Raw genomic sequence first — 69,590 nt, 5'->3', positions numbered from 1 at the left:
CCAGTATTTACTTTCTGTGCCTGGGAACATGCTCACTCATATCTTTTACAAAAGTGCGGTTCCATGTCCTGCTGTTTTAAAATTATGGTTTTATTATTTGCTAACATGCCTGCTCCAGTCATTTGAAGTCTGTATTAGGTTCCTGTGGCTGCTCCATTGTTTAAAACCACACAAATTTGTGCTCACACAGTTGCAGAGTGCAGAATATATATTTTTAAATGTATTAAAAAGTCTGAAACCAACAGCCCTGGGTGAGATCAGGGTGCCTGCAGGGCCGTGTGGTGAAGCCAATCCTAGCCTCTTTCCACTTCTGGTAGCTGCCAGAACCCCTTGGCCTATGGCCACATCACTCCAATCTCTGCCTCACGGTCACGTTGACTTCTATAAGGATATTTGTAACTGCATTTAGGGCCCATTCAGCTAATTCAGGATAATCCCTCATCCCAACATCCCTAACTTTATCATATCTGTGAAATCTTTTTTTTTTCTCCTCTATAAGGTAAATTCTTAGGTTCCAGGGATTAGGGATTAGGGAGGGCTATCTTTGTTTTTAAGAGCCATCATTCAGCCTGCCACAGTGACATCAAAGGAAAACAGTATGTATAATTGTCCCTGAGTCACCCCAGGGGATTGGCCCCAGGGCCCCTGTGGAAACTAAAATCCTCAGGGTAGTATTTGCATGTGAACTGGGCACCTCCTCAGACAATGGGAGGCATCAGACAATGTGGATAGCATGTGGGCGAAAGTTCTGCTGTATTGGGTAAGGGATAAGGGCAAGGGGACAGAAGCCGACGTGCAGGCAGTTCAGGTGCCAGCACTGTAGGCCTGTCTACATGGCCAGGCCTGTGAGAATGTAATGCTTAAACATATATGCATCTGTTTTCATCTGAGGTTGGCCGAACCCACAGGTGCAAACAGCACGGTGAAGGTGAATGTCCTCAACACGACTGTTTCTCTACAGCAGACCATGACGACGGAGCCCCAGACCCCATTACGTCATTCTGTGTGTGTAGTTGTGTGGAGGGTTATCGGGAAGGACACACACTTGGCTCACTTGGTCATGAACAGGGGCAGGCGTGGGGAGCTAAGGCACCCTGAGGCCCACGGGTTGCCTGGTTCCTCAGCATTTGGGCACAGGCACAGGGAGGCCACTGAGCCTTCTCTCTCTCTCTCTCTCTCTCTCTCTCTCTCTCTCTCTCTCTCTCGGGGGTCCTGGGGATTGAACTCAGGGGCCCTTGACCACTGAGCCCCATCCCCAGCCCTATTCTGTATTTTATTTAGGGACAGGGTCTCGCTGAGTTGCTTAGTGCCTCGCTGTTGCTGAGGTTGGCTTTGAATTCAAGATCCTCCTGCCTCGGCCTCCCAAGCCGCTGGGATTACAGGTGTGTTTCGCGGCGCCCAGGCCGCTGTGCCTTCTCTAAAGATGGGAGTCACTGAACCCCTGAGGAGGACCCCTGAACCTCTGAGCCTCAGCATCTCCATCCCAGGGTGGTGGGAGGACGAGAGGAGCTGGTACTTGGGAAGAGCTAAGCACTGCGCTGGGCCACAGTCCTCTGCCTCTTCCCAGGGGCTCACCGCCATCCTGCCCGGGCTGGCAGGAACCAGCTGCCCACCAGCACTAGGTGCCTCAGCAAGGCTTGGTCCTCTGAGGTTGGCAGCAGAGGGACAGCTGTCCCTGGAAGGTGACAGCCCTGAACAGGACCCGCCCTGAGCAGGCTTCAGTAAGGATTTGCAGGTCAGAGGAAGGAAGGAGGGCCGGAGAGTCCTGCTGGGCTGTGCTGACACCCCAGGCTGCACTACAGCCCTCCACGCTGGCAGGGGCAGTGGCCATCCTGGACAGAGGGCATCCCACCAGAAAGGCTTTAAGGCAGCCAGGCGAGGTGGTGCGTGCCCGTAATCCCAGCCCTTGGGAGGCCGAGGCAGGAGGATCACTGGTTCAAAGCCGGCCTTAGTGAGGCCCTAGGCAACTTAGGTTCTGTCTCAAAATTTAAAAATAAATAAATAATTGGGCTCAGCATGTGGCTCAGTGGTTAATCACCTCTGGGTTCAATCCTTGGTACCCAAAAGAAAGAAGGAAAAGCTTTAGGCTTCAGCTGCCCACCCTGGAGGCTCAGAGGGGCCCACTTTCCATGAGCCCAGCAAGAGCCTTGCAGACCAGCAGCGTCTGAGCAGGCCGAGGGCTGGGAAGAGGAGACAGGCGGCCACAGAGTACCCAGGAGAGGGACCCAACAGAGCCAATAAGCCACCCCTGCTCCCAGAGGCCCTAGGATCAGCGTCTCAGGAATCTAGACCATTTGGGCAAGAGGGACCCTGCCCCCCAAGAGCCCAGGAGACCAGCTGAAGTTGCCCCCAGATCCCAACAGGTCTGCTTCCCCAACCCCAGTCCTCCAGGAAGCCTCAGCCAGGGGCTGCTGGCATTCAGAGGCCTGGAGAGGGCAGGGGACATGCAGGCAGGGCCTCGGGTCAGGCTGGGAGCGGACCCTGGTGGACCCTGTGCAGGGCCTGAGAAGAGCCAGATGCGGCCTGGGAGGAGCCCAGGGCTGGCAGAAGCAGCCCCTGCCCAGCCATCTGCTGCCCCCTGGTGGCCGGTGACCAGCCAGCCCCAGGCTTCCTGCCCAGCCCAGTTGCTCTGGATAGTGCTGGGAGAAGGGGACTCTGCACTCCACACGCAGAAAGCCATGTGCACGTGTGTGTGTGTGTGTGTGTGTGTGTGTGTGTGTGTGTGTTCAATGTGCACATCTGCATATGCCACCTGGACACAACCACCCGGCTACCTCTGTCCCCTCAGGCTCACAGGAACCCTTGGCTTCCAGCCAAAACGCGCAGATGCGTTGCTCACTGTCAATCTCATGTCCAGAAGCCCTCTCCTGGGACTGTGTCCACCGAGTGCTCAGTGGGTCTTGCGTCCCACATGTCTGTCCTTCAGGGACTGCGCCCTGAGGCGATTCTTATTTACTTAGCCTGTTCACTCAAAGGAACTTTAAGTGGAACTTGAAGTCCTCACTTTAAATGAAAAAACACTTTATCTGACACATCTAAAGGCAATGCACTTGATGAAGTGTGCCTCTGCCTAACGTTGCCTTGCGCCTGCGCGGCTCTGTCACTTTGGGAAAGCATGCCGCCATTCCCTTGGAGCTTTGAGCCCTGTGTGGCTGCAGAGCAGGCTTTACGTGTCACCGGGGTCCAGGTCCTAGGTGGGGAAGCAGCAGGCGCAGGTCATACGACTTGTCCAAGCCTCACAGCCAGGGCCCTCCTCCCCCACCCCCATTGTCCTTTGCTGGGGCAACCTCTTCCCTGTCATCAGACCAGGCCACCTGCCTTCCTGGAGGGCTCCGTACCCTGTTGGCATGTGGCCTCGCAGCCGCGTGGACTCACCATGGACTCACCCTCCCAGGGCTCCGGTCACCCTCTGGACCCCAAAGGCTCACCAGGATGTGAACTCCATGGGGCTGGGGGCTGGGGGCACGGGGCACCCGGTGCGTCCTCAGCACCGGCTCTTGTTTATTGTACAAGTGCCCGACTGGCACATGCCACCTAGACACAACCACCCGGCTACCTCTGCCCCCACACGCACACAGGCACCCCTAGCTTCCAACCCAAAGGGGCAGACATGGCCAGCCGGCCAGCGGGCAGACGTTCATGTGAGGTAAGCACCCACGCACGCAGGCGCACGCCCTCACGTGGGTACAGTGGGCATCCCAGAGTCCAGCCCCACGGCCAGGTCAGTGGTGCCACTCTCAGGTGTCACCAAGTTGGAGACAGCCACCTGCACCCCACGCCCAGGTGCTCTCCCCACTTCAGTCCCATGGCTCCACCCAGTGACGCCCTTCCCCCAGGCCTGCCTCTGCCTCCAGGTGGCCCAGCTGCTCCCTGTGGTGGGGACCCGGGTGGTGGGGGGCGGCCTTCCCTGGAGCTGCCCCGCATGTCTTTGGCCTCAGGCACAGATGGAAGAAGAGGCCCCAACTCTGAGCGGTGACACAGCCTGCCCGGAGCCACTGCACCAGGAGTGTGCCAGGCGAGGACGAGGAGCTGGATACCAGGAGCTCTGGAGCCGGGACGCCCATCCAGCCAGGTTCGGCCCGAGAAGCAGAAGCCAGGAGGCGCTGTGCAGGTGTGTATTTCTCAGAACACCATGGAAGCTGTCTGGGAAATGACAGCGGAAGGCTGTCACTCGGCAGGTGCCAAGGCTGCAGTCACAGGCTGAAGGGCTTTTCCTCGACGAAGCCTCAGCTTTATAACTGAGGACGTTGAGCTAATTGGATGAGGTGCACCAGGTAATGGAAGATTATCCTTCCGACTGACAGTTGGCTGGGTGCAGGTGTTCCTCACATCTGTGGAACCCCACCGTCACAACACCTAGGGCCAACCCACCCGACACACAAAACTACCGGCGAGGTGCTGTGGCGCTCACCTGTAACCCCAGCAGCTCAGGAGGCTGAGGCAGGAGGATTGCAAGTTCAAAGCCAGCCTCAGCAACTGAGAGAGGCACTGAGCACCTAAGTGAGACCCTGCCCCCAAATAAAATATAAGACCAACTGGGGATGTGGCTCTGTGGTTAAGCGCTTCAGGATTCAATCCCAGGTACCCAAAAAATACCTGACCATCACATCCATACATCCATACGCATCTCCTTCAACCACTTAATCTCCAGAGAAAGACAGGAACGGAGTCCTGCTCCCGCTCACGATCCGCCTGTCCTGCGCACAATGGAAAACATGCCAGCCCGCTCCCCAGAAGAGGATGCCAAGACCTTGGGTGACAGTCACTCTTCTCCCTGATATCCTTAAATACTGCAAGGTAGGGTCACCTATTGTGAATACGTCTCATGTTAGATGAGGAGGGATGAAAGAAATTAGGTGCATGTACAGATGTGTGTAAACATGTAAGTTTGTGACATTACAAAATAAGGACAGCAGGCTGGTGACAGCTGCAGGGCTCCTTTCTGAAGCTGGTCACGGGGCGTGGTTGGTATTTGGAACCTCCTTCTCCCACTGCCTATTTCCCATTCCTTTTGCCCTTCGCCCGGCATCCTGGCCAGTGGGGCTCCACCTGTTAGGGTGACCCAAACCCTCATTCCTAATGGGTCTGGGCCATGAGCAGTCCTGCCTGAACTGGGCTGGTTTCCTGCAGATGATAACAACACTGTGGCCCCACTAGGAGATCTGCTGAGGGATCGCCTGGATTCCAGACATTCTCTTCCTTATCTCCACTGGATAGCAGCCGCCCAAGGTCCTCTTGGTGATCGAGATCAGCCTAGATAGTGACTCCCTTCTCCACCTGTCAGTCAGAGGTACAAGGCGCTCCAAGCAGTCCACAGGGGTCCTCGCTCCCAGTTCCATGGAGCCGCTGTTAGGCCTTCTGGTGGAAGTGTTCCTTCCTGTCGTTGGATGAATTATGCTTCCCTATCTTGGTCCATTTTCTGTTGCTCTCACTGAACACCAGAAGCTGGGTGTTTTTATAAAGAACAGAGGTTTATTTAGTTCACGGTTCTGCAGGTTGGGGGGACCAATGTCAAGGTACCAGCATCTGGTCAAGAGGGTCTCCTTGCTGTGTCATAGAGAAAAGAGGACACCACATGACAAGGGCCCAGGAACTCTAAGTTCCCACCTCTCTTCCTCTATATAAAGCCACCAGTCCTGTGGGCACCACCCTCATGACTTCCTCTAACCCTAATGACCTCCCAAAGGCCCCACCTCCAACATATGAATTTGAGGATTTAATTTTCAACCTAGAACTTTTGGGGGATACAGTCAGACCATAGTACCCCCAAACTCATGTTCGTCCAGACCTCATCATGTGTCCTTATCTGGAACTTGAAGCCTTTGCAGATTTAGGTCCAATGATTGGGAAGCGAAGACTGCCCTTCTTAGAAGCCCTGCGAAGCCACAGAGGCACAGAAGAGGGACTGAGAACAGGGCGGGATGGAGGAATGCAGCTCAGGCTAGAGAGCACCCGGGTGCTGGCAGCCCCGAAGCTAGGAGAAGGGCACAGGGCAGATTGTCCCCCAGAGACCTGAGAAGGAAGCCACCTGCCAACACCTGGATGTCAGCCTTGGAGCCTTGGGGACGCCGAGAGGATAAACTTCTACTGTTTTATGCTGTGGGAGCTTCTTAGGGAAGCCCTGGGAATCTACCATCCTCCACATGAAGCAAGACCTCTGGGCCCGCAGGACAGGCAGCCGCAGACAGGGGAAGCCACCATTTTGCCAGAGGGCCACAGGGCTGATCCTGGCCATGGCAGAAACCGTGCCATATCCGGTTTAAAGTCTAATGTGTCCTCCACAGACTGCTGTGGGACATTGTCCCAGGCCTGCCACGTGGCTGGCACTGTCACCTAGTCTACAAAAGGTCATTCTGCTGGCGTATGAAGCCAGCTGTTCGAGGATATTGAGCCTATCAGTGCCTTTGGGCTTCTGTAGCAAATTATCACAAAGTGGGTGGCTTGACACGACACAGACCTGCTTTCCCAAGTTCTAGGAGCTGGAAGTTGAAATCGGGTGTCCTCGGGGCCGTGCCCCTTCTGAGGTCTCTGGGAGAGGGTCTTCCTTGCCTCTTCTGCTCTCTGATGACTGGCAGCAGGAGCCCAGCCTCCATCTCCATCTTCCCAGGGTTATCTTCCCCTGTACCTGTGTGCAGATGTCCCTTTCTTGGAAGCCCGTCCAGTGTGACCTCATCTCAACCTGATTATCCCTGCAAACACTTTATTTTCAACTAGGGTCCCATTCAGAGGTTCCAGGAGAGCATACATTTTGGTGGACACCATTCAGTCCAGTACAACAGGAGGATGACAAGCAGCAAATTGCACATGCACAGGCTCATTGTCACACTTCATTTGCTGTGAAGTAGGCTCCTTGATCAGGAGTACATGATGGTGGGTAAGGCACTGGCCACGTCAACCCATGGCAGGTTTAGCAGAGCCCTGCATGCGGGGAAGGCAAATCCATGTCTAGAGAAGCTTCAAACTGGCAAAAAGAAAGTGCTGACCCTTCTGCCATGGAAGAGGTCTACTGAACCTGCCACCAGCTGAGCTCCCTGGGGATGGGCTAGATGGGGGACTTAATGTCCGTCTTGGCTACCGGGAGATTGGCTGTAGCCAGGTGGGCCTTGCTGAGCAGAAGTCCATGCACCACCTCCCTCCCTGCCTCTGTGGCCACCTCGCTCATGAGCCCGTTGGGCAAGACAGGAGTGGCGAGGGAAAGAGTCCGACTGGTCTCCACAAACAGGTCATCCCATCCACCAGATTATTAAAATCCCCCTCTGCTGAGGTCACCCTTTAGTGAGAATTTACATGGGACACAATTATCTTCATGCTCTTAACCTGTTCAAAAACGTCTATATACGTCTTTCCCAGACCACTTGCCACCAATGTCTCAGTCGTGTTCCTTCCAAGTCCCTGACCAATTAGCCAAGTCACTGGCCACAGCCCATGAGTCAGTATATGCTGTGCCTCTGGCTATTTCTCCTTTCAAATAAAGTGAGTCATGCCCTGCTCAAAGTTCTGTCCACAGGGTAAACCCCCCTTCACTACTGTCCTTCAGAGATGTTCAGGGTTGGATCTTACATGTCCCCAAAGGCCATGTACCAAAGGCTTGATCTTCAGCTTATGGTGCTATTGAGATGATGGGGCTCAGTCGGAGGAGGGGTCACTGGAGGTGTGTCCTTGCAGGGCCTGTCTCATCCCCAGCCATGCTTGCTGTCTGCTTCCTGGTGGCCATGAGGTGACACTTTCCTTCACCATGATGTGTCTGCCTCACCTCAGGCCTAAAAACAAAGGACCCAGCTGACCATGAACTGAAACCTCTGACACCATGGGCCAAAATAAATCATTCCTTCTTTTAGTTGTTTTTCTCAGGTCTTTTTTCACATGTTGACATCTAACCTAGGGGAGGCCTGGAAAGGGGCTATGGTGCTACAGGTGCCCCATTTTAGGTGGTGCCCACATCTCATGCAGAACCAGGCCCAAGTCTCCTCTTTTCTGTCAACTAATCACAGAGAACTCCCAACGAGGCCATAGGTACAGTACCGACTGGGAAAGAGAAGGAAGTGTGTCGGGAGCGGGGACCACGGGCATTTGGGCCACTTCTTGTGACTTACTTGTGTCTCCAGGGCCTGATTACATATATTCATCCCACTTCTGATGACGGAGTGCCGCTGCGCATGCCAACTTCACGGTTTGATGGCTCTCACGTCACCCAAGTTCATGAGAGGCAGCTCTGATCAGGGTAACTTGGTGGCTCATGGTGAAGACTTCCTTCTCTGCTAAGGTGCAGTAAGTGACTTTTCTCAAAATGGGAGTAGTGATCAGTAGAGGAGGGTGGGGGCTTTGTTCCAAACCCACGCTGTGCTTCACTTATGGGGCCAGCCTGAGGCTCCAGAGAGCACCCCACCTGCCTCTGCTGCTGGTGGGCCACTGATGTTTCTAGGAGCTCCTAGAATTGGGGCCAATTTAAAGCCTGTGCCCAGTTATTCCCCCACATTACATTTGCTTCCTTTTTGCCAATGTGGATTCACCCTGGTAAAAAGCTGTAGGTTCCTTTGGTGGGGATGCTGAAAGACTAATAGCATAACATTTTGGCAGTATAGCAGGGTCCTTCCTCAGGGGACCAGACTCCCTCACTTGAGGGGTTCTGGGTCTAGACTGGTTTAAGCCTGGGAATTGATTGAGGGGCTGTGAGTGGTTTTATGATTCAGGTTCAACTTTGTTCACTTGATCTAGAATTTTCTACTAGATGGATGCAGTAAGAATTAGTAGACTGTCCATTTCTCCCTTTCCCAGGGACACCATACGAACCAACCACTGCCACAGGTCTCTGCAGTTGAGTTATACGGATTACTGTCTCAACTCTACTTTTAATAGGATAACCACACCTACCTGGCCTTTGGTTACCAAGGGCTGCCATCAGGTCCCTGCCCCTTTGGACCCCAAATATTCCCACTGTATTTAGATATACCAGTTCAGTGGCAGAATTCCCACTGTGATTTTTGACCAAGGTAGTTCTGGGATTTCAACTTCATTCAGCAGAGTCCAGCTTTTGGTCCTAGGATCAGCCAACCAGGCTGTTAGAGCCTTCTTAACCCCTCAGCCAAAAGCATTGAACCCAGGATCTCTACTTAGTGAGCCCTTATCAATAAATTCCACCTGAACCAATTTTATGTTCCTTCCACCATTATCCCACATTCTTATTATCTTTATTATTATTGTCCTTATTATTCTTTGCAAGGTTGGGGATTCAATTTGCTTTGTAATTCAGTCACTTCCAAGATGAGACTTTGAGCTTGGTTTTCAGAAATCCCACTGTTGCAGCTAAAGGGTTTCTTTCAGGGCAGACATAGGAGCTTTCAGATAATTTATGCAGACTCAAGCTCGTAATTTGAAGCCCTAGGATCATTCTTTTCTCATTTTAAAGACCTTAAAAGCAAGATCAAGGTTTCTTTGAGGAAGAAATTAGGCCTAGAGACTGCATCCCTAGCTCCTGTGCACCAGATTATGATTTTAGATTTGCCTACCTAGCCCCCATGATTGATCACGTAATCAATAAAAAATAAAAGTCTAGTAGTTCCACCTTATCACTAGCTTCCAGGTATCTATAGCAAATCATAGTTCAAAGATGATATATGGGAATTCTAGAAATAAAAATTACAGGGCTGAGCCTGTGGCTCAGAAGTAGGGCACTCTCCTGGCATGCATGAAGAACTGGGTTTGATCCTCAGCACCACATAAAAACAAAGGTATTGTGTCCACCTACAACTAAAAAAATACATATTCTAAAAAGTTTTTGAAAATTGCATACCCATCTGAGTAGCATGATGAAAACACATCATCCAGTGGGGTATGAATCACCCTTTTGTCAACTACTTTCCCATTAGTCACCTAGTAGCTATTTGGGTTCATATTGCTTTGGTACTACTGGGCAACTTTGTGTTTTGTTATTGGGGATTGAGCCAGGGTCTAGTACAGGCATTCTACCACTGAACTATAGCCTCAGTCCTTTTTATTTTTAGACTGTCTAAGTTGCTGAGGCTGGCCTTGAACTTCTGATCCTCCTGCCTTAAGTAGCTGGGATTACAGGCGTGTGCCACCATGCCCAGCCTACTAGGTCTTAAAACACATGTCTCATGGATTCTGAGGAACTACTGTTTTCTCTAGAACTGTGATTGATTTAGTGCCAAGAGTAGTCCTAGAGGAACAGAATCTTGAGCATTCTGAATTAGTCTGGGGTTTCAAAATTGGTTCTGTAGATGTAACAGCACTGGTGACTCTATTTCCAGGAGTTGAGGACACCAGTAGACCACAGTATGTGACCACATATTTGATGCCTCAGAACATTTTAGTCACACTAAGCTGTAGGAAGCTGGCTGGCACTGCTGATCCAGGGGCTGTGGAATGCTGAGTTCAGCCCCCAGACACCACAAGAGGCTCCCACAGAAACAGGGGATGAGCTCCAGTTCCCTGAGGGCCTCAGGCCATTTGCCAAATGGTGATTGCTTTGCCTCTGAAAATCAACAGGCTTTTCCACCCAAGACTTCACCAATTCTCAACAAGTGCCTTTTCAACCAACAAAACAGGACACCCAAGCATGTCCCAATCAGGTGTTGGCAAGATGGGCAAGTCCCACAGCTGCCCTTCGCGCTTGCTGTGACTTGCTGTGAGTTCTGAAAGCAGAGTTTTCAGGAAGCAAACGCTTCCCTCATCTCACACCACTCCCTCACCTATAAACCTCCTTAAATAAAAACTCCAGTCTCGAGCCTTTTGCTTCCTTCAAGCAAATATCATCTTGTGTAAGTTCTCAATATCACCACCACATTCTCATAGCTCCTATTCCCAGGGCACCCTGCGATTTTAAACTTTTCGCCACTTAACTCTACATAATTTAGTTGGCACTTGCAAGCACAACCATACATACAACATCTTTGTGTCCGCTAGCATCTTGCTATGGGTTGTTTAGGGGGTGTCTATTTGATGCATATGATATTCCCAGTAAAGATTCAGTGATCATGACCATACCAAAGGCCGACCGACTTTGCCCAAAAGAACATGACTGGGGCTTAGCATTCTACCTGAAACATGACCCCTGTGGGAATACTTAGAACTGTGCTTTTGAGATTAATTAGTCACAAATTAATAAAGGATTAAAATCATAAAAGTAAGGTCAGCTTACAAAAGCTGCCATTTGAGGTGAAACTACGACTACAGAATTGCCACAGTGGAAGACACTGACTTTAAATTATGGGAATTTAACCTTGGTGGGTTCCTACATAAGCCAGTAATGTTCAAATTGGGAAATGGAGGCAGATACTGGTATAGTCTTAGTAAATTTTTTTCAGGCTACTTAAAAATCAGCACTTCAACTGTTGGCCATCCAACCACAATGGACACAGGGTAAGCTGTGAGGATAACAGGAGTCTCCGCCACCGCCATTCATAGCAAAACTTTATTGAACAGAAAGCCCAGCAAAGGTTCCCACCTCTGCAAAGTTCCCCGTGGTTTAAAGTAAAGCACTGCATTTTAAAAAGCAATTATACATACATCTTTCCTAGAAAAGTCCTGCTAACATGTCTAGCAATTTCATTGATTATATAAAGTAGTACACTTAGTGTAATTTAAACATTCCAACAGGAATCAAATCGTACCAGCAGAACCATTTCTGCATCTATGAATTCTATGTACAAACACACATGCAGACACACAATCTGGGAAAGTTCCTCAGGCATAAACATGCGACACCTAATGCCTTCTACTTACAATGCCTATTAAACTACATACAGAATATATTAAAGCTCTTCAGAATAAAGACATGAGAAGCCCTGGGCATTTTTTTTGTTCATCGAATTGTATCATGGCTTCATGTCTTACTTTCTGCTTTTGCTTTTGCTTCAGCGCAAAAGCCTATCATTGTCCTTGTGGGTTTTTAATGACTGTGTCATGTCGTGTCCAGGTGAGGACGTCCAGCTGGATCAGCTGATCCAGTCCAGGCCTGTCAATGCCTCTGGCTGCGGAGCACAAGCCCCATCAGTTTGCTATGGCTGGAGGGCCTTCTGGAAGAAGAGAGGCAAAGAAAGTCTTGAAGACAAGCCAGGCCGTGCTCATGAATGAAGGGCTGGTCTGCTGAGCATCGAGCACATCCCGGTCTGGAGGGAGGCGGCTGGGGTCTTCTGTTTCAGGATCTGCGCCTTCCTACAGGTCATGAAGCACAAGAAGAAAAACACTGGGGTCAAGATAAACACCAGTAAGTTAGGAGACAGCAGAGCAACATGGAGGCTAGAAAGGGCCAGACCCCCAGAATGACATCCTCAGCTGCCCGGGGCTCTTCCGGGCTTCCATGACACAACTGTGATGACCTTTCATGGTTTTGAATATTCCTGGCAGCATGTGTCACAGCAAATGAAGCAACCTGATCTTCAACTATTATTAAAGTAGCAATTAAACACTTCATTAAATATCGATATTCTACTTTGGGCAATGCTCCAAGTTTAGAAACCAACAATGGAAACTCAGAGTTCTGAAAGCAGAGTTTTCTTACTAAAGTATACCCTGTAGGGTCATGCATTAATCCACCTTTAAAAAATTCTATTTTCAGAAAGTCTACTCTATGAGATGTGCTTATGCTCATCATCCATTAACAATGTCCATCCTACAATAGCTATAGACCACTGAATTTCAAAATGTGGGTCTAGAAAAACACTGCTTACATTAAAAAAAAAAAAAAAAAAAGCCACTTTCCACATAAGAAAAATGTCAAATGGATTTTAAGGCATATTCAACAAAACCCAGCTACTATTCTAAGAATAAATTTGATTTAAAAAAACAAAAACAAAAACAAAAAAACCCAACAACATGAAACACTTAGGCTAATAAAATGGTGAACCACACACAAAGCTGGAAACCTCCAGGCCGAGGACTGGAGGGCCTGGTGCAGTGCGCACAGCTGGCTGGGCTCCCGCAGAGGCTCTGTACCTGTAAGTTATTGTTGGGGTCCTGATTCACAGCTTCCTGAGGACCGTCATTCGGGAAGTTCTGAACCGGCCTCTGTCTAAATGGAAACCATCCAACATGATGCCTTCAAAGGAAGCACATAAAAATATCTACCTTAGCTAACATCACAGTGAGACCTACTCAATAATCTAAGTCTCTGCTCCTCTAATCATGATAGCACCCCAATTTGAAGGTCATGGCAAGAAAATCTGCAAAGCCACTGGCCCCGAGGTTTCACATGGGTCAGGTCCTTGAAATAGGGGCTGTTTTATTCATCAGAAACAAAACAGCAGCTGGCACACAGTGTGCACTTAATAGATGCTTGTTTATAAACTAAACCTTCCATTTAAAACCTGAACAGATGATATACTCACACACAGAGCTGTAAATATTAGAGCATAATAATTACCTACATTGGTCACTTTAATATATAATTTTAGGGACTATAATTTTAGGTCACTTTAGTATATGATTTCTCAAAGTTTTATTTGGAAAATCTAATTAAATCCAAGTCTTGAAACACACATGACAAAATATTAACAATGTGGATATTATAAGTGTCTATTACATTATTCTAATGTTTCCTTTTTTAATTTTTAAAAACTCAAATAAAAATCCATTTTAATTATAAAGCAAAAACTTCTTTCAATTTCAATCACAAACACCTCTCTCTCACTGTAGGTGCTAATGACATACAGGGTTGCATGTGCCATGGGAACTGTCCCAGGCCTTGCAGGAAATTTACAGCAGCCCTTGCTCTACCTACTAGATGCCAGCAGGATCACCCCTTATAGTTATGACAATCAAAAATGTCTCCAGACATTACTATGTCCCCTGGGAATGGGGGAGGAACAAAATTATCCCCAATGGAAACTGCATTGTGTAGACCACAGCTAAGCCAAATATCAGGCCTGTGAAGGTCCCTGACCCTTCAGGGCTGTGCTAACAGGGCTGCAACCGTAATCCTAGAAGGCAGATGTAGCTTGATAAATACAAAGAACTGTATGTCCTTATTCAAAATAAATACAATTTTCTTTTCCATACCATAGTATGGTTATGTTTTTGTGGTCTGTGATCTGGAAGGTAATTTATTAAAAGAATATTCTTCTTGTATTAACACATAATTAATGTGTTCTGAGCAATAGCCAACCAAGATGTGAACTCCCTAAATTCAAAGTGCCACAGTGGCCTACTGTTTAAATACACCTCCTCCAATAACAACTGAAACTGCTTGAAAGAGAAAATATGGACTTGATGAGTCAGTCACAACAGAGTGTAATTTGCAGCACAGAAAAAAAGAGAAGACAGGAATCATGTGCTTACAGGTACATGACAACGGTGGCCCCCATGACCATGAGGAATCTGCTCAGAGAGGAGTAGAAGTAGAGGATACTGAGAAAAACAGAAAATGTGGCTGCTGAATAGGTCCAATCCAACCAATCTCGATTTATCTCATCATCTTCTTCCACAATAGGGCCACCTTGTGCATTCATCCGCAAATTTTGATTGGCTCCAGGATTAACAACCACTTGAGGAGCTGCATTCTGATTGGCTGGCTGGTTTTCCGCTGGAAACTGGTTGTGAATAGGGGCTGGAGCAGGTGCAGCAACCACAGGTATCTCTTGTGCACTTGGGGATGGGACAAAAGCTCCCGAGGCAGCAGTGGCAGCTAAACTAAAATAAAAATAATAGAGGCAGAGACTGCTGAGACTAAAGTCCTTTGAAGACTGTGGCGCTCATAAACTTATTTAGGGATCTTTGTTAAGAACTGTAAGTAGGCACATACACACTTGGTTTCTCTACAACTTAGTGAAGAACTTCTTTACTAACAGTCGTATCTATAAATGCCTTTCCTAAGAAAAGCCACATGGTAAATTTCATCTGGAATTAAATATCAAGACCACTAAAATATGGTGCATTAGCAAATTAAAATTTTCAAAAAAATTTAAAGATACTGCTAATTTAAAAGGAGGTAACATTCTAAATAAAGGCATTAAACTCTCAGACACAAGCACCCCTGAACCAACACACAAATCAGGCAGCAGCTACTGCTCATACTCTACTCCACCCTCAGAACCACAAAGAGCACGACCCTGCAGGACTGAGGAAGATACACTCATCCTCCATTATAAACTTTACAGCACAGATGGGTTTCCCTCAGCTCCCAGGGGACCAAGGTCACACTGAGCAAGGCAGGAAGGACTCACTATTGCATGTAGTACTGTCGTGCATAGATCTGCTGGAACCAGGAGAGCTGCAGCCACCCGTAGGTTGTGTAGCCAGAGAAACCAGGCCCCAGGCCTTGGAATGCCTGCTGGACAGCTTCAGACCTAAATATAGATGAAAACAAACACTCATTTTGAGTTGGTTGCAATAAAGAAAAATAAATTACAATCAGGAATTCAAAGAGACAGAAGAATGGGCCTTAAGTGGTCACACTGGAGATGACTATATGCATGGTGCACCTGTGTAACACAAGCACACAGAATACTGAGTGAAAGCCTTCCTATCATGGTCCACATCCCGTGGGAAAACAAGAATTCTTGTTTTGTGCATAGACATACAAACAAGCTAAACCTTTTTAGGTTAAGTAGATCTCCCCCCAACCCTGCCCCATTTTGACTGAGTCTCACAGCAGACCTACATTCACTGATCACCTTTTAGAGAGCAGCTCAAAAGCCACAGTTCCCCCAATCATTCCTGGGGGTGAAAAATCTCTCCCTTCCTCCCGATGCCACTTCTTCCCACTCCTATCTCTGAATCTATCCTGGAGCAGTTATATGTGCAGGTGGCACTGTTTACTGCACAGTAGTGAACATTTGGTGTCCTGTGTGGGTTGATGGATCCCCAACGGCCTATGGAGAGGGACCGCACTCCCATCTTAGAGGGGAGCCCTAGTACAGCTCAGGAAAGATGAGGAATTTGTACAAGATCTTGAGCTAGGTAAGAAGCAGGGCTGAACTTGAAAAATTCTGTTTGACCCAAATTTCTTCAACCATGCAACAGCTTTTTCAGCAGGGGTTGGGGGAGTCACCTTGGGCTTTGTGCTTGTACAGTGAACTCTTTTGGCAGCAATTCACAAAATTGAAATTAGAATAAATTGTGGGAAAATGACCAGTTATGTTTCATTCCTGCAGGTCAGCTGATGTCATCAAGCAAAATTTTAATGTACTAGCTGTTCAACAAATATTTGCTAAATGAAATCAACACATTTAAACATGGTGAAATTCAAGTAGTCAGATACAAGCCAATTCTCAAGTTGTACAACCAGAATAAAGGAAAAAGTTTTAAGGTTGTTTTTTTAATCCAATAATGTGTCCAATTATCCAATGTATATGCGGACAGTCTTTTAAACAAATTCCAGATCCAGAGTATTTCTAATAGTATTCCAATACAAGTCTTGGTATAATACTGTTTTTGATCACTTAAAAAGTTACAGTGCATGGAAAAAAGATGATAAAATCTTATGTTTGTTCAATCTGATAATGATGCCATTGCTATGCAAGATAACTACAAAGTTTTTACAGTTATATTCTGAAGTGTGGGACAGAGAAAATGGCAAAACTCTGATCATTATTGGGACTGGATGGTGGGGGTAAGGATATAATTGTTTCTATTTTTGCATTTGAAACTTCCATTAAGGAAAAAAGTACTCTTCCTCAAACACCTGGCTTTTTCAAGAATTAAATATAAAAACTACTAGGAAAAGAAGCACACGGTTAGAGTTACAAAATTCCACTTGTAGTTAGCAGACTATTTTTTCTGAAAATGACTTTTATAATAAGGTTTTCCAAGAGTTATACAATCCAAACATTCGGGCATGTAATCACTTCTGGCTTTGCTCTAAAGAAAAGCTCTAACTGCCCTAAAGAAATGGCCTTTTTCCCTGGCACCTCCAACATAGCTCTTGGCAAAGCACTTCTTAGTCTCTTCACTTTTTGTCTCTGTTATGAAAGAAAAAAAGCACAAACCCACTCAGCAAAGCAGTGCACAATGCTTAGAAAAACTGTTTCTTCTGCAACAGCTCTAATTTCCCACCACGAGGGCAACCAAGTGGTCCCAATAATGGGAAGCACACTCAGTGGGAAGCTAAATGCCTGCACACTCAGTACATGAATCTCCTACTTTTTTATATGTCCCTATAAGGCTGCATATTAAGAAAAACCAAATACAGCAAGAGATCTTTAAAGTGACAACCTTTATAAAGCAAAATTTTATACACATCTTAAAAGTTCTCTTGACTACACATATGTAATCACATTCTTAAATTGATGCAAACGAGGGACATACATTTATGTTGTGCAAACCTGGCTCTTTATTAACACTTACCTTGAGATATTCTCCCACCCAGAGGGAGAAAGGTTCCGAAGAACTTCCCTTTGCCTTAAGCCATCACTTGAGGAATCCCCAAGATGCTGTCCCTGATTAGAAGCATTGGGCTGCTCTGAGGATCCAGCAACCTAAGTGCAAGATGAACACAAGAACAAAGAACCTGATGCAACTCTGTGAAATCCAGCTGAAAGAATTATTTTGTTGTGAATGGCACATGTCCCATTCTCCACCTCTGAACTTGACCAAATTAAATAAAAGCCAATGATATGTGAAAAATATTCTGAAACTTGTTCAACACAATTTTTAGAGGTGAAGCAGACTAAAATTAAGGACCCCTCTGAAATTGAGGACAACTTCCTCATACTCAGAATAAAGGCTAAAGGGCTGCCCACCCTGGGCTGAGGGATACCAAGGAAACCGAGAATGGACACTGGACATTGCTCCCTCACCCCACACAGGTCTAGCACAGGAAGGCTTACGAAATTTACACATGTATAACACATGGCTTTTGTTTATACATGTCGTTAACAGCTTCTGTGGAACCTAAAGAGAAGAAATCTAGCTGCTTCTCCACAGTTCGATCAAAAGCATAAAATCCATTTTTCCTTTTTCATCTTTGTCCTATTTCTTATGTGGGCAAGTGGGCAGGCAGGCAGCTGAATCCAGTCACCAAGGATCCAGGTAGGATCCCTGAGTTAGGCAGCTGGTAACACAGATAGTAGGCCTGGGATGTGGCTCAGTGGTAGGGCACTTGCCTAGCATGCACAAGGCCCCAGTATCTACAGATTGGTAGGAAGATACTGGAGAAAAAATACAGACTTTTTTCCTTTGAGTAAATATGCATCAGTTTCACTAAAATCTTCCAATGAAGATTCAGTTCAATGAATGAAGCTGGTCAGAAAGCTTTCTGACAATGTTGTACATCTTATGGTGCTAAACTTAACTAATTCTAGAAATTAAATTTGACCAACAAAACTTATAAATACAAGCAACCTAAAGGAAAGAAATTTCCTGTTATATTCAGCTCTTTTAGGAAGTCCAGTTGTAATACACATTTAGAACGCATCACCATTCTAAATATGTAGAAGATTTATACTACATTTTCAAATAAATGTTGGGAAATGAAAAATAAATGCTTTCGACTGTCAACCAACTCTTTAGAGATCATCACTGTGGCCTTTTCCCATCCAAATAAATAATCGTGATAAAATTTCCAAAGGAAATATATTCTCTTTTTTCCTCTTTATTAATGATTCCTTAGAAGAAACTTGCTATGAGCTAGATGTGAAAAACAAAAAACATTTTCAAGAGTCTTGCTAGTTTCAGGCTTCTGGGTACACAGCAGCTGTAGACAGATGACATCCCAGCAGTGTAACAACACGTAAGTTCACATTTCCACAAGCACTCAAGGCACACTGTACTACTACTAGAGCAAACTCTCACTTGTGTTGATAATAACACAGTTCCTAATTCCTGGTATGTCCAGGGAAGAAGCAAAATACAACTTGGTAAAAAGGCTATAAAAGCTCTCTTTAAAAGAATTTTACCCAACTTTCTTTAACCCTTTCTTGAGAAACTGAAGGACACAAATTGTTATCATCAGGAAGAAGCATACCTTTGTGCTGGTTTCTGGTGTTTTTGAGGGACTCTTCACATTGCATACCAGATGCAGAACATGCCGTTTTTCCTGCTAAAAGCAATAAAGAGGTACCTCAGGATCTGAATTCAACTTGTTAAGTGCTTAAAAACATTGCAAAGTTAATGTGTAAGTGACACAAAATACCTTTGGAAGCAAGTCCCTGAGATACTGATGATCCAACAACAGCTTCCCAGAATAAATTAACCTCTGGTCCTCTGGACGCTGATGGTGGAAAGAGAGTAACATAGGTCAGCACTGAGGGTCCACAAGTTCCGGAACACAGGAGGAACTATTTCATACAAATAATCAGAATATGTGTTTTTTCCCAATATCACAAGAAAACACTTTTTGAACAACCTCATATACAAAATTTTTATCTAGAAAGTGCTTAACTTTAAACTGATAGTAGAACATGCAAATAAATTTAGGATGGCAAATTATCTCTAATCCATAAAAACTATGGCAACATACTTAACCTTTTAATTCCCGGGGAAACTGCTCTCTGCCACTAAAAACACAAAGTGCTTTGGGAGCTCCTACAGCTACTAACTTTAAAACCTTGTTTAGCCTCAGAGAAAACTCAAGACTCCCAAGGTCAGCCTTCATCAAAACTACCTGAGCACTGCCTCAAAATAACACGAAGCAATTCTAAACCTAAGCCCCACAAAGGGTTTCTTGACTTACAAATGCAGTTAGAGAAATGATGTGTGGGTCACCTGACTCTGTTAGGGACTGGGTAGAGTGCGGGGCAAGGGGGTTGCCTAATGCTTTCAAGGCCCAGTTAGAGAAAGAGTGGAATGGAATGAGTGGGAAGGGAGGAAGAGGAAAAAATACCTCACGACCCTGCCAGAGCTGTTATTCCTATTTTAGGAAAGTCTGAGAAATTGACTCATCTAAGGGCACCTGTTGCAAGATTCTAACTCCTACTCCCCTACACACTAGTGACTTTACAATTATAGGGGCTCCACACACTTTTACACAAATCTCACTTTTAAAGTATATTTTTTTTAAAAAAAAATTTTAGTTGTAGATGGACATAATACCTTTATTTATTTATTTTTATGTGGGCTGAGGATCAAACCCAGTGCCTCACACATGCTAAGTAAGCACTCCCCCACTGAGCCACAACCCCAGCCCTTAAAATCTATTTTTAACTCATTTTAAACTTAACTTTAAAGTAATAGCCTCAAGTAATGTATATCAAAGTCATTACATCGGAGGTCACCAAATTGTCAGCCTGCTCTTGCCAGAATAACCAATTATGTAAAACATGGAATAAAGCTATTCTGGCCAAGAAACCCAAGACATTAAACTTAGCTGTTTAAAACAAAACAGAAAATTTGCATCTACTTATCAACATATATTAGGACTTCTGACACTTTACCTAAAACAAAAAAATGCTGTGTTCATTATTGGTCTCACTGACTTAACAGGTGAGTGCTATTCACATGAAGTGCAAAATACTTTTGTAAACGTGGGGCCAACAACCAGAAAAGGTTTGAAAACCACAGCTGCCTGTGGATTTGAAGTGTTTCCTCTCTTTTAAAGACCTGAACTGGCATTATGTCCTTACCCAGAGGGTTGATTTGGGGGGGAAAAAAAAGTCTTAAGCAAACAACTATTATAAAGGATACGCTATTTTATACTAGAGAAAATAAATGATGAGTACACTTCCACCATAACAATTTTAAATACAGATTTGCATATCTGAGAGACCTTTCATTTACCATCTTGGACTCAACAAATAGGAGTGATGTTGAGGCGACCAAGGAAAACACTTCTCAAAATGGGGCCTTTTACAAATGATGCAACTACACTACACCTGCTGTGCCTATTTGTGTACCCAACAGCCGTTCTCCCAGCAACAAGGCCACCTAGTTTCTGGAAAACACCTATGGTGAAACCAGAGTGCCAAGGTGAATCCTAAAGGACACCAGAATGGAAGCCTACTGAATAAATAAGGAAACTTCAAAGTAACAACTCAGAAGGAATACTCATGTCTACAATTCTTGACAATAAGAAGCAAACCAAACTGACACATGCACTACTGCAGGTTGGCAGTCTTCAGATGACAGTTTCCCCACCTTTTGCCACACAGATGCCCTTTCCTGTTTAACCAAGAATTACACTCTTGGGCTGCAAAGAACACTGCTGACACTTACATAATATCAGAGTACAAAGTAAATACAGGAAGGTCCAGAGCACAGCCTCATCACGTGGTGAGGAGGGAGGGAGGGAGGGCGGTGCTAAGGGTGCTGTTGACAACTGTGTCCACCAAAACAAAGCAAGGAAGTCTCTCTAATTGAAGGACCAAAGTCTTAAAAGTAGACTCAAGGCAACTCCGTTTCCCTCCTAATTTACTCTTAGCTAGAAAGTGCCAGGGCCCCTCCCTGGGACTAAGCAACGACTCCACTCCACTCGGGAGTTCAGCGTCAGGGAGGAAACAGCTAGGGGAAGGTGGCTAGGGAGGGGAGAGCCACGTCTTGCTTCTGGGCGTGGGACCTTAAGTACACAGTGACTGGCGCTCTCCCTGACTGTCCAGTTGCGGGCAGGGGTTGGGCATCTATTCTCCCCTCTTCCCACTGAGAACACTCGTTTTCAGCATTTTGTTTTCTTACGTTTATCCACTAGTTTCCAGCCTAATTAGGAACACCTACTCGTCGCCGGTTGTTTTGGGGAAACTGAGGCTTGGAGGGTGAAATGATTCACTCAAGGTCACACTGCTGCTTCCCTGTTTTGGTTAAAGCCGGAAACCATGCGTGGAGAATGAGGAAGGGGTCTGGGAGGTGGGGCAGGACAGGGACAGCCTTGGAGGCTTGGTGACCTGGAGAGGCGAAGTGACAGGAGTAGGCAACCCGTCAGGAAATCGGGCTGTTGGCGGCCAGGAACGAGGAGATGACAGCCACTGGGTAAGAAGTGGGGGCGCCTAGGGCGGCAGGGCAGGAAGAGAGGTGACCACAGCCCTGCGGTGGGTGACCAGGCGAGTACCCGCCGGCAAAGGGACAGGCTACGGAAGTGGAAGGTAGACGTGGCATCCCCAGGGGCTGCTCTCACCGGGCGCTCGGGATAGACACGGCTCAGGTGGGCCTTGAGGTGGCCCACGCTCCAGCTGCGGTCGCCGCTCAACTCCAAGTCGCGGTGGCGCTGGTTGGGGCTCTTCACCAGGAGCGTGACCGGCTCGGGCTCCGGCTCGGGCTCCATGTCGGCGGCGCTGTAGACTCGGCTGCGGTCCGAGATGCCAAGCAGGCGGCGTCGCCACCGCCTAAGACTCCGCAACGACGGTTCGCTTCTCCAGGGCTCGCGCCCCAGCCTCGGGCACCTTTTATAGGCGCCCCGCGCCCAGGCTCTGCGGACGGACCTCTCTGTGGCTGCTGTCCATTGGCTGAGGCAGAGGTTACCGCCCAACGTGGCCCAATCAGCGTCCGAATCCGGGCGGTCGAGGGGCGGGCGGAGCACGTAGGCGCCGGGTGATGCAACCCGCGGCCGTTGCGTCATCCCGAGTCGCGGCTGCGGCCCGGGAGGCGGGGTTCGGTGGCCATGTTTGGGTGCGCGGCAGCGCGAGCGGGGACTCGGCCCGGACGAAACGGGACTTCCCAGCTGGGGTGCGTAAGGCCCCCGAGCCGGGGTCACCCAGGCCGGCCCCAGGTTAGCAGCCTCTGCAAATTGTTTCCTCACAAAGCTGCTCCCCCGCCCTACTGACCCCAGCGCCGGGCCCGCTTCCTCCCCGCCGCACCCCGCGGCCCCACCGCGGCTCCACCCGGGAAACCTCCCCGCTCCGAGCGGCTCGGCTCGAAGAACCGCCGGGCTGAGTGGGCCCCGTGCGAGCCCGTCCGGAGGGCGCCGAGGCTCCTTAGCCTTAGAAGGGCCTGGAAGGAGCAGACCCCGGAGTTCCCGGGCTGAGGGGCGGGAGGCACCTTCGGCCAGTTTCCCCTTGTCCCGGCTGAGACTTGCACGCTGCACCCTCAGGTGTGGACGAGCCGGCCACGGCCAGGTCACACGTACTCGCTAGGGGCGGCCCTTTATAGGCATCAGCCAGTGCTTTGAGTTGGGGCAGAGACCAGGAGGGCAGCATCTGGATTGCCAAACTGTGGCCACCAAGGCCCACAGAGGCATTTCCTCCCTCCTTCTGTAGGAAGGAGACTTGAAAAACAAAAGTGACATTGCCCTGGTCCCATCCTCGTCCTATGATCTTGGCACATGCTATGCCAATGCTGTTTTTCCAGGGGTGTCAGGAGCTTGTCCAAGGCAAGACCCTGCTCTGGTTGGGGGCCGAGGTTAGTCTGCTATGACTGCCTTCATGAAGTAGCACAAATCTGGTGGCTTAAGCAACAGAAATAGATTGTCTCACAGTTCTGGAAGCTGCAAGTCTGAGATGGAGGTCTTGGCAGGGTTGATTCCTTTAGAGAGCTGTGGGGAGAATCTGTTCCCAGCCACCTCCTATCTTCTGGTGGTTGGCTGGCAATCCTTGGAGCTCCTTGGCTCCTAGTGGCAGTTTGTGTGTGTGTCTTCACATCATGTTCCCACTACCCATATCTGTCTCTGTGTCCAAAGTGTCTCCTTTTATAAGGACTCCAGTCATATGGGATAGGGCCCAACCTAATGCCCTCATCTCCACTACAAAGACTGTTTCCAGATACCATCACATTCGTAGGTACTGGAGCTTAGTACTAAACTTAGTACAAAACTTTTATTTGGAAGACTCGACTCATAACTTTTGAGAGTTTGCTGGCAATTTGCCAGCAATACATTACAGAAAATGAGGTGGTTTCTTTCTCAGCTATCTTTATATTAAGAAAGGAAGCTGAGGAATTTGGAGATAAATTATCTCTTTACTCAACCTTATCTAATTGCCTTTTGTCTATTGCAGGCAGTTCTGTCCCCTTTCATTAAGGCTGGCTTCAAGGGCAAGGGACCCATGCAGTTGGTCCAATAGGCCCTGAGCTTGGTTTGATGCCCTGCTATTCTCATCTTAAAATTCTTGATACTTTTTTTTTTTTTAAACAGAAGCTCTACGTTTTCATTTTGCACTGAGTTCTGAAAATGGTGTAGCTTTCATACTTCAGGACAGGGGAAAATGACTGATTATGATCTGGCAGTCTTGCTACTGGTTAGAAGCTAGCCAGTGAGGCAAGACAAACAGAGGCTTTTGGGGAGGCAGCTAGGCAGGAGATAAGGGCTTCTTTGCCAAAGCAAGACTGCCAACAGCATGCTTTCCTTTGTCCTGTTGTGACAAGCCTCAGGGGCAGTTCATCTATTTCTGCTCAGTAGTAGAAATGTCAGGGAGTGAGCTGCTGTGGTTTTTTTCCTAGGGAAAAGGCTATCCAGTTTGTTTCCTTCTTGATTTATCTCCCCAAAGGATAGCTCCTTTTAGAGGACTTTGGTGACTCTTCTTATAGCACGTTTGAAAAAATGTTAGATTCAAATCAAAGAATGTGCCAGGAGATACACACAGCATGACCCTGTTCTCAGTGACCCTACAAATATAATGGGGGCAATAACAAAAATACAGAAATAAAAAGACACTCCAAATCTCATACATTTCTAAGGGACTTATGATCACACTGAACCAAGAAGAAGAGGTGAAGAAGTTAGAAAACTCCATGAAAGAGATGAAATTTGAGCCAGGTGTGTTGGTGCACACTTGTAATCCCAGCCATTTGAAGACTTGAGACAGGAGGATCACAAGTTCAAGACCAACCTGGGCAACTTAGCCAGATCCTGCCTCAAACAAAAAAAGAAAGAAAAAAAAAAAAAACTTAAAGGGGCTAGATCAGTGATAGAGCATTCTTAGGTTCAGCCCCGAGAAACACACACATACACAAACATAATACCCAACACACAAACCCAGTCATTGCACTAATAGGAATTGACTTAAGAGAAAGAAAAAACATATAAATACAAAGACTTCCCCTAGAATGTTCACTGCAGCTTGTTTCATAACAGTACCCAACACTGGGGACAGTCCAAGTGTCTATCAACAGGAAACTAAATAAATTGTAATGTTTCCTTACAATGGGAAACACTCAGATACATGTAACAATGTGAATGAACCTGAAAACCATGTTGAACAAAAGAACCAGACAAAATGAGCACAGTCAGCCCTTTGTACACACAGCTTTCAATATACACGGATTCCACCAGATTCAGATGGAAAATATTCAAAAAATGTTGCACCTGTACTGAACAGCTATAACCATTTTTCTTGTCGATACAATATAATGTCTATTTACGTAGCATTACATTGTATAAGGTATTATAAGTAATCCAGAGGCTATTTAAGTATATAGAAGTATATGTATAGATTCTATGCAAATACTGTGTCATTTTATAGAAGACCTTGAGCATCAGAAGATTTTGGTGTGGGGGGAGGTTCTAGACAAATTCCCTGTGGATACCAAGAGACAACTATATGTATTATATCATTCCATTCATATGACATTCTAGAGCAAGCAAAACTATTTTCAGGTGACAGAAGACAGCAGTTGACTGGGGCTGGGAATGGGATGCAGGGGTGGACTTGGCTGGGGCATGGGGTGCAGTGCTGAAGCTGGCTTATCCTGTTTCATCACTGACTCATTGTGAGCCTCTCTGCCCAACTCTGCTTTTAGGGACATCACCCTGACAGTTCTAGATGACCGTGATAGGAATATCTACACCAGGGAGATAACAGACGCTATCAGTCCGAGCATTTCCCCAGGGAGCCAGTGTTAAATTTTTACCAACATGACACTAGGCATGAAGGAAATTTCTGGAGGTGAGGAAATGTTCTGTCTTGGTTATAGCTGGGGTAACTCAGGCATCGGCACTTGTCAAAATTGATCCAATTGTACATTTAGGATTTTTGCACTTTACTCCATTTATATGATGCTTCAATTTAAAAATGTAATACAGGAAAACAAGAAAAAAGAAAGAAAGAAAGAAGGACAGATGGTGTACACCATTTCAAGCTTACCAAACAAGTTCTGATTGACCCAGCTGGGTTCTAGTTCAAGGGCTGGGTTTGGGAACCACTGGTCAAGTGTGACAGGGACAGAGTTTATTTTTAGATAGTAGCAGTAATGTTAATGTCAGTGGATCCAAGTCATTACAGAGGGGGAGAGACTTGGGCCCTGGAGGCCTGATGGGTTCATCCAAGAGGAAATGTGGATCAGCACTGGGATGGACTCAAAAAGGAAAAGTCGTATAAATGAGGATAAATGACCTCCCAGGAATAAAGCAGAGGGAGGGGGCCTGGCTTGTAAATGGAAATCAAGGCTAGAGGGATGCAGAGCTCTCCCCGAAACACACACAGCTTTAAGGACCTCTATGGCTTCATTCACTCAACCCCCGCAGCCGCTTCATGGAGGGCTATCGTGTCTCCACCCTGCATCTGGGCAAGCTGAGGCACCAAGTATTTAAGTAACTCCCACAGGAGCTAGTAACTTTTTTGAAATTGTTATCAACTAGTACTGAGGTGTAATTTACATAATCTTGAGGGTAGGGTTTAAAAGTTCTGGCAGGTGTGTTCACCCGTGTGACCCAGGCCTCTGTCATGATATGGAACGGTCCCATCCCCCTAAAACTTCTCGAGTGCCCCTTCGCGGTCACCTCCCTGGCCTCTGCCACTCTGGCCTCACTGATCTGCTTCCTGTCATTTCAGCCCATCATGTATAAATGAAATCACAAAGTACAGATTCTTTTGTGGCTCTCCAAGATAGACATCCAAGCAGATCAAGAAAACAAAGGCTGTGAGCAGCAGGAAATCTGAATCTTACACGGGATTTCTGAAAATGTGGAAATGAAAGTACTGGCTGGGAAAATTCTGCTAACTTGCTGGTTTCGTCCTGTAGCAGTGCTCTCCGTGCTACAGCCTGATTCACGCCCACATTCTAAGAAGGGAAGAGGGATGAAGGAGCCAAAGGCCTGTCTTACTTTAGTCAGGCCTTGAGGATCTGGAAGGAGCCTTTGCAAAATCAGAGGCGGTTAAGGATCTTTGACCATGCCCATTTTTATTTAAAACAAACTGATGTCTTAGGCCCTTGAACTTCTGCATCTTGTTTTTGGAACTCTTGTTTTTATCTGGTTTCTAGAGATCCCCTAAATAATTTAAATGCCAAACCATAAACTTTGCCTTTTATGGTCAATTCTGAAGTCCTAGTGTGGTCATGCACAGAGGCCATCTTCTTTAGCCCAGGAAGTGGATCTCCTGCCCTGTACCCAGGAAATCCATCCCACAGCCACTCTCCGGCCCACACTGAGCCAGAGCAGCTTTCTTTCCTTACCAGAAGCAGCCCTGGAGGCAAATGCTCCCTCTCAGTCGTGGGCAGTGGTAGGGAAATGTTTTAGAATATGAAAGGGGGAGTCTGGGACTGAGGTTCTGTGACACCTTTATGTGACACTTCCCTGTTATTCCATGGTTTCTTAACAGTGCTGTTTACGTAGATTTTTTTTCAATCAAAGGAAATTAAAACTGAATTGATTTTTTAAACCTCAGCATGTATCTCAAATAGGAGACCCCAAGGTATGTGACTGGTCAAGATTGACAATCAGGGCTAAGCCACAGCAGCAGAACACAGGGACTGATAGTTAATTTTAAAGTGCACTTTTAAACTTGGTCTTTGGGCTAGGGATATAGCTCAGTTGGTAGAGTGTTTGCTTTGCATACACAAGACCCTGGGTTCTAATCCCCAGCACCACAAAAAAAAAAAAAAAAAAAGAAAGGAAACTTAAACTTAGTCCTCACAAGGTTTTAAAATGTACCCAGGGTTTCCCAGTATGTCAAACACAGACCTACCATATGACCCAGCAATTCGACTCCTTGGTATATATCACAAAGATCCGAAAACAGGAGTTTAAACAAAATTTTGTGTATGAATACTCACTCACTGCAGCATTATGTACAACAGCCCCCAAAGTGGGAACAACCCAAATGTCCATCATCTGAGGAATGGATAAACAGCATGACCCATCCACAGTGATGCAATGTTAGCCAGCCGTGGACAGGAACAAAGGACTGATGCACGCAAAACATGGATGATCCTTGAGAATGCTGTGTGTCAAGTGCAAGAGCCAGGCTGCGAGCCACATCCATCTGTGAAATTTCCACAATAGGCAGATCCACAGACAGAGAGCAGATTAGTGGTCGCCAGGTATTGGTTTGGGGAACAATTGATTAATGGATCCAGGATTTCCTTGGGGGCAACAAAAATATTTGGAAATACACAGTGGCAGTGGTGGCACAAACAGTGTGATTGTACTAAATCTGCCAAATTGGACACCTGAAAGTAGTTAAAATGGTGAATTTTATGTTATGTCATTTACCACAATTGAAAAAACAAAGCTGGGCGTGGTTGTGCACACCTGTAATCCCAGAGACCTGGGAGGCTGAGGCAAGAGGATCGCAAGTTCAAGGCTAGCCTCAGCAATTTAGTAAAGCCCTAAGGAACTTAGTGAGCCTCTGTCTCAAAATTAAAAATAAATAAAAAGAACTGGGGAGGTGGCTCGTAGTATAGTGGCCCTGGGTTCAATATCTAGTACCAAAACTAGAAAAAAAAAAAAAATCCCCAACTACTCAGGCAGTTCTGCTCCGTTGAATGTTATGTCCAAGACTTCCTCCAGTGGAGAGAAGAACCCAAATAAAATAACCACTACCACAACCAAGCACAACAAAAATCCTTAGTGATTCCCCCAAAGAGGGATTAGACTTAGGTGGGCGGATCTACCTGATTATATAATCTCTGGAGGAAAAGCCTGGCTTGGCTCTAGGTTTCTTGTGTATCCAGTCCAGGTTTATGGCTCCCTGAGGCTGCTTAAGTTTGACTTCAGAGCAATTAAGAGTCAGATGGACCCTGCCCTCTGGCCAGCATGGAGGGAAGAGTCATAGATGAACACTGAGGCCTCAGGTAACCTTAGAAGCACACTTTCTTTTTCCTCCCATAACAGCCTCCTGCCCTGTGCAGCCCTCTGCTGAGTGTTGTGTTGTTTCTTTTTGGTCCCAAGGATTGAACTCAGGGGTGCTTCACCACTGAGCCACATGTCCCGATCTCCCACTTTTTTTGAGACAGGGTCTTGCTAACATTTTACTAAAGAGGAAAATTTTTTCATTTTGAATTTCATTCATCTTTTCCTGTGCACAGAGCACACTTCTCTGGACCCCCAGATGGAATTTTGCTTGTGTTAGTTTCTTCTCCCCACACCCCCTCCACTTCCAGCAACAGCACCCACCGTGGCTGGGGAGTATCTCCGGGGGGTAGCATGTGCTTAGCCTGCGTGATGCACTGGGTTCCATCCCCAGCACCAAGAAGAAACAAAAACAAAGAAAGTCACCTTCCCCAGACTGGTTTCAGACTAGACCTGGCAACTCCACAAAGATGCCAGAGACCGCAGATACAGCTGGCAGCGATCTACTTGTGAAAATGGTGGGATTTTTCAGTCTCTCCCATGAATTTAATTCTGCTTGCTCAGTCTTCCCATCCTGGACTTCTCCCTCTGACTTTCCCAGCCTAAGCAAACACCTCTAGTCATTCTTGAGGCTCTCTCATCTCTGATGTGGTCAGGTCAGCCCTCTCCTGCCCCAGTATCAGTCATTCTGATTGTAGAGATTAACCCTGGGTCTAGCCCTTTGTAAAGGTAATTCACAGCCTCCTCCCCTGTATCTTGCCCCATGACCCCAAACCTCCTTCCTCACAGTAGCCAACCCTGCCTTTCTCCAGGAAAGGACCCTCCAATGTCACCCTTCAAGGAAGCTCCACCCCCACCCCCATTCCCCTGCTGGTGCCTGGGGACCCTACAGCTCAGCAGCCTTTTCTGAGCCACAGACCTACTCACCTCTGGATACTGGCTCCCAAGCCTCCTTTCCACTCTTGCCCCCTTCACGACCCCAGCATCCAACTCACACTTGCTCCCACAATGCTCAGCTCCATGACCTTCACCTTGTCTGCCTCCGTGCCCACGCCCACTGGTAGAATCCACTCATTTGTCCTTCATTCATTCACGGCTAGAACATTTACTGAGTGCCTACCCTGTACTGGGTGCTGGGGCTTAAAGGTGCCTCTGGTTTGCTCGACAGCAGAGCCGGCCCTCGGCCACCCAGTCAGTCCAGCAGTTAAGATCTTGCAGTGCCCCTGTGTGTGCTCTGAGGCCCTCCCATGGTCTGAGTCTTCCCCTGAGGCCTCCAAGTGTCCCTACCACCCACTAACTAAAGGCTCATCTCAGTTCCCACCTGTGTAGAGCCCGTAGTTCAAATGACAGACCTCATAGAGGTTGAGAGTGTTCAAAACCGGTCACCTCCTCCAGAATGCGGGACTCAGGTGCCCGCACACTGGCCACAGTGGTCCTTTATTCTCCATCTCCCACCTTCCCCAGCCCAGGGCACATCCCAGTCCTTCGATTCTCCTTCACTCTTGCTTTTCCACCCGTCGTTTGCTTTTCCACCCGTCTGCTTGGAGCTCACAGGGCCACTCCCACGTACTGTGCCATCGTCCTGGAAACCCTTGTGCCTTGTCCTCCCATCCCTCTTGCTTGGCCGGCACGGTTGTTGGAGAACAGGTCGCCCTCTTTCTCTACATTTGCTCAGGAGTCCTCCAGGAGTCCCCCAGGCAGGGCACAGGACAGATGTCCTGAGGGGTTTTCAGCCTCGTGCCACAGACCCAGGGGGGCCTTCCTGGGGCTTGGCAACGCCTCCCCACGTCCTGACGAGTGCGACTTCCTCTTCCTTCGCTCGGCCTCCTTCCTCTTCTGCGATCTCTTCCTTGCATCTTAAATCTCTCCCTTCCAACCTGTGGGTCCACTCTGGTCCCCATTAACGCATCCCCACCCTGTAGCTGGGACATTTATTGATCAATGAGTAAGTATTCTTATGTTCCTCCCAATTTCCCAGCATCCTTTACAGATATGTGCCTTGTCCTTGACACACTATTTTACCAAATTATTCCGGGCCAGGCTCCCAGTGTCACCCAGAGCCCCAAACTCGGCAGCACTTCCTGTGGTTTCAGCTGTTTGCAGCTGCACGTGGGCCTGCTCTGTGCAGCTCCAGCCCCTCTCTGGCACCTTCCTGTTATTTGAATTTTCCTCCTGCCCCTTCAGCTCTTTCTAAGGCCACTCCAATGGCTGCCTCTCCTTCCTCCTGCCCCCTAGCGAGAGCCCCTCCCAAAGTCTGGCTCAGCTTTCTCCATCCTCCATGCGTCCCCTCTCCATCTCCCCTAAGCCAATGGCTTCAGTATTCCTGACCAAGTGTGACCCTCAAATCACTTAAGGTCACTGCTCTCACAGTGCTTCAGGGTCACAATGGAGTGCCAGGCACTCTTCCTGAGCTCCAGGACCACAGCTTTGGTCCTGGATGGATGTACCACTCCCAACCCACTTACCCTCTCCCTCCCACATTAAGGCGGCAATCCTGCCCCCACAGTACATGGTTTCTTTATTCTTATAACTCCCCAGCCTCAACTTCTGGGGCCCTTATCTCCATCCAAGCATATACCCAGGCAGTTCCCAGTTCTGGAAGATTCTGTCTCTTTTGATTCTCCTCTGTATCTCCCCACCTCTCCGTTCCATCTGCCTCTCTTAGGGGGCTGAGTCCTTGCTGGGCTTTTAGAATTCTGCACAGCCTCCTCCTTGGGCTTCCTGCCTTTTATCTTTCCACCCCCCCACCCCCCCACACCCCCATCCAGCCTGGTTCCCTGAGGCTTGGCTCTGCCCTTCACCTTTAGTGGCTGGAACCCCTGGATTTCCTGGGAGTCCCCGAGCCTAGGAGTCTGGGAGCCTGGGAGCCCAGGTCTTTGCATACAACTCGACTGACTCTCCCTGGCTGAAGAACTGCTGAAGTCTGGTCCCCCTCCTGCTGACGGCTGTCCTTATGCTGGCCCTGGCTCAAGCCATTCCCGCCACCTGGAATGCTTCTCCCAGTCCATCTCTCATGTCTGTCTTTCTGTTGAATCTTACCAATCTTTGAAACCTCTTTTATTTTATTTTTATTTTTTAGGTGCCAGGGGTTGAACTCAGGGGCACTTAACCACTGAGCCACATCCCCAGCCCTTTTCATTTTTTATTTAGAGACAGGGTCTCACTGAGTTGCTTAGTGTTTCACTAAGTTGCTGAGGCTGGCCTTGAACTTGCAATCCTCCTGCCTCAGCCTCCTGAACTGCTGGGACTACAGGCATCACCACTGCACCTGGCTCCTTGAAACCTCTTTTAAATACCATTTTCTAAATAGAGATGTTGTGAAGTCCCCTGACTTGGGGTTGGCTCCTCTCCCACAACCTGCCAGGGCTTATTTGTGACTCTCTCATGAGTTGCACTTGGCTCTCTCTCCACTGTCTTTCGTCCCTCAGACATTCTGCTCTCTGACCTCCAGCCAGGTGGCTCTTCTCGGGTATTTTTAGACTTAGCATGTCTTCTGGCTGCCTCTCAGGAAGCAGCTACTTGGGTGGTGCTCACTCTTTCAGTCCTAGGACTAAACTCTCTTGAGTGGGGAATTACCAATGCAGCGAGGCCGGGCTTTCCCGGGTCACATTTCTGGTGAATGTTCTTGAGGTCAGCAGCAGTTTTTTTCTTTTCCCTCTCTGACAACTTGAGCTGTACATAGTGACAAATGAAACCTGGCTGCTTTGCATGTCCTTGGGGGCCTCTCAGTCAGGTGGTTCTTCTGGAACATTCCAGCTGGTCTCATTCCTTTTGAAACACTGCCCACCCCCCTTCCCTTGGCCTCATTGGAGAGGCCAGGCAGGTATCTGAAAGGACACTCAGACTAAACAGGGACTCTCCGTGTGCTCATGAGGCCCACCGTTCTGCCCAGGGAAGTGGGAGGCAGCAAGCCCTCTGGTGGGAAATGAGCCACAGTGTAGTCACCTTAAAGCCACAAGAAATCTGGGAGGAAACCGAAGGAGGACACTAAAGCCAAGGCTGAAATGCCAAGGGGAAATGGGAGCTAACCAACTGGGCACGGGGTACCAGGGGGGTTAAGCTAGGGGGTTGCCAGGGGCTGGGCAGGGCCTGGGCTCTGAGGGACCCATCTCTGGGGGTCAGTGTTTCTAGCCGAAAGGAGACTTCGGGGCCCACACTTCCCACCACTAGACTCAATAATGTGAAGCACTTTGTCATCCAAAGGCAAGAGAGAGAATGCAGTGTGGATGGAAATCTCCTATCCCCATTGTTGCCCATTGGCCAAACTGTTGTGGGGACAAAGGAGGCAAGGCACCAAAGACAGCAGGAAACCATTTTATTTGGCTGCAGCCAGGTTCAGAGGGCACAGCTTTTGCTGTAATCCCCTGAACCCCGAATTCAGGGAGTTTCAGAGTTTTATACCCAGCGTGTAAGGGGGGGGGGCTCAGAAGTTCACAGTCTGCAGAAGTTCACATAAAAGCAGCTTTTTCTTTCACTGTTCTGGGCAAGTTAACCCTTCAAGGACCACACCTGAGAAAGGGAGAGCTTCTTCTCTCCTTTCTTTCCTCCCCCTGCCAGCTGTTACCATGGAGCCCGGTTGGTAATATATCTTAAAAATGTAGACATCGAGCCTGTGGCCTGTGTCTGTGGTCCCGCCCCGGTCAGAGCTCGAGTGTATGGTGCCAAAGGAACCAGCTCCAGGGTCCCTATAACGGGCCTGCCCTCGTAGCTCTTGGCCTGCAGTGAGGGTCTCCCCTTATCCGAGAATGGCTACCTCACGATATGAGCCAGTGGCTGAAATTGGTGTCTGTGCCTATGGGACAGTGTACAAAGCCCGTGATCCCCACAGTGGCCACTTTGTGGCCCTCAAGAGTATGAGTGTCCCTAATGGAGGAGGAGCTGGAGGGGGCCTTCCCATCAGCACAGTTCGTGAGGTGGCCTTATCGAGGCGCCTGGAGGCTTTTGAACATCCCAATGTTGTCCGACTGATGGAAGTCTGTGCTACTTCCCGGACCGACCGGGAAATCAAGGTGACCCTAGCATTTGAGCATGTTGACCAAGACTTAAGGATCTATTTAGACAAGGCACCACCACCAGCCTTGCCAGCCGAGACCATCAAGGATCTGATGCGCCAGTTTCTAACAGCCTAGATTTTCTTCATGCCAACTGCATCTTTCATTAGGACCTGAAGCTAGAAAATATTCTGGTGACAAGTGGTGGGACAGTCAAGCTGGCTGACTTTGGCCTGGCCAGAATATACAGCTACCAGATGGCCCTTTCACCTGTGGTTGTTACACCCTGGTACCGGGCTCCCGAAGTTCTTCTGCAGTCTACATAGGCAACCCCTGTGGACATGTGGAGCGTTGGCTGTATCTTTGCAGAGATGTGTCGTTGGAAGCCTCTCTTCTGTGGAAATTCTGAAGCTGACCGGTTGGGCAAACTCTTTGACCTGATCGGGCTGCCTCCAGAGGATGACTGGCCCCGAGATGTATCTCTACCCCGGGGACCCTTTTCCTCCAAGAGGACCTCGCCCGGTGCAGTCAGGGGTGTCTGAGAAGGAGGAGTCTGGAGCTCAGTTACTGCTGGAAATGCTGACTTTTAACCCACACAAGCGAATCTCTGCCCTCCGAGCCCTGCAGCCCTCTTATCTACATAAGGAAGATGATCCAGAGTGAGCATTGGGGTGGCTGCCACAGAAGGAAGAGATGCTGCCATTTTCCCTCTTCTGGACACTTGAGTGGAGAAAACCCCATTGAGAAGGCGACCTCTGCCTTTTTCTCTGAGGCTAAGACTCCTCCAACTTTTTACAGAGAATATCTTGCTGCCTTAATGACATTTTATACCCACCCTTCCTTTTGAGGCTTATCCTTCTCCTGCCCCCCCATTTCTATACACTAAGGGGTCTATCTCTCCTCCCCTTCCTTACCTTGATATTGGGGTCCTTTTTTTATACAGGAAAACAAAATAAGACAAAGAAAAAAAATGTACACATCTCTGTGAAGCCCAGCTCAAGGCCAGAGGCCTTGTTTGCACATTTCTACAAAGTACTATACTGGATATGTTTGTGAAAAACTAGTAAGGGGTGTCCAGCACCTGGAGTACTGGTACCTCTCGGCCAGTGGCCAAGTAAAACAGGGCGACACAAAAATAGGAAGTTTATTTACATTGAACTCTTTTTCAGAGACTCTTTTGCTGAGAGTCCTAAAGCCAGTCTGGGTGAAGATTTCTGGAGAAGCCCAGTTAAGTCTTTTCTGTGGAGAAAGGGGGTGCCACTTCAAAACCACACCTTGGAGCACCTTGAAGATGCCCCAAGCCAAAGGCCCTTGCAGCAAAGTAGCAGGAAGAGGGTACTGGGAAGGGACTGAAGAATGTGTACCCCTTTCCCCACCCCATGCCAGTCCCCTGCTACATCCACGACTGTGGTCAACCCTGCCGGGGCCAAACCACCATCAGACAGGCCAACTGGTTGGCGACACCTGTTCCTGTCCAATTCTCTCATTCCATAGACTGAGGCCCAGAGAGGTCAAGGGATGTATTTGAGGTAACAGCCAATTTTGGAGAGAGGCAGAAACTCAAATCTAGTTCTCCTGATGGCTATACCGGGGCCTTTCCACCCAACCTCTCCACTTTTCTTTTTGAGGTAAGATCCAAAATGCCTGGAGACTGAGGAACAAAGGCTGAGGAACACAGGCTCCCACGAGTCTGCAAATGCATGTAAGAGAAGCAAAGAGAAGATCATGGCCACTGTGAACATTCGTGTGGAAATCCTGCAGCGTGACCTGTAGAGCCAGCAGAGAAGTCCAGCTCAGTGTTGAGGAAACAAGAGTTAATTTTTTCAAAACACTCGGCAGAGTTGAAAAACAGTGTGTTCCAAAACAAGTAAGTTCTGTTGACTGAGCAAACATATTTTTATTCCTTTCATTGTTCTGGGCCTCACTGCAAAGACTTAAAGAAAAAAAAAAAAAAAGAGTTACATTGCTAAAAATCTATAGGTCCCAACATAATGAAAGAGTTTTTGTTTGTTTGTTTGTTTTTTGTTTTTTTTTTTAATGCTCAAAGCCAAAAGGTTCTCTGCCCTGGACGGGGGACTCCCTGAGGTCTGAAGACAGGGCCCATTTGCCAGGGAACTCTTCCACGAGGCTCCAGAAAGCAGGCTTCCCTGACAGCTTGGCCTTTCCCGGAGCTGGGTCGAGGCCAGGGGCCCACTGCAAGTTCAAAGGCAGGCCGGTCTCCAGGTCCCCGGGACGCGGCCAGTCCTCTGTATAGCTTGGCAAAGCGGTGGCAGTTCAAGGACAACGGGGCTCCGCAACTTCCAGGGCTCCTGAGCCTTCAAGCTTTGCAGTGGGGGGAGGGGGGGGTCTGAGAAGTGCTTGAAGGGCTTTGGGTTCCAACCCCAAGAAGGAGACAGGCTCCAGGACTAAGTAACCTTGGAGTGACCTTGAAGGAGGTAGACTACACTTGAAGAAGCTCCATCCCTTCAGCCGCCCTGGTGGCACTGAGAGAAGACACAGCTGTCACACACCAAGCAGATACGTCCAGAACGGCGATGCCCTTTCATTTTTGCCCCCCCTCCAGCATTGTGGGTGCCAGCATTCCAGGGGTTCAGTCTGGGCCAAATGGAGTGCCCCTCCCTGAGCCAGGTGTAAGTCCCACCTCCATTCTCCTCCTCTCTCCCATCTCTGCTCAGGGCTCAGCCCATCTGCTCTCCCATCCTTCCCTGGCGGGTCCTCTTACCCACCAGGGACTAGATCTGCCCCTTCCTTTCAGATCCGTTGCCTCTTGGCACCCCCGCCCCCTGCTCCCTCCAGGTGTCCCCACCTCTACTCTCCCTCCTCCCCCCACTCCCTCGCCCCCCCAGGCTGTCAGACCCCACTCCTCCCCTGCAGGCCCAGCAGGGCAGGTGGCAGCGGTGACCTATCCCCAGCCAGCCAGCCTCCCTGGGCGGGAACAAGCCCAGGGCCCAGAGGAGAGTCCAGCCTGTTTTTCAAATCGTGGGTCAGTACTCATGAGGGGGTCTGAAAATCATGTTAGTGGATCTCAACCAGCATCAAAAAGAGAAGAACAGAACAGAAAAGAATGGAGGCCATCAGCCCTCGCAAGAAGTGTTGTTTTTCCAGTCCTTCTGCTTTGGTGGGTTCTGTGTGTGGGTTCTAGTCTCAGGGAGGTGGCTGAGGAAATTTGCATGTTGTATAGGCTCAGAGGCCCCCCTTTCTCAGAGCTCCCAGGGCCCCTACAGTGGACTCCAGGCTGTCCTGGTGGTCGGAGGCAGGGGCTTACCAAGGAAGGTGAGTGGAGAGGCCAAGAAGCACACCCAGCTCACTGACTCAATTTGCACACAAATGAAAGACTGAAATCTTAAGGATCATAAAGATCAAAAGACGATTTTTAAAGAGATAGGATCTTCCAAGGAATTTTCCATACAACTCCAGCTGCTGCTTCTCGAAAAGGAGGCTCTGAGGACATGCCCAGGGGAAGTGGGGTCCAGCCTCAGTGTGCAAATCTTCCATCTTTCTACAGTCAGATCATCAGATGCTAGGACTTAACACTCGACAGAACACGAGGCTTGTCCCTGGACTGGAGCTGGTCGAGTTCCAACCTGTCCCCAACACCTGCGGCTCGGGCTCGGATGGCCAAGCGTTGAGTTACTGGCAGTAGAAGGTGAGCACGTTTTCCTGGTTTCCCCGGATCAGGACGACGGGAGGCCTGAGATCCTGGGACAGGGTCTCCAGCCAGGCCATGTACAGCGAGCTGGGGCACTTCCCCTTCCTTCCTATGGGCAAGGTGCTGGAAGGCAGGAAGAGGGCAGGAGAGGAATCACCCAGGGTTTTCCCACCCTGAGAAAGACCTTCCTGCCACCCTTCAGGGCATTACTCAAAATATATCTTCAGCCATGAGGCATTTCTAAACAAAACCATGGCCTGCATGTCCCCTGCAGGGAATGCTCCATAGTCTCCACCAAGCCTCACAATCTCACTTTCTCCCATCCTCAGCCTCACACATACCTCTTTAGCCACAGAGGCTTTCTTTCCTCTGCACATGATCCACCTAGAAGGCAGAGCCCCAGCTGTTCACCAGGCTGGCTTCTTGAACCACTCAGCTCTCTGCTTACATGCATCTCCTCTGGTCATCCTCCCCAAAGGAGGCCACCCATCCTCTTCATCCTCTCACCCTACTTTATTGTCTTCGTAGACTTTTGCAATCTCAAAAGCATCTGTGGATGTATTGATTTGTTGTCTGCCTTCCCCACTGGACTGTGTGTTGATCTGCAGGCAGGCTGGGTCTGTCCTGTTCCCTGCCCTTTCCCCTGTTCTAGAACAGGGTCTGATACAATTAGGCCAGTGTGTGTTTGTTAAGTGAGAGGTCCCACCCCATCTGCCACTCACATCAGGCCAGGCTTGCTTTCAGCCACATGCCTGCCAGTGGCCACCCAGTGTGTCGTGTTTGTGGGCTGCAGCAGAGTGTCCTTGCCCTGCCCCCACCCTGCTAAGTCCTGCCTCTGGAGGCCCTTATCTGTGTTGTGTGAGCAGATACCCAGATGTCCCCTGGAACGCTGTTCAGTCATGTTTTTGTGGCTATTTCAGGAAGTGACTTTTCTTTCATCTTGAGAATTCCAAAAATGCTTCGGGATGGCCACCACAGCTGGGTGCGTGGCTCTGGCAGAGACCCATCTGGCCACCACATGCGGCTGGCCACCCGTCCTTACCCGGGACTGCCCTTGGCAGGTGTCTGTTCTCCCTAAAGTCTATTCACTGGTTGATCATTTCATCAACCTGGACACAGCCCAGAGCACGGGCCTGGCCTGCAGCACTGACCCCCTGGCTGGGGCAGCAGCAGGCAGGCAACGCGGAGCAGTGTGGGGACCAGAGCTCAGGCTCTGGGCTCAGAGAAGCTGCCAGTCACAGCTTTGGCAAAGTGCTTGACATCCTTGGGGACACAGGTTGGGCCCTCCAGGAGAAGCTCACAGGCTGGGGAGCCGCACTTGGCGCAGTGGAAGCAATGCACACATCAGCAGCTGCTGTCCCCACTTACGATTGACCGGCAGAGCAGGGCCTCAGCCAGGGCCTTGGGATCATCCCAGCCGCTGACTCTGATCACCGCAACCCCCACGCCCCCCTGAGCAGGCTGAGGGGGTGGCTGGAAGTCCAGAGAGCTGCTGCCTCATATTTAGAGCCTCTTCAAAGCCTCGCTAGGGACAAGGCCACCCTCCTTTAAAAAGCAAGGCCCCAAGGACTGGAGAGGTGGTGGGAACAAGGGCACCTCACTAAGCCGCATCCTCCTTTGACTTTCCAGGAAAAAGACCCAGGAGAATGTAAAACCAGGCTCTCCAGATCGAACGGATGTGCCCGAAACCACAAAGGGGCTGTCCAGAAACGTCACATTGTTTTCAGGGAACAAACTCACAAACTTCAAAGCCCATGAGGGAACTGGTCCCTGCAAGGTGAGGGGCAGCGGACACCCATGACTCCCGCGGTTCCTTTCAAGCTTCAGGACAAGGTTCCTTCCCGTAGGGGACTGTCCAACTGTCCAAGGGACAGATGCCTTTACCACTCCCAGCACCAATCAATGACACCCTTTATCCCTCTGCACAGGATGCACCATCTTAGGCTACTAATCTTCAGACACAAAGCCGCTCCAAAACAAAGGGGCTTTGTGTTCCCGATCACATCTCTTGGAGCTAACTAGATGCCGAAGGCTTGCCCTGCAACAGGACCTAGGGACAGGAACCCGGATCCTATCTGCACTCCCCACCCATGAGGCCCCTGGCAAGTTGCCTAATTCCCGAGGCGGCTCTTCCTCTCTGAAATGAGACTGCAGAGGTTGATTCAAACAGTTTTGAAAATTAGTAAGGCCCGGTGCCTTGAGTACCACAGAGGTCCAATTCATAAAGTGCAATGTCCATGAGCACTGTCTCACTTTGAGGAGGAAGCCGTTACAGAAGAAAGAGATGTCTGACCTCAACAGGAACAGGTTGTTGGGACAGTAAAAGGCTGTTGGGCGGTTGACCAGGCTGCTTTGGCAGCTGTGCAAGTATGGCCGAGCTCACGGTTCAATGCCCAGTTAAAAAAAAAAAATCCAACAACAACAGAATTTCTGGGGAATGCAGGATCCTGGGATCCTACAGTTGTCCAGCGGCTCAGAAACCCCGGCCTGCCTCCAGCTTGGAGATCACTAGCACAGATGCAGCTGTCTGTCCTCCCCATGGAGGTGACCCAAGAACCCAGGGCCCCTGTGGGCAACAACTGTGGCTGTGACGTGGGCGGGTGGGTGCAGCTGGCTTCTCCAAGGCGCCAGGACACATCGCCATTTGTATCAGCTAATCCCATAAGGATGCCGGGCCGAGGATGGGCTTTCCCTATGCAGCCTTGGGGTGAAGAGGGAGAGGACGCCAGCCCAGGTCACCTGTCATGATGAAATTCCTCATCTTATAACCCGAGAGATGGACTCATTCCAATAAACTTGGAATCATGGCATGTTACAAGAAAGAGCATCTTGGAAATACTAGCCCCTAAGTCTTCTTTTGATCATTAGGGAAACAGGGCCAGAGAGAAATGGGGTCACTTTACCCACAGTCACACAGCGAGCTAGTGTGCAAACCTGCTCCTCTGAACAGAGGCGGCACCACAAAGCTGTGATTTGCACACCCGTGCACAAACGGGGGCACACCCATCCGTCTCCCCACCCAAGGAAACGTCTGGAAGCCATTAGACAGGATGAAGCCGCTGTCTTGCCTTCTGATCCCGTCCACACCCTGGGTCATCTGTGCCCGAGAACATTCTCTGCTAGGCTGAAGGCTTGAGATAAACCCAGTCCCTTTCTTTATCACTGTTCCCAGAGGAAGGAAACTCGGAGCACTTTCTTTGCAGAATAATCATCTCCCTAAACGCCGCAGGATCTATTGTTTGGGGCAGAATCAGTTTCTTGGGCATGCAACCTGGGTGGTCACTCAGGGGCCTAAGCTCAGAAGGGTTTCCGCTTGATTTAAGGCTCTGCTGTCATCATTTTGACATGCCTGAATGGCACAGGAAAGTGCTGCGAGGGGGAGTTCCTCTCGAATGGTTGTGCTGCAAAAGATAACCGCCCTCCAGAAGTGAGCGCAGGGAGCTCACCCCTAGGCAAAGCACAGGCCGTCCTGAGAGCACCTGCGGGAGAGGATGCTGGGGCCCAGGGAAGGACTCCTGTGCTCTTATGCTAATCTGCCCCAAACAGCGACTTCCACAGGGCATAGGGTGCTAGAATCATTAAGAATTCTCTAGGTCCCACTATACAAGTGCATATGGAGAGACTGGAGGGACCAAAGTTAGCAAGTCCTAACAATGGGCTATGGCCTGAATATGGGTGCCCCCCAACTCACCTGTTGAAATCTTTACTCCCAGGGCTCTGACATTAGATATCAGGTTTTAGGAGGCAGGACTTTTAGGTGAATAGGTCCTGAGAGAGGAGCCTTCATGAGAGAAATCTGTGCTCTGGGAGGCACTGGGAGGCTCCCTGGATCCTTCCACCATCCTGCCTCAGCCTCTGAGTAGCAGGACTGCAGGTGCGCACCACTGCAGCTGGCATATCACAGGTGGGCGGGGCCATCGCCCAGAGCCTTGGACCCCCTCTACATGAGCATACACTCCAAGCACAGTGTGTGCTGGCCTTCTCTCCAGAGAAAAGCAGTCTTCATGGACATTTACTACTCACGATATCATGGCTGCTCTCCAAGGCAGCCCTTACTTTGCAGATTTATTGGAATGTTCAAACACGTGAGTGTTGAAATACCTGCTGCGCAGTTGTATACCCAGACCCTCCATCTACAAAGACATTCCTCCTATGATCATTTATGTTCCATCTCTGTCCCCTCCTTCTCAATACCATGAGACTTTTTTGGGGAAAAAAAAAAAAGCATATTATCCAGATGTGGTGATGCACACCTGTAATCCCAGCAACTCAGGAGGCTGAGGCAGGAGGATTGCAAGTTCAAGGCTAGCCTGGGCCACTTAGTGAGACCCTGTCTCAAAATAAAAAAGGGCTGGGGTTGTAGCTCGGTGGTAGAGCACTTGTCTAGCATGTGTGAGTCACTGGGTTTGAACCTCAGCACCACATAAAAATAAATAAACATGTAAATATACTGTGTCAAAAATATTTAGCTTTAAAGTTATATGTATAAATAAAAAATAAAAAGAATGTAGCTCAGTGAGAGAATGTTCCAAGGTTCAATTTCCAGTACTAGAGAGGAAAAATAAATAAATAAATAAAAAGAAAGTCCATGTATCCTGTGTGGGAATGTAAGAGCTTGCTTTGGAAAGGAGGCCCGCAGCCCAGCACGCTGACCAGGGGCCATACATTTTCATTTTATCAGAAGGCCTGCAAATTATGCGGTTGAACCCACCTCCCAGGTGTGAACAAACAGGTTCTGCTGGCTTCCTGTCAATCCTGCAGAATTCCCAGGTGGTTGTCCAGCCGCCCCACCCCCCACCCCACTCCCCGCCCCTGCTCTGGGCAGCAGGCTCCCCACCCCCAGCTTGGTGGACTGTGTTTTCCCTACTAGTCTCAGTTCAGGCAGAGCCACACTGAGCCTTTGTCATCTTCCACTTGCTTAGCCCGGGCTGACACCCAGCAGGGACAGCTTGGAACTGGATGTAGGTCCAATAGGGACAGTGGGTCTGGGCAGGCTCTGTTTCTGCTGCCCAGACTGGGCACCAACACCAGGAGGGATTGACCAATGGCCAAAGAGCACTAGCTATGCCCCTCGGGGGCAAGCCAGGTTTGGCAGGAAAAGGCAACAGGGAGAGCGGTCAGCAGGGCCTGGGACTGGAGGGCCCAGACCTCGGCCAGCTGGCACTTAGGCAAGGCCGAGCCATGTTCACAGGAGCTCAGGGCCCCGCCATGCTGTGGCACCCGCCTCCTGAGCCTCTCTCCCGCTATGCCTGCCCGCTCCTCCCGCCAGTGGGTTGCACTTACATGACCACCAGGGCCGCCTCCCGGGAGTAGTCCAGCAGGATCTCATTCAGTCTCACCTGCCGAAGGGACTGGGGCAAGGGGAAGCCGGGCCGTCACCTCCCACTGTCCCTGGGAGCAGCGGCACCCCTGCCAAGGCCACCGGACTGTGACTGACTCTCCTAAATGACTAGACTCTCTGCCCCAGGAAGGAAGGGGACCCTCGTCACAATCAAGCACCAAGTTCACCTGCTCCCAGAAGCCACCGGGGCTTTCCTTGCCTGACTTTCTGGTCATGTCCAGCAGGAGAGTGGGAAGAGGGAGCTTGACCGGGTACAAAACCCAGCCCTGGCACTTCCGCAGCAGAGAGCACCGTGGGCTTCCTGAGCCTCACACGGTATGAAATGTCCTGGGGGTGGGGGACGTGGGGAGAGTCCTGTGAGATGACCGCGCGGAGCACCAGGCAGAGGGCCTGGTCACAAAGAGACCCTGAATGAAAGACTAGGAAACCCAGAGCAGGAAGGGTCCACTCCCTGCCACAGACCATGGGGGGACTTCCTGTGCACTTTATCCAGAATTTTCCAAAGCACCAGCTGGCTGCATAAGTTCTGGGGTCAGGGGCTTTTCCAGAGTGTGTGTGTGGGGGCTGTCTTTACATTGTTTAGAGTGATTGACGTCAAGATCTGAGAGCAGGTGGACACCCCATTTTAGAGAATAGAAAACTGAGGGGCGGTGACTTAGCCCACATCAGGGATTCTCAACCTCTCGCTATGCGCATTTCCGGTGAACATTCTTTTGTTGTTGTTATGACCCGGACTGTGCATTGTAGGGTGTTGAGAGCAACCCTCATTCCCCAGGTGTGACATCCAAGAACGTTTCAAAATGTCCCAAGGGGACAACATCACCCCCAGTGGAGAGCAGTAGAGTTCAAGGATTGAGGAGCCTGGGCCACTGCAGTCTGTCCCCGGGGCCCTGGGCCTCCAGCTGCTCACCCCACCTGGAAGAAGAGCCCCCACCGTGCACACGCCCTCTCTCAGCCCTACCAGAGTCCTGACTGTCCTGTCTGGGAAGGGGCGGCTGCGGCATTGCCTGCATCTAGGCCGCAGGCACAGGCTGAGGGAAATGAGGCAGCTCTGTCCATCATGGGACAAGTGATACTCCAACCCTCACACCTGAGTCACGAATCCTTCCACCAGATGTAGAGAAATGGGGGAGGAGAGGGAGGACTCCCGCCAGTTCCTGCCCACTGCTGGGGACATTAATGGGCAGAAGGATCAGGCTCTCGTGCCAAGGACAGCACTGGGTTCACAGCCGGTCACCTGTCAGCCCAAGCATTTGTGGCCTGAGGATACCGCAGAGGCTGGGAGTCAAGGGCAGCTGGGCTCAGAAAGCTCGTCCCCACCCAGCAAGGCCCTGCCCTCTCTGGCACCTTGATCCTGTTCTTGTTGACCTCCTCATCTGAGATCTTCCACGGGCAGTCCCGCCTCATCTCGGCCACGGTGGCCTCGTCCTTGAAGCCATCGTTCAGGCGGAAGGGTGCAATCATGTCCTCAAAGCGCTTGGTGCTGGAGAGAGAACGCAGGAGAGGCCTGTGAGATGGTCCCATCTCCAGAGAAACCAGGACCCTGGAGGGAGCTAGAGGGGAGGCCACAGGGACACAGATTGGGGCCCAACAATGCTGCCATCTACTTGGGAATGGCCCCAGTGTGACTTAGGCTCGGCCACTTAGACCTGGAGTTCCACCAGACTTCTCCAAGCCATCCTCAGTGGTGGGCCTGGACTCTACCTGCCCCTGCACTCTGCAGGTGGTCACTGGCCAGGTCTGTGTCAGGTTCGAGCCACACAGACTCTAGGTCAGACTGTGCCCGCTCCTGGATCCCATGCTCTGATGCAGTAAGTAAAGAGGCAAATAAATATAAAGTGGGGGGTTTATAAATGTATAAACCGAGTCCTGGTATAGAGAAAATCAGGGTCAGGAGAGGCCTTGCGAGGGCTGAGGAGTCTGTCCTGAAGCCAGCTATGCACAGGTGGAGGTGGGGAGCAGTGGCTAGAGCAAACCGAACTGAATGTGCAAAGGCCCTGAAGTATGGTAGGCGGCCTGCATGAAGTGCAGCCAAAGAGCCCAAGGGGCTGGAACAAGGTCGCAGCCAGCAGCAGGTCTGCAGGGCACACCGCTGGCCTTTCTGCTTGGATCCCCTGACACAGAGAACTCACTGCTCCGCCCGCGGCTTCTGATTGATGTCAGGAAGGACATGAACTTCATGAAATCCCAGTCGGAACTTGCTCAACAGAGAAATGATCCTGGAGGGCAGAGGGAGACTTTTTAAGTGTATTCATTCATTCGATGACATTTTATTAAGTTTCTGCTGTGGACAGCAGTGAGCCAAACAGATCCCATCCTGCCCCTTGGCACTGCCATTCTAACAGGGGAGGAGGGACAGACAATCAGGGACACCAATGAAGCAGGTCAGCTCATGACAAGTGACGCAGAAAAGCATGACCAGGATTTCCCAAGCGTCTGGTGGCCACCTCTGTCTTAGTGCCTGGCAATCATTAACGCCCGTGTCTACACCTCTGCCGAGACTTTGTGACAATGTCCATTCTGATTCACTGGTCTGGCTGGGGCCAGGGATTCTGCATCTCTAACCAGCTCCCTTGCAACGCTGCCAGGCCACCAGGGACAGGACAGTTGGAAAAGAGGAAATTAAAAGTTCCTGAGGGAACCAAAGATATGTGAGAACCGGGCAGAAAAGCAGGAGGGGCAGCTTCGGGCACCACTTTGGATTTGACAGGAGAGGAGAGGCCACTGTGGTGGGAGCGGTCAGGAGGATGACACAGAGCGCGTAGCTATCTGGCTGGATGGTGCGTGGTGGAGATGGTTGAAGGCCAAAGGGGTTCGGGCAGGGGGATGTCCATATTGACATTTTTTTTTTTCCAGTCCTGGGAATTAAACCCAGAGCCTTGCATTTGCTGGACGAGCGCTCTACCACCGAGACGCATCCCCAGGCCAGAGTCCACACTGGAACTGCCCAAGGGGCCTTCAGAACAGTGCCCTGCCTGGTGCTAGCCCACCTGCTGAGTCACACTCCCCGGGCAGGGCAGGTCTTGGTAAGGCCGCACATGGTCCCAGTGTGCCCCCTTGGTTAGGGCCCGCTGGACTCACTGGTGGGGAGGAATGGACAGGGCAGCGATGGCAAAGAGCCAGCTGGGATAGCTTGGAGCCTCTGGAAGACCAGCCTGAATTACCAGCTGGGCCCAGCAGCCAAGCAATGGCTGCTTCTTGAGCTTAGGGGAGCAGGATTTGGAAAGCAGAGCTGTGGGCAGATCCATCTTGGTGTGCGGCAGTGGCTGGGGCCAGCAGGCCTGGGCAGGTGGCAGCGTAGGCCTGCCCTGGGGTCACGGAGAGAGCAGGTCACACGGCCCATGAAGGTCACTGCTGGGTGGCAGAGGAGTGAGTGTTCACAACCTCTGTGCGAAGGGCGTGCAATGCCAGGCCTTGGGCTCAGCCAGCTGCACTGACTACCCCCTGCCCAGGCCTGGACCGGAAGCCGAGGCCCAGGGCCCAGGAGCTACTGTTCCCAAGCAGTGCCTCCTGGGCCTTGCACAGAAGGGACCCTTGAGTGGCAAAGTCCTCAGTGGGATGACAACAAAGAAATGGGGCTTTTGGGGTGAGCAGAGGGGGAGCTCATGGGCGTGGCCCAGGCATGGACAAGGGCAGTGGCCAGGACTCCCCTCTTGTCCTGACCACCGTGTCACAGCCAGGGCTGCTGCAGAGGGCTCTGGAGACCCTAATGCAAAGGTTCCTCCCTCTGCCTATTAACTTTGGGCAAACCGCAGACCCTCACCCCATGACCTCTGACCTCCCGTGACCTTGCAGTTGTGAAGCAGCAGTTGCCCGACTCCACCTCCCCGGCTCCTGCCAAGTCCACACCTCCGGCCACCTGCTTCACTGTGCTCCTCCTCGTCTGTTTACAGACCCACACGTGTTCCGAATGAGTGCTGTGATTTGAATATGGTTTGTCCCCTGAACTCACGTTGAAGTCCGATCCCCAGAGAAAGGAGGGTGGAAACCTAATCTGACTGTGGTGTTTGCAGGGAGGAGGTGAACTCTGGGAAGTGATTAGGACTGGATTAATCCTGGTGGCTTTATGGGAAGAGGGAGAGAGACCAAATACACACAGCCACTTTTGCCTTCCCCCCCTGTCTCTTGCCATGTGAAACCCTGAGCCACTTGAGGACTCTGCCAGCAAGAAGGCTATCACCAGATAGAACCCCTGGACCTTGCATCTCCAGAAGCATGAGCCGAAACAAACCTCTTTTTTCTATAAAGTGGACTGCCTCGGCTATTTCAATATAGTAATGAAAACCAACTAATACACTTAGATACATTTCAAAAGGAATTTTTATATTACAATTTGAAACACAAAATAGCATGTCTTGGCAGAAAGAGGTGATACTTAAAATCCAAGTAAATAAACCAGTGTCACTAAATTCTGGCCAAGTCTGTGAGCTTAGACCTGCTCTCTTGCTTAGACAGGGAGCTCAGCATGGCTACTGAGGGGAAGGACAAACCAACACTAAACCAAGATCTTCTCCCACCAAATCAGCCACAGAGTTGAAGGGGGATTAAAAAATCACTTCTCGGGCTGGGGTTGCGGCTCAGCAGTAGAGCGCTCGCCTAGCACGTGCGAGGCCCTGGGTTCCATCCTCAGCACCACATAAAAATAAGTAAAATAAAGGTATTGTGTCCAACTACAATTGGAAAATAAATAAATATTTTTTTTAAAAATCACTTCTCACGTAAAGAATCAGTGGTATGGTGTGGCCCCATCTCCTGGCCACTCAAGTCATCTCTCACCTCCCAGAGCCCGTGTTCCACACTCTGGGGACATTGCCCTCAAAGATTCTACCTCCGGTCTCCTTTCTCAGGAGGAAGGGGCCCCTCCCGCCTTCGTTTCACATGGGTTTCTCCTTGAGGAGTTTGGGATTTTGAATCTTATCACCCCTCCCTGTCAGAGCAAAGCCCAGGGTGTAGGTATCTGATTAAAGGGGGTCAAGAAGTCACTAATGAACTTTGCTCCTGGCCAGAACCCCCCTTGCCATCACTGTGGCCTGGAGAGAGCCTGCCCAAGCTTTGGGCAACTCCAAGGCCCACCTGAGGGTGGCGGTGGAGAGCAGGGGACGGGGAGAGGGCCCCCCACTTACGCCTTCCTCTCCTGGTCCATCCTGCTGACCTGGCCCCCAACGAACACCCGGATCTTGCATTTGCTCCACCTCTTCTTGCGTCGAAGGAGATAGGGGATGAGGAGGGTGAGGCCTGGCAAGGAGGGTCCCCAGAAACCAAGGGAAAACTTCTCAGGGGACAGCCCCTGGTGGGTTCCTGCCCCTTCCTGCCACCATGGGCAGACCCCTTCCCCTCTCTGGACCTTGGTTTACCTGCCTGCATCGGAACTCACCTTTCTAAAACCCCAGTGGCCATGGTGCCTGGTGTCTAGGGTCTACTTGGCAGCGGTGTTTTTAAAATATTTTTAGTATTCACCACAAGCTGGTAGTGAACAGTGGTGGGGACTGCATATGGACATCTAGAGAGAGGGCCTTTCTGGAAAATTAAACATTTGGCCAATGGGTGGGAGCCTGCATCCCTCTTGGTCATGCCTCCATGTGAGACTAAGGACCAGCCACTGAGTTCCAGGCCTGGTTCTCCATGCTCTGGTCTCTTTATTTGTAAAAGAGATGACGTTAGATTAGAGACTGGCCAGAGGCAGGTAGTCAGCGCTCAGCCTGAGTTATCTGTCATTGATAGAATATGCAGCCCTCCTCTGTGTTCGCAGGGGATCGCATTCACGGCCCCTTTGTGCTGAATCCACCTGTGCCCAAGTCCTCTGTATAAAAGGACATAGTATTTGATGTCACCTACTCACATCCTCCTGTGTACTTTACACCATCTCCTACCAGCTACAATGTGAATCTGTGCAAATAGTTGTTGTACTTTATTGTTGGGAAATAATGACAAGGACAAAGTCTGTACAGGGTCCATACAGACACAATGTTTTTCCTGAGCATTTTCGACCTGTGCTTGGTCAGAAGTGGGGAGGTGGCACCTGGGGACACGGAGGCTGGGTTGTCCTCTTTTGAAGTAGGGGTATTTTCTATGACTCTGTCATAGGTGGGAACTATAAAGACAAGAGCCGTGTTTCAAGAAAAACAGGGCAGGTGTGTCTCTGTGGAGAGTATTCCAATAGCTGTCCTGTGCACTGGCCCTGTCCCCAACTCTGCCGGTGGGGACCCCAAGCCCATCCAATTACCCAACCCAGTTATCCAGGGGTCTGGGCCCCTGGCCACTTTGCTGGACTCCAGGTCCAAGCAGAGGCCTTGACAAGAGCCAGCCAGGAAGGACGGGGCAAGAGATGCAGGGACAGGGAGGGAAGATGTCCCAGGGCATGAGGGAGCCACATCTGAGGAGTCCTGACCTCCATCATCAAAGAGCCAGTAGATGTCCACAGTCTTCTTGCCCTGCTCGGACTGGAAGATGGTGCTGGCCTGCTCCTCCCGCACCAGGGCCTCAGGGTCCACTGCAGGAGGGGAGGGGGTCAGAGCAGCCAGCCTCCTGGAAACGGCTCACCACCCTGAAAGGTGGGCTTGCCGTTCAGGCCCAGACTGTGCCCGCAGCAGCAGACGCAGCTGAGCAGGCCTGGCCGGGGCAGTGACTTCCCTCCTGGTGCCAGGACTCGGATTCTCAGGCAGGCGGACCCGGAGCGGGGACCCTGGGATCACAGGCTGCCGCACGTCCCTCCCTGCTTCTCAGCTTCTCTCTCCCCAGGCTCCAGCCAGGGGGACCCCGTGCCCTCCGGGTGGCCCTCTGGGAGGTAGCGTGCTCTTCCAACCCTTGCACACTCTCCTGGGCCCCTCAGGAACGCCACAGGAGTGCCCTGTGCCTGGGGCAGCTTCCCCTGCCTCCCAGAGCAACAGCGGAAGACTGCCACTCTACCCCTCCCTGAACCTACACTCAGGTCCCGCAGGGGCCTTGCAGGGACCTGGGTCCTGGAGGCCCAGCGTCTCCACCAGGACCTGTGCTCTTGAACAGGGCCACGCCCATCGGGTTACTCAGCCCAGTTAGTCAGCCGCTGCTATCACTAGGAACAACCATCCGCCTTTGACCGAGTCCCCAGGTGGCCACCACTAGCATCCCTGCTGGGCCAGAACACCCTGAGCCTCCGAGTGGGTGGGGACTGACGTGTGCCCGACACAGATGGCCTGGCCCCGCGGGCGCTGGTGCCCTTGCTGTCCTCCGCTGGGTCAAACACAGGATTAACTGTAAAAGAGGGGGCATCTGGGGTTGCAGGGTGCCCTCACCTGGGGCACCCTGGGTTCTCCATGTAGCAGGGCTCCCTGAACACTGGGAGGAGAGTCCCACGGCCCCACCACACCCAGACCCGCCTCCCCCTGCCCTGGCCCTGCCCTGGCCCCTCTTGCTCCTCCCACAGGCTAAGCTCATGCCCACCTGGGGGTGAGGATGCCCCTGTGCTGGGGGCAGCGCTCCGCAGCCCTGCCCCTCGTGGCCAAAGGCCTCCCCTGGACACCTGTGCTGTCTGCCAGACACTAGATGACCGAGTGTCCGCTTGTACAGATCTGCTTTGCCCCAGGAACAGGGGCTTTGTTTGGTCCTTGCTGTACCCACTGTGCCTAGAGCAGCACAGGAGCATGGCTACCGACTGTTGGTTGGCCAGCTCCCTGGACCAGGTACACCCTCAGCCCTCAGTGACATGCAGAGTCCCACCCACCAGGCTCCCAGCTCGGCCCTCCCTCTGGCTCCATGAATTTTTATGTCTTTTACATTTCTAAATACTAGTAATTCAGAGTCTGCAGAGTTGGATTTTTAAGTGGAAAACACAATCCTGTTTCGTGTCCCCAAAGGTGTCCTTGGAGGACATAAACATCCAGGTTCCACGGCCTTGAGGTGAGTGCTTTCCTACCCCGAGGCCTTTATGTGGACAGCTCCTCCGCCCTCTTTTCCTGTTTTCTAGTAGGTCTTTCTTTCCCAGCTGGTTACAGAAGCACTGGGGGTGATTTGGGGAGCTCCAAGCTTCCCAGGTGGAAACATCCTCTTGGACAGTCACGTCCCCTTCTGGGCCTTAGTTTCCCCACCTGGAAACCTGATGCTCTCTAAGTGACCATCCAGGGCCGACGTTCTATGAGCCTGTGACCTTTAGTTCCTAATGAATTTTCCCTCTCTTCCTTGCACTGGTTAAAGAACTTGGGTTCCAGAACTTTCTGGGATCCCCTTCTGGTCTGGGACAGTGTGCTGAGCCGGTGCTGCGGGTGCTCACCGTGAGCCTGCATGGTCTCGGAGATGTTCAGCCCCTCGCGCATCCTCAAGACACACACGCCGTAGTTGAAATCAAAGGCATCGCTGGAAAGAGGAGCAGGGGGTCAGGCTCGGCTCAGCCCCAGCTCCCACCCAGGAGGTGACCTGGCTCCCGGGAGACCAGGTGTCCAAGATGGCCCTGCTTCCCACCGTTCTCCTTCTCCCCTCTGGGCCTCAGTTTCCCTGTCTGTAAAGTATGCAGACACAACCGGAGAGTCGCCAGGGACCCCTCGGGGGACACTCAGTCAGGCCTGGCTTCCCCCTGGAGTCTGGGTGAACCCTCACAGCTCTGCCACAGCGGGGGATGGTCGATTTTGTCTCCACCTTCCAGGTACACAAATGGAACGATTTGCCCACAAGACACAACCAAGGAAGGGACCAGCTGGTCACTGTGAACTGAAGGGCAGCCGTGCCCCCAGGACAGGCCTCACTCAAGCTGTGGGCTGTTATAACGAGAGTTTAGAAGACTCCTGCGCATGCCCGATTGATTGCTCTGTTGACACAGTGTGCAAAAGCCACCACTTCAGTGTGACGCAGTGGGCTGCGTCCTTGGCTGTCCCATTCATACCCTCGGGATTGTCTTAGGACACTGGAGCCGGGGGAGCCTAGAGACAGTTTTTCCACCACCTTCTCTTGCAATTTCATTAGAGGCAGTGGGAGGGTCCCCTGAGCTGTGCAGCCAGTCAACAGCTGACCGGGAAGCAGGGAGCAGGTTCCAGGGCGTCAGCTCTCAGCCTTGGCTCTTGAAGGAACGCAAGGCCTCGGGCCTCTGTGCAGCGAAGACCTCAGGCTGCAGGAATCAGCGGGCAGAGTCCACTCTGAGATCCCCAGGGAGTTCAGTCCTGGTCTGGTTTCCCTTCCCTTCTCAGCGACACCATCTCTTTAACAGTCCTCGGGGCCTTCTGAAGCCCACACGGAGGCTGCCGAGCTCAGACCTGCACTTCCAGCTACTCTGAAATATTGAAGATCTGGCAACGGTGGGGCCCACGTTTCTGTGCGGGCACAATCGGCTAGAGCAGCTCACCACAGTCCCCCCTGCTCCCTATTGTCCTACACCTGCCTGGTCCCTGCCAAATTTCACCCTCCCTAAGCCTTGATCACAGTGGACTCAACTTCTAAAAGTCCCCACTGGTTCCGGTCCACTGCCCCAGGTCCAGGAACCCCCCGTGGCACAAATCAGCAGACCCCAGGCCCCACTGCCCATGCCCTGGCTCACTGTAGGATGTCGATGTAGTCTTCCACCGTGGCTGGGTGAGCAGACTGCCAGTTCTTCTTGTATCCGACCACCAGGATATTGGGCTTCATTCTCCCCAGACCTGCGGCCTGTGTGAGGGAGCGTTGGTCAAATGGGCAGGGTTAGAGGGCAGGCCTCGCAGCTGGTGGGGTTCTGTCCTGTGACTAGGGTGGGCTTTCTCAGTCCGGCTGCCCTCTGTCCATGCTGTGGGGGCCCAGGGGCCTGTCCACCTGGACTCAGCTCCAGAAGGTGGAGCTGCAGCCAGGGCGGCCCCAGGGCCTTCTCCGAGCCAAGCCGGCTGCACTGTCCCAAGCCCTGTGAATGCGCCGGGTCCTGCTTCTTTAGAAGATTATTTCTCTTAGTGCAAGACTTGAGTTTGCATGTCAAATTTGGAGTATTCCTGGGGCATCTCATCCACACATCTTTTATACTTCTCTTCTTTTAAAAAAATATTTTAAAATTTAGAAAATTTTGAGGTGAAATTCACATAATAAAACCATTTTTTAAAAATGAAACTGGGCCTTTTAAAATAAGGAAACTGGGCCCCAGAACAGAACTCCCTGGAGATCTCAGAGTGGACTCCACACCCTGTAGGGGGACACAATATCTTTATTTTATTTTTGTTTTTTTATATGGTACTGAGGATCGAAGCCAGTGCCTCACACATGCTAGACAAGCGCGCTACCACTGAGCCACAATCCCAGCCTCTAATAAAACCATTTTTAAGTGTACAATTCAAAAAAATAAAATTTGAAGGATCAAAAAACTCCAAAACAAAATACAAAAAGGTACAGTTTAGTGGATCTAGCACATTCACCATGTTTAGTAAATTCATAAAGCCATCATCTCTACTTCCAGAATATTTTTATAACCCCACAAGAAGACCCAGGCATTTTATATTTTTAGTTTTGAAAAATAGTTATAACTATTGAGAAAGATGCTCATATGTTGATTTAGAATTAGCAACTGTTGTAATCTCATCCTTGTGTCTCATTTTACATAAGAAAACTGAGCAGTAAATGAATAGCCACGTGGAATGCTCTAGATTTATTTTTTTCTGTACGGGAGATTGAACCCGGGGCCTCCCTTGTGCATATGCCGGGCAAGTGCTCTGCCCAGGAGCTGCACCCTGAGCAAAGGCCTTCTAGATCTCTAGATCTCGGGCTGAGTGGCAGCCAGGTGCATCAGGTGGGGCCTTGACCCTCGGACACTATTGGTCTCTCACTGAACTGTTTTTCACTTTACTTTATGTAAATTATACCTGAGAAAAAAACCTAAAAAACAAAAAACAGCAACTGGCCAAGGTCACAGAACCCCTACAGGCTTCCATATCAGTTGCCCAAATCCTGAGGCTCAGAACGTGCCCACCCGTGCGAGAAGATCTGGAGGTGCAAGAAGGTGGGGGGGGGGCTTCTTGTTGCAGCAAACAGGCCTTACACTAGATCCCCAGGGTTCTCTGCCTTTCGGGGTGCACCTGAAGTAATAAGCCCCGCAGGGAGGCTCCCAGACCGGCCACACCTGCATAAGAATCTGCACCCCGCTGCGGAGGTCCTCGGCGATGACGTCAGAGTAGAAGGCCTTGATCTTCCTCTTGTTCAGCCACTTGGTGTGCCCGTGGGCAATGAGCCGCAGCTCGGGCATCCTCTGCTTTCGGGGTCCCTGTGGGTGGGTGGGGCAGGTGATATCAGGGGCTGCCTTCGCCCTCTGGCCTGGGAACCAGTCCCCCACCTGGCCCTCAGTTCCCCTCCTGGCCCACGGTCCCCCTCTGGCCCAGAGTCCCTCTCTGGCCCACAGTCCCCCTCTGGCCTGGGATTCAGTCCCCCTCCTGGCCCACCGTCCCCCTCCTGGCCTACGGTCCCCCTCCTGGCCCACAGCCTCAGGAGCATCTGGGGAGGCCCATTCTCCTTTACAGAGTTGGGGGAGGGAACCAGGCAGGGAGAGGGAGAAGGAGAGGAGAGGCGGGCGGGGAGGAGCCCGAGAGAGGGGCCACCCGGCCAGGCTCTGCTTGCCCCTCACCCCTCTGCCCCTGCCCCCTGCCTGGACACCCCAGCCAGGCGGCTCCCCCAGCAGCGCAAGGGCACTCACGGCAGGGGACACTCACGATGAGCACGTGGCCGCAGATCATTAGGCTCAGGTTCTGGGTAAAGGTGCCCACAAAGTCCACCAGGGCCGGGCGGAAGTTGGGGGGACCGGTGAGCACCAAGCACTGGGGGCTGAGGAGGAGCAGGAAGGGCAGGAGCTCAGGAGGGCGTGCACGGGGACGCTGGCGGCAGGTGCCCCAGGAGCTCTGCCACCTCCTAGGTCACCCTGAACCCCAGTGTGGCCTCAGGCAAGACCCTGCACACTTCCCAACTCCTCTTCTTGGCTCTAGGACAAGGTTGCATCCAGATTTTTTGAAGGCCATCGGTCTACATCTACGTTGTCATTGTTGCTCAGGTCACTAAACACCCCACCCAGTGCTCTTCCTTTGCCCTGCCCAGACCAGCTGCCCATGGAGGTGGACAGAACAAAGCAACCCTGACTCCAGCTCCTGGTGGGTCCCGGAACCTCTGCTCACCGGTAGTTCTTGATGTGGTCTTCCACCTCGTTGAGGCCCACCGAGTAGCTGAGGGCCAGGTTGTAGGAGCCCGCCTGCACCGAGGAGCCCCAGTTGACCTCTGAGGGAGGGAGTGTGGGGTGACAACGAGATTAGAAAATCCCTGGGGAAACCACTTTGTGGCAGGAGGGCAGGTCAGGGGGCTGCGAGGTGCCCAATGAGTGCGGGGCTGGCGGCCCACCATGCATCAAGGTATGGAACTCTAGGAGACGGACTCCTGCCCTGAGAGACCTCATGACCCTGAAAGGCCAGGTGCAAGCGCAGACTTCTCTCTTGGAGCTGTATTTCCTGGATCCCTGTCACCCCAGATCGCTGCTTGCATGTGGACACACCTCCAAGTCCAGGCTTGGTCCACCTGTCCTTCCAACAGTCACCCCTTGGCCACCCCTCAGGCCGAGGTGGGAGGCCCTACAAGCCCACTCAGGGCCCTTTGTGCTGGAGATCTCTGGTCCTGGGTCTCTAATGTAGAGATCTGGGCTCCTGGTGGGCAGAGGGCACCTGGCCCCGTGGGGAAGGCTGAGGGCTGGGGACCTGGAAGCCCCAGCCCTGGGCAGGGTTGAGCGCAGATGGCCTGTGCCCACGCACCTGGCTTTTTGTAGATGACGTAGAGCAGGAGGAAGAGGACCACGCCGATGGCGATGAGGGCTGCCCACCAGGTGAGCAGGAACATGATGACCACGGAGACCACTGCCCCGAACAGCGCCGTCCACTTGCTGTAGTATTGGAACGAGGGTCTCCACCCTGGGCGGGGGCTGGGGTCAGCAGCATGCCCTACACTAAGGAGCCTCCTCCAGGGCAGCACTGGGCAGCAGTAGTCCGGGTGCCCAAGGCCTGGATCCCCTTCTGTGCCTGCTAGCCAGGGACTCAAGGGGCCCCACCGGCCTTTCTTCCTGGCTGGGCCTGGAGGCTCTGGGGAGAACCGCATGCCTGCCCACGGGGAGGAGGCATCCAACTCTGGCCAACTCTGGCCACAGGACATCCAACATCAGCAACGGTGCCAGCTCCCCAGGCTCCCGAGGCCAGAGGGAGGGGGAGGCCTGGTTCTGCCTGACACCCCCTCCCCGCAGGCCAGAGCCATTGCTAGTGAGAGCTGCCCCAGGGCACCATGCACTTGTGGGTGATGTAAAAGGTGGCAATTTGGGGCTAAATGGGCTTCCTCTTTACTTCTCTTTACTGCCATCTGCCAGCAGTTTTTCATCGAAAACATATAAATCCATGATGTCCCATTGCAGGGATATGAGCGGTGTAACCAGAGCTGTGCGGTGCGCAACCTACAGCACTGTATGTGACGACCTTGTCTGACTTTGGGAAGTTCTCCCTTCCCTCTCTGGGGATGAGGTTCCTTGCTGGTGCTGGTAGAGGAAGCTCTTTCTCTACCATTCCACCTGAAGAGGGTCCCGGGGCTGCCCACCTGCCAGCCCACCTCCAACCCTGGCCCTCGGGCGCCTCTGGGTGCAGGGCGCAGAGTTTGCTCACCCGGTGAGTTGGTGATGGAGGCGTGGAAGCAGCTGAAGTTGATGAGGGCGTAGGAGCACAGGAAGAAGTTGGAAATGATGGGCGCAATGGTGTTGAGCTCGGCTGCAGGGACCCGGGGAGAAAGGAAGATCTGTCGGGCAACCCCCTGCCACCTGGCACCCTCCCTCAGAGATGGGGCCCCAGGCAGGCCGCTAGCCTCAGTCTCAACCTTCTCATCTGTGAAGTGGGTCCTGAGTCTTCTAAGCTGAAAGCTGTCAACTTTTAAGTGGACAAGGGCAGCATGGGAGCTCTCCCGTCAGGCTACGGGATGACCAGGGGCAGGGGCTGGGACATTTCTGACCACAAATTATAGTAAGGAATACACCCAGGACCCCTGAGAACTGTCACCCCTTCCCTGTCACTGTCCCCCATTGTCCCCAGATAAACCTGTGCACATGAAGCACAGGGCCCCTCTGGGGATCCCCCAAACAAGGCAAGCACCTCTTATGTGTTGGTCCTTCTGCCCCAGAGCACCTGAGATCATGGTCCACAGTTTAGCCAGCCAGGACGCCCAGAGCAGAGGCCTGGGCTCCTAGCTAGGGGGGGGGGGTGAGCAGGCAGCAGGGGTGGGTTCGTGCCAGGGCAGCCCTGTCTAGACTCCTCCACCCCCTGGGTACCACCTGCCACCAGGATCCAGGGGTGAGCATCTGCAAAGCTTCCCTTCGGTAGCAGTGACCAGACTGTCGGGGCAGGTCTCCGGTTGGTAATGGGTGAGGCCAGGCTGGGAGGCAGGGGTCTGGCTGTGGCAGGAAGGTGCCCACAGCTATGGCATAGGGAGCAAGGACTATGGACATCCCCACATGGCCACTGTCCTTTCTGGGTGTGGCCACTTCTCTCCTGGTGTTTCCTTAGCTGAGTTTTCAGGAAATACTGGGTGTGTGCACATGTGTGTGTGTGTGTGTGAGTGTGTGAGTGTGCATATGAGCGTGTGTGGGCTGTGCTTACTCGTGGTCTCTTCCTGCCCACCTGTGGCACACCTGTTATGCAATCTTGCTCCCATTCTGCAGATGAGGAAATCAAGGCCCAGAGAAGTGAAGTCATGTGTCCAAGGTCCCACAGCCACCACATGGCAAAGCCGGGGCAGAAAGTGGATCCACCTGACATGTACCAGGTGTTTCCCACCATGAAGACCAAGGGCCAAGAAAGTGGCTTTTCTAGCTCATGACCCACAAAGACGCTGACCAGGCTGTATCAGCTCCGGTCAGGGACCCTTCAGAGTGGCCTGGCTCCAAAGGCAGCCTGGGGGTACATTTAAGCCTGGGAATTCAGGGGGAGGGGATCGCAGCCGCCAGGACACTGGCGTGAGAGCCAGGGAAAGCAGGCAACCAGCTCGCTGTCTGGAGGAGGGGGGCTCCTTCCAGACGGGGCTAGCCCACTCGAGGGCCATTCTCCACTTGCGGAGGTTGGCTCAGAGGTGTGGCGTGCCCCAGTTTGGATGCCCAGCAGCAAAGAAAGCGCCCCTCTCTGGGTGCTCACTGACCCAGGCCTGGCTGGAGGAGAAGCAGGGAGAGGAGCCGGGCTGGGAGGGGGAGGCCGGGCTGGCAGCCTCTTACCAATGATGATGAAGGCCACTGCAATGGCATAGGCCAGCAGGTAGCCGCGCACGGGCTCCTTGTTCTTGCCGTAGCCTTTGCCAAAGAAGCCGATCAGTGGGTACAGCTGATCCTCGCACAGGCACTGCGGACACCGGGCACCGTGGCCACTCCCTGGCTGCCACGTGCCCCCCCCCCCGTCCTCCCAGGGCCCTCTGGGCTCTAGCACCTGCTTGGTCCCCTCTGTAGTATCAGAGGGCACCTCCTCAATCTGGGTCCCCATTTCTAGTTCTGCTAAATGGGTGAGCCCTCCCCCTCACCATGGAGATAGGACCAGGGCCAAACCAAGGGGGTCAGGCAGCGGGCAGAGGGCAGGTGAGCCTCAGGCCACCCACTGGGAGGGCCCGCTCCCTGCAGGAGCCTTTGCCTGGCCCTTTCTCCTTCCTCTAGACGTCCCTGTCACGTGACCCCTGAGAGTCCCCCCAGCAATCACCTGGGGACCCTTCCTCCTGGGCCTTCCAACCTGGTCTGTCCCTCACCTTGGCCCCTTTCTGCAGCCTCACCTGGAAGACCTTGGCAGCAGAGACCAGGCAGGCCAGGGCAGAGGACAGGGTGGCCCCGAAGATGCCGGCTGTGATCAGGGGCGCGAAGCCCGACACCAGGCTCATGGTCTGCAGGGATAGGGGCCTGAGCCGGGGCCGTGGCTGCCACCTCACCTGGGGCTCCCGGTGCCCTCTCAGGGAACGCAGGAGGCCGCTCGCCCCCCGTCCACCTGGCCTGTCCCAGCAGCGGGTCCCCAGAGCCAGAGCGGGTACCTGATAGTAGTTGATGAGGCCGTAGCGACAGCTGTGCTGCTGGGCGCACTCGGTGAAGTTCCAGCCGTAGCCGCAGGCCAGCCCCTCACAGGCACCCGAGCCAGGGGTCACCGTGTCGTTCAGGTCCCCGGAGGCGTCACGCACCACACAGGAGCCTGAGAGGAGGCAGGGGTGTGGGGCCGTCTCCCTTCCCAACTCTCCTGCCCCCAGCATGCTGGCCACGGCTGCAGGGATGAGAAGCTGTGGGCGTCAGCTCTCCCTCTATCACACGAGGAGGAGGGGAGCAGGGGGAGATGAGGGAGGGGTGACACACTCTGAGCCCCTCATTTTCTCCTTTGGGACCAGATGGAGTGTGGTGAGCCACAAAGGGCTGGGCAGTGGCAAGTCGCTTGCTAGCATCATCGCCACCAGCGCCACCCGAGGCTCAGAGCACAACCGGTCCTGCAGGGTCTTCACCCTCGAAAGTCCGGAACCTTAACGTTGACGGGACCAGAAGAACCGGGCCTGGCCCCAGTCGCTGTGCAGTTGCTCTGGTCACTGCCAAGGTGACGGATGCCCCAGAGGTAGGACTCAAGGACCCACGTCCTGGGTTGCCATGTCTTCCTGTTAGGGTCAGACCCCACCCTGGGGCCCCCTCCAGTGTCTGGGCTTCACCAACTCTGCAGGGTGGCACCAGGGTCCTCCCGGCCCCAGCCAGCTAGCCGGCCACTCACCGATGGTGGCTGAGATGGCCAGGTAGGAGATGGTGGTCCAGAAAATGGCCATGAGCGTGCCCTTGGGGATGGCCACAGCAGGGTCCTGCAGCAGGAAGGGTGCGTCAGGCAGCCCCACCCTTTGTCAAGGTCAACCCCTGACCTTGGCCCCTCAGAGCCCCCTTCCAGAACAGAGAGACACCTGGGATTGAGGATTCACACAGGAGGGACGTCACCACGACCAGGGGACAGGGCCACATCTAAGGCATAGGGAGCCCAGGGCGGGACAAAAGATCCCACAGCTCCACACCTGGGCTTGGAGGACCCTGGCTATACAGGAGGAGGGGCCAGGATGGCAGGCCCTGTGTGAGCCTGCCTGGGGTGCACTCCAGGTGACCGGCTGGGCAGTGGCTATTGTTCCACGCCTGGCCTCGTCTGTAAGTGGCCTGGCAATGGCGCAACCACACATGGGAAAATGAGTGGACCCTCACCAAGCTCCTGACCCGGCCCAGCTCCACCAGCTGCCACCACATGTGACTGATTTGTCCTGTTCCACGACAAGCCCCAGACTCACGCCTCCTGCTGGTGTTTTCCTAACAGTGGGGACGAATTCCCCTGCGTGGTCCCCCTCCCAGGCACTTTCTCAAACATAATTTCCTGAGAAGTGGCCTGCGCCCCTGCACCTGGCTCCTGGGGAACTGAGGGCAGGGTTGTGAGGGGACCCAGTGACAGAGCCTCTGGTGGCTCCATCCTGACCCTGACACTGGGGTCCACAGCCTCAGGATCTGCCCACTGATCCAGAGCTCAAGAGGCTGGGACTGTTAGAGTGACTTCAAAACCAGCTCCGTGCTCCAGACACAGAGCGGGGCGGGTGTCAGGTCTGCCTACTTGGGACCTCCCCGGTTTGCCCTGTCAACAGGTGGAAACAGAGACTGAGACAAGTCAAACTGAGGAAGAAAGGTGTGGCAGGCCGGGGCCAAGGGGAGGGGGGCCAGAGGGAGGCTGGCGTCTCAGGGCCTCCAGGTCTGGTCACTGCTGGGGTCTCTGATCTGGGGGCTCTGCAGCCCTGGTCCTGCCAGCCCGACCCAATGTCTGCACAAGGAATCCTGGCCCCAAAGGCCAGGCCAGCCTCCCACGCCATCAAATCCACATCCACCAGGAGCCTCAGAACATGGCCTGGTTGGGAACAAGCCCCTTGCAGGTGTGATTCGCTGAGGTGAGTTCAGGCTGGATTAAGTGGCCTCAAATGCAGTCACAGAGTCATTGTAAGAGGAGGAAAAGACACAGAGACACAGAGGAGAGACGGTCACATAATCAGAGATGCAGAGCCTAGAGCAAGGAACTCCAAGTCAGGGAACGCCATTGTCAGGGGCCACCAGAGCTAGGATGAGGACAGGAAGTTCCCCGGGGCCTTCGCATAGAACGTGGCCCTGTCATGACCTTGATTTTCAATTTCTAGACTCCCTGAACTGTGAGAGGAGACACTTTTGTATGCTCACCTCCCCCCACCCCCATGTCTTGGTCTGAGATCTCAGGGTGGCTACAAGTCAGGCACAGGTGGGTCCACGTCCCAGCCCGCCCCGTCCTAGCTGTGTGTCCTGGGAGAAGCCCCTTCATGTCTCTGAGCCCCAGTTTCCTCATCTATGAAACAAAAAAACAATCTGCCCCAGCAAGGACCCTCAATGGGAGTTCTTAGAAGGGGAGGCAGCATCCCACACATGGACAGGTCTTGGAACAGCACAAAAAATGTCTGTCGAGTGACAAGATGATCGTGGTTGAATTGTGGGCTCTGCTCTACAGACCGGCACTGCAGCGTCCATGCCGTCTGTGTGGCCTGGGCCACCGCTGCAAGACGGGGGCTTGCTTGTCTGTGGCATCGGGAAGTGACAGTGTTTGCAGCTAGCTCTTAGCACGTCCTCCTGGGGCCAGGCGCTGTCACCCTGCCCTGCCCCCTGTACATCTGGGAGTTGTAGGGACACTTGCCCAAAGTCCCACAGCGAGGCCATAAATGGGACCTCTGCTGCTGAATGAGCAGAACCAGGAGCCAGTGTCCCTTTTAAGGCTTGGCCACCCTTGGGACAGCACAAGGTGCCCCCTTACCCACTCAGAGGGTAAGGGGCCTGGCCCCACTGCCTGCACGCTGGGCCACTCGGTAACCGAGAAGCTTGACAAAGCAGCTGGATGAGCTCCCAGGCAGCCATCTCTCCTGGGGCTCTGAGGGGACCCGGCTGCCTGAGCACAGGAGGGACCTCTGCAGGGAGCTCAGAGCAGGCGGACCAGGCCTGGGCTGGCTGCTGTCTAGGGGAAGGAGAGGGCTGGACAAGCGCTCCCACATCCGGGCCCATGGTACACGCCCGGGGCATAGCCAGTTAGAGCAGGGCTGACCTGAGGATTGTCTTAATCCACTCAAGAACGCCTTTGGGGGCTGCAGACCGCAGGGAGGGTGACTGATTTCCAGCAGGCCACCAGCCTCCGCGCATCACCCACTCTTGCACACCATCTCCTTGGATCTTCCTGCCGGCAAAGCTCCCCGCCTCACCGCCGCCGCCCGGCTTCTCGGCTTTGGAAGCCCAGCCCCAGCCCCTGCTCTACCCAGAAGGTTTTCTGGGGTCTCTGCTGACATCCTTCTGTCCTCCCAACGGTACGGCTTCGAACTTTTCCTCCCACACCACCTTTCACCACGATTCAAACAATAAACAGTCTGACTGAAAGCTGGGAACAGGGACACACGGATGGGTGGATGTCGTTACTCTAGAAGACCCACAACCCCTGGGAGAACGGCCAGAGACGTTGTTTGAAAGACAAACAGAAACTTGGGGGGTGAAGAAACAGGCCAGGGATCTCCAGGTGGCGAGTCCAGCACAGTCAAAACCACGTGGGCAGTGGGGCTGAGGGCAGCAGATCCTGGGGCAGAGCAAGGGTCACAGGGACAGTGACAGATTTTGGGGACGAGCCTGGACAGGTGCCTGGAGCCTGGATCACCAGGCCAAGGAGCTGCAGAGATCCCGGGAGGTCAGCCCAGCACAGGTGTGCACATTCAAGACTGAGTTTCAGAATGTGGCTGCTGGGCTGCTCTTCCCTAAGGCCCAGAGACCCAGGAACTAGCGGGGAGACCAGCACATACTGGGGTGTTGCACAGGTCTCGAGCCCAGGTGGTATCAACAACAGCCTCAGAATAGAATAGAAGGGAACTGGTTTGGATTGGACCAAGTAGAACTGGGCTGCACCGGTTGAAGCTCTGACCCCCTTCCCTGCCCAGGCTCATGCCAACTTCCACGCCCGGCAGCAGATCCTGCTGGGACAGGGAGCAAGACTATCCTCACAGTCCCCCCCAGTGCCGGGATGCAGGAGGGACAGGTGTTCTGCTCACCTTGAGGTCCCCAGAGATGTTGGCCCCGGCCAGGATCCCGGTGGCCGAGGGGAAGAAGATGGAGAACATCCCGAAGAAGCTGCCATCAATGCCCCTCCAGTCGGGCACCAAGTTCTGAACAAAAATGTCCCCTGGAACACAACCTGAGTCAGGGCTGCCTGGACCGTGTGGCTGTCCAGGACCAGCCAGGCAGGCCGTCAGCTCCCCAGCAGCTTCTAGCTGTGGGCGAAGGGGAGCCCATCCTCCTGGTGCCCCACAGTGGGCCAGGTCCGTGGACAAACTGTCCCCTCCCCAGAGCCATGGTCAGGGACCCCAAACTTCACATACCCCGGTAACTGAAGAAGCCCTTGGAGGCCTTGTCCTCTGATGGGGGTATCAGGGTCCCCACCAAGTAGTTGGCAAAGGAGACCATAATGACAAGGAAGAACAACACCTGGGCCTAGGGGAGAAGGGCCCCAAGGTGAGACTGCAGTTCCGCATCTTCTGGGGGCCCCACGGGAGGATGTGCCCACCCCTCGCCCCGGCAGACACTCCCGCCATTCACGGCCATTCCGCAGTAGCTCTGTTGGAGGAGCTGGGGTGCAGCAGCGGGCAAGGTGGCCCCGGCCTCTTGTCTTGGCTGATGGGTGGGAGGAATTTAGAGCAGGAACAGGGGTGTGATGGGCCTGAGTTGGGGCTACTTGAGCAAGGTGGTCTGGGGAGGTGACGCCAAGGAGAAGACTTTTTTTTTTTTTTTTTTGGTGCCAGGGATTGAACCCAGGGTGCTTCACCCCTGAGCCCCCTTTCTACATTTTATTTTGAGACAGAATCTCACTTTAGTTGCTAAGTGCCTTGCGAAGTTGCCGAGGCTGGCTTTGAACTTGTGATCCTCCTGCCTCAGCCTCCCCAGCCCTGGGATTACAGGCGTGCGCCACTGCACCAGGCTCAAGAAGACTTTCAAGCAGACGCATAAAGGAGGAGGATGAGTGAGCCTGATCTGGGATTAAGTTAGTGCTTGGAGAAAGGGATCAGAGGGCCACAGACAGGAGGCCCAGGGCCTGTGGGCCCCTTCTGGTCGAGTCCCAGGCTGTAACCCAACACTTCCTTATTTCATATACTGAGCCTCTGACTCGTGGCTGGACACGAGACTCAAATGAGTCTGTTTTGCAGCTGCACGTGGCCTGAGGCCAGGTTCTGGCCACACAGGAGCAACAAGGGCAGCTCTCAGCTTGAGCCATCAAGGAAGGGAAGGGGCTCCTCCCTTCCATCTCGCCCTTCTTCCCTCTCCCGCTGCCTGGACTGTGGGCAGTGTGAGGGCAGCCACCGTGGACCAGGAGAGCCACACCCCAGGGATGCAGAGGCCACAGAGAGGAGGAGTCTGGGGGTCCAACTACCCCCGTGGAAGCCTCCATGCTGGCCCTGGACCATGTCCACCAGGACTGTTGCAAGAGAGAGAATCAAAGTCCCTCTTGTTGGAGGCACTGCTAACTTGGGCCTCTTTGTCATAGCAGCAGAACTTGGAGCCCAGCTAATACAGATAAGAAGGGGCAGAACCAGGGCTGAGCTGCTTCTCTCCCTGCCCCTCTCCCCCGGGCCTTCCTTACCTTGGACTCCCATTCCATGCCAGCCAGGGAGATGGCCAGCAGCACCGTGACCGTGGCCACGCCGATGATGCGGATATCGTTGATGGGGTCCACGATGGGTGTGCCGTACTCCTGGGGAGAGGACGCAGGCTGCCCTCTGAACACCCCACTGCTCCAGACCCCTCCCCTTTGTGTGGGGGTGCCCTCTGATAGCAAAATCCCCATACAAGCACCTTCCGGCCCTCAGTCCCCCAAGGTGGCTCTGCATGGGCCTGGACAACGTGGTCCCCAAGGCAGCACACGCCCCAAGAGGGCACTTGTGGGGATGGTCTTTGTTTGATGAGATCATCATCGCCACAGACTGTGGCTGTGGTCCCTGAAGGGTGAGACTAGGCTGTGGGGAGGAAGGACCCAGGAGGGGTTGCAGTTCCAGCCCCACCTCACCTGGAGCAGGTCCCGCACGGTCTCTGCGAAGCCCACCGTGTGCATGGCCACACCCACAGCGTTGGCGAAGGCGAAGATGAGGCCGATGGAGCCCCCCAGTTCAGGGCCCAGACTCCGGGAGATGAGAAAGTAGGTGCCACCTGGCAGGGACGAGCCAGGAGCCGGGAGACCAGAAGAGTCACCCGGGCGGGTGGGGTGGGGTGTGCTTAGGGCAGGCAGAGGCTGGGGAGAGGAGACATGGGGCTCCCAGGGCAGGAGTAACCAAGGCCATCCCTCCTGGAGCCCCCACCTGGAACCTCAGGAGCAGCCTGGGGCATCCCACCGGTGGGAGCAGTTCAGAGACCATTCCCAGGGTGGGGATTGGGGCCGCCTTCGAGAAGAGGAGCCCGGGACCCACCTGACTTGACCTTGCCGTTGGTGGAGATGGCCGAGATGGAGAGGCCTGTGATGGAGGTCACCATGACCGAGAGCAGGATGATGACCCAGGTCAGCACTGTGAGGGGGGAGCCCCAGAGCTCAGTGGGGTTCCCAGGCGAGGAGCTCTGGAGGGACCTGAGTCTGCCTACTACTCAGTGCCACCCAAGTCACTTCCCTCCTGAGTCTTGGTTTTGTCATCTGAAGAATGGGTCTCTACCTCCCGGCATATCCTGACTGGTCAGGGAGCTCGGGATCCACAGGAAGGGATTGCTACGTAGGAAAGGGGAGGCGACTTCCTTTAAGGAAGTGATCGATGCCACTGGATGAGCGCCTCTGGGTGCCAAATCCTAGGCTGCTCTTCCTGCACCCTATAAACCCCACAGTGGCTCTGCAACAGGTACTACAATCAGCTCCATTTTACTAATAAGGAGACCAACGCTCAGAGAGGTTAAGAAACTTGCCCAAGAGCACACAGCATGGTGCAGAACTAGCTTCCGAACCTCTGTCTTCCAGAGGCAACCCCGAATCTGCGTGCTGTGTGGTAAAAACTGGCTCAGAGAGGTTGAGTGACTCACTGAGGCCAGGCAGGGGGAGCCCTGGGACGGCTGGCTGCAGGTCTGTTGAGTCTGTGCCATGCCATCCTCGCTTTGGTCCCTGAAGGGGTCCAGGGCTGTGCCAAGGAGGAGCCTGCCTGGCCTGTGGTCTCTGCAGCCCAGGTTCAAGCCTGCTCCCCAGGGGCCTAGGAGGTGGAGGAGGACGGCTCCCTCAGGGTCCTTTTCCCCGAGGGGCACTCACCAATGCCCGCCTGCGCCGTAATCCAGGGGAGCCGCAGGTAGAGGATCACACCCCAGATGTTGAGCATGCAGCGGATCTGAGAGGAGAGTGAGGTCAGAGGACCCTGGGGAGCTGATACCCCCAGGCCCAACACTCGAATCCCTGTCCCCGGTCATGGCATGGCCCTGGGCTGCCGGCTGCAGGACACCTGTGTCCCTCCTATGCTTTTCCCACTCAGCAGGTTCAGCGGGGCAGAGGGGCAGGAGGGGACACCCACCTTCCTCTTGCCCACTCCTGTCCCCCGCCCATCAGAGCCTGAACTGGACTACAGTGTGATTGCCGCTCGCCCAATCCCCAGCCCAGGAGCGTGTGCCCCGCAGCCCAGCCTTGGCTCCAGTGGTCAGCTCTTGGCCCAGGATTGACATTCCAGGCAAGCCCAGCGAATGTGGCTGAATTGCTGTCCCGCTCACAACAGAAATCAAAGCTCCTGCTGCGGTGACCTCCCCTTTGAGATTTAAAGCCCAGTCAGAGGCCCCCATGGAAGCCCAAGTTCCAGGTGGGAGCGCCTGGTATGTCTTCGGTTCCACCAGTTGCAGGGCGGGTAGGGACATGCGGTTTGCACAACTGGGGAGATTTCCCAGGTCCTCGGTCTGCTCCGAGATGCTGCAGAGGACCACACCAGACCCAGGCAAAACACAAAACCCACGATTGTGGCCTGTGTACGTGCTGCCATCTGGTGGCATGTTGGGGACACAGCTTTTTCCTACTAACTCCCGCAGGCATTGATCACATTCTCATTTAAGGCTCATTTCACAGATGAGGAAACTGAGGCACAGTGGTTAAGTAACTTGTCCAAGGCCACACGACTACTATGGCCAAGTATAGATCTGGGTCTCAGGACATGGGACAGAAACGGGGGAGGAAAACCCAGAGAAAAACTGAGGTCACTGTCCTGATAGGGAAACTGAGCTCCAGGCTGGGCCCTGAGTCTGCTGCCACTCACGTGTGAGGCCCAGAGCTCCGCCCTCACCCTCACCCCACTCACCATCACGCCCTTGACCCAGCCGAAGCGCACGGGCTCCCCGGGGCTCTTGTCACTGTTGGTGCGGGCCTCGTCGTCCACCAGCCCGTCCGTCATCTCGTGGCTGGGCCGGCTGTCGAAGGCCAGGGCATGCAGGTGGCTGCCCTCCTGCTGGGAGCCCAGAGCCCACAGGTCAGGCGGGCAGCGTGCTGAGCCACCACGCCACGCGTCACAGGCCAGCAGCCCCCAGCACGGCTCACTGCACACAGAGCTGCTCCCGGGATGTTACAAAGCTCCAAACAGAGGAGGAGCCACCAGCCCTGGAAGTTCTGGATGCACCTGTCCGTGGCGCCTCCTCTCCGCTGGGGAGCAGTGGCCTTGGGGCAGAGCAGGCTGCACACAGCCTAGGGGTGGGCAGGGCTACTGTCACCCCAGGGAGGTGAAACCGTTTGTCCAGGGCTGCACACGGTGCCCCAGCAGCCCGGCCTCTGCCCGGGTGTGGTAGGTCCCCCAGCCTGTGCCCCCTCTGGCAGCTCTTCTCTGGGCCTTTCTTCCCAGCCCCCCACTCAGAGGCCCTGCATGGGACAACGGGGCCTCCACCTCGGGGGCTAGGATGGAGGTTTGCTCTGGGGACAGAAGGAGTCCTGCAAGTTGACCAAGTCTCAGCCCAGAACCAGAGTGATTCTGCCCAATTATCAGATGGGAAAAGGACCCCCACAGGGATGGACAGCCCAGCTCCCAGCCCTCCACCCTTCCCTGTCCCACCTCCCAGGCTGCACAACCTCCGTCTGAGTGCCCCCAGGGACTGGAAGCCCATTTCCTCCCTAGGCAGCCTGCCCTTCTTTCGGTTGCCAGTGATGGACAAGATGAATTAGAATATGCACCCTGAGCTTCACGACCCCCTCTCTCCCACTATTTCTTTTGGACCTCTCTGACTTTGAGGAAGACACTTATCCTTCCCCACAGCACAGGTGACAGAACTGAGGCTCAGAGAGGTTAGGTAACTGGGTCAAGGTCACACAGCAGGGAAGTGGCTCATCTTCTGAGAGATGGCCCTTACCTTGAGGAAGGAGTGCAGGTCGGCCAGTGTGGGCCGGACCTTCCGGGGCTCCCCGGGCAGGGCACTGTCAGCGTAGTGCTCATAGGCGGGGACCGCATCCATGGTGTTGTAGCCGAAGGTGCGCATGTGGAAGGTGCTGCCATGGGTCAGGTGGCTGGGGTGGCTACTGTCATAGGCTGCTGGTGGCAGGGGCTCATCGCCCCCCAGGAGTGTGCTGATGGTGAAGCGCCCTCTGCACAGAGCAGGGTCCCCGGGCATCTCCGTGGTGGGCAGTTGGGCCATTGTGGCTCTGGGTCTCAGGGAGGGGTCCAGGGTCGGCAAGGACAAACAGGGTGGCTTTATAGGCTGGGCCATGGCAGGGAGAGGGCGGGGAGGTTGGCTCAAACCGCCCTCAGCTGGCCAACAGGGTCCCCAGACAGGGTGGGAGGTGGAGCACATGCCCACTGCCAGCCTGGCCACCATTCCACCATGGACACAGGGCCCCGCCGCAGACCAGCAGGACGGGGCGACCCAGAGACACCCACTGAGTCCTGGGGCAGCTCTTTGCAGTCTGGGGGCACTGAGATCCTCAGCCAGGACCAAGGAAGAGGACCCTGGGGGGACCTAGAGATGGCCTGGGGGTCTGAGAATCCTACCCAGCAGGCTCACAAACCTCTCGTTGTGGGGTGTGGTATTTATTTTGATTTATTTAATATTCTTAATACATGAGAGGAACATTTAAGATGGATGTGAGACGGAAGCCTCCCTGCTCCAAATACCATCCGCCCCGTCTTTGCCCTTCCACAGTCGTCTTAGCATCCAGAAGTCACTGTGCGCAAGCAGCCCCACAACCTGTAGCCACCAGTGGACACATGCGCCTGCGGGCTTGGGGATGGTCAGCATCAACCACAGGGGCCACACTTCCCTGCTGCCTGCAGGGCACAGGTGGGAGCCCGAGAGCCGGCACTTCCCTCCCCAAAGCCTCCCCACAAGCCCCGGCTCCCGAAGGGGGAGGTGCGCCAGGTTGGACCAAGCTGGGTCCAGTTTTGCCCGTCCCCTGAGGCCACACCTTAGATGCACATTGGCAACGGATGCAAGCCCTGGTCACCAGGGTCACCTGAGGCCCGTCGCCGCGGCGGGACAGTGGTTGAATTTGAGCTGCAGGGGGTTGAGAGAGGTGGATCAGGGTTTTAAGAGATGAGATGGGTGGAGGCTTGGTATGTCCCCAGAAATGAAGGACATATTTCTCCAGCTGCTGCAGGACGGTCCACCCCACTGCTTCCCCTCCCCCACGGCTACGTTTCCCCCAACAGGAGGCATCCAATGACTGTGGGGCAGAAAGGTCTGGCTCCCCTCAGGTCAGCTGAGGCGTGGCGTCTACACCGCAGCCCGCTTCTCCTCTGCCTGGTGCTACTTCCCTCCTTCTGCCCACGATCTGACCCTAGAGCCCTCCCTGGTGGGGGCCCTGAGCTCTACCTGTCTCCGCCTGCTTC

At 52.6% G+C, this 69,590-nt stretch overlaps 2 protein-coding genes and 1 pseudogene across 8 annotated transcripts; 1 reads left to right on the top strand and 2 right to left on the bottom strand.

Moving 5' to 3' along the window:
• Nucleotides 1–11,904: 11,904 nt before the first annotated feature.
• On the bottom strand, nt 11,905–22,231 carry Herpud1 (homocysteine inducible ER protein with ubiquitin like domain 1). Of its 2 annotated transcripts, none has more exons than XM_076838354.1 (8): nt 21,998–22,231; nt 19,088–19,165; nt 18,920–18,994; nt 17,302–17,432; nt 15,180–15,302; nt 14,296–14,646; nt 12,955–13,057; nt 11,905–12,174 (listed from the first exon to the last, which is right to left on the bottom strand). In XM_076838354.1, the coding sequence occupies exons 1-8, from the start codon at nt 22,142–22,144 to the stop codon at nt 12,010–12,012; spliced, it is 1,173 nt and encodes a 390-aa protein (XP_076694469.1). In that variant the 5' UTR covers nt 22,145–22,231; the 3' UTR covers nt 11,905–12,009. The 2 variants fall into 2 exon arrangements, with proteins under 2 accessions (XP_076694469.1, XP_076694470.1); XM_076838355.1 differs by having other exon boundaries at nt 18,920–18,991.
• An 11,336-nt stretch (nt 22,232–33,567) lies between these two features.
• Nucleotides 33,568–34,476, top strand: LOC143384099 (cyclin-dependent kinase 4 pseudogene; annotated as a pseudogene).
• Nucleotides 34,477–37,443: 2,967 nt separating this feature from the next.
• On the bottom strand, nt 37,444–68,400 carry Slc12a3 (solute carrier family 12 member 3). 6 transcript variants are annotated; one of them, XM_076837895.2, is made up of 26 exons: nt 68,119–68,400; nt 67,083–67,229; nt 66,059–66,134; nt 65,244–65,339; nt 64,847–64,986; nt 64,424–64,534; nt 63,168–63,279; nt 62,841–62,971; nt 59,492–59,576; nt 58,779–58,933; nt 58,527–58,634; nt 57,985–58,108; nt 56,393–56,494; nt 55,502–55,657; nt 54,878–54,977; nt 54,422–54,533; nt 53,839–53,979; nt 52,303–52,409; nt 51,049–51,131; nt 49,956–50,033; nt 49,192–49,293; nt 47,927–48,038; nt 44,936–45,022; nt 44,151–44,286; nt 42,746–42,813; nt 37,444–37,585 (listed from the first exon to the last, which is right to left on the bottom strand). In XM_076837895.2, exons 1-26 carry the CDS (start codon nt 68,398–68,400, stop codon nt 37,444–37,446), a joined length of 3,093 nt encoding a protein of 1,030 aa, XP_076694010.2. The 6 variants fall into 6 exon arrangements, with proteins under 6 accessions (XP_076694010.2, XP_076694012.2, XP_076694011.2 ...); XM_076837897.2 differs by having other exon boundaries at nt 49,192–49,295; nt 49,985–50,033; XM_076837896.2 differs by having other exon boundaries at nt 67,083–67,226.
• Between the last annotated feature and the right edge of the window lie 1,190 nt (nt 68,401–69,590).

This window comes from Callospermophilus lateralis, chromosome 18 (genome assembly GCF_048772815.1).
Source record: "Callospermophilus lateralis isolate mCalLat2 chromosome 18, mCalLat2.hap1, whole genome shotgun sequence".
NCBI classification, from domain to species: domain Eukaryota; kingdom Metazoa; phylum Chordata; class Mammalia; order Rodentia; family Sciuridae; genus Callospermophilus; species Callospermophilus lateralis.
The sequence above is the reverse complement of the archived record's forward strand: the minus strand, read 5'-3'. Positions and strand labels throughout refer to the sequence as shown.

Bases quoted from the DNA above. Each gene is read 5' to 3' on its own strand.
- Herpud1 (XM_076838354.1), bottom strand. From the start codon at position 22,144: ATGGAGCCCGAGCCGGAGCCCGAGCCGGTCACGCTCCTGGTGAAGAGC. The intron at 17,433-18,919 runs GTATGCTTCTTC...TCTTGCACTTAG, and splicing joins CACCAGAAACCAGCACAAAG to GTTGCTGGATCCTCAGAGCA. The intron at 13,058-14,295 runs GTAAGCACATGA...CTTCCTTTGAAG, and splicing joins GCCACCGTTGTCATGTACCT to GCATCATGTTGGATGGTTTC.
- Slc12a3 (XM_076837895.2), bottom strand. From the start codon at position 68,400: ATGGCCCAACTGCCCACCACGGAGATGCCCGGGGACCCTGCTCTGTGC. The intron at 52,410-53,838 runs GTGTGGCCGGTC...TCCCTCACACAG, and splicing joins GGGTGCAGATTCTTATGCAG to GCCGCAGGTCTGGGGAGAAT. The intron at 51,132-52,302 runs GTGAGCCAGGGC...TCCTCTTTCCAG, and splicing joins GACTACATCGACATCCTACA to CGATGCCTTTGATTTCAACT.